The 68,621-nt window shown below is 50.0% G+C and overlaps 6 protein-coding genes across 13 annotated transcripts in view; 4 read left to right on the forward strand and 2 right to left on the reverse strand.

Annotated features, from left to right (window-relative positions):
• Positions 1–6,212: 6,212 nt before the first annotated feature.
• SLC13A5 (solute carrier family 13 member 5) lies at positions 6,213–29,976 on the forward strand. Of its 4 annotated transcripts, none has more exons than XM_061141027.1 (12): positions 6,213–6,314; positions 11,353–11,481; positions 11,746–11,882; positions 14,216–14,403; positions 15,402–15,567; positions 17,299–17,421; positions 21,143–21,352; positions 22,330–22,430; positions 23,456–23,574; positions 25,558–25,719; positions 28,520–28,657; positions 29,809–29,976. In XM_061141027.1, the coding sequence occupies exons 1-12, from the start codon at positions 6,213–6,215 to the stop codon at positions 29,932–29,934; spliced, it is 1,701 nt and encodes a 566-aa protein (XP_060997010.1). In that variant the 3' UTR covers positions 29,935–29,976. The 4 variants fall into 4 exon arrangements, with proteins under 4 accessions (XP_060997010.1, XP_060997011.1, XP_060997013.1 ...); XM_061141028.1 differs by having other exon boundaries at positions 14,267–14,403; XM_061141030.1 differs by lacking the exon at positions 28,520–28,657.
• A 14,950-nt stretch (positions 29,977–44,926) lies between these two features.
• C5H17orf100 (chromosome 5 C17orf100 homolog) lies at positions 44,927–53,438 on the reverse strand. Its single transcript, XM_061143180.1, has 3 exons — positions 52,372–53,438; positions 50,160–50,323; positions 44,927–46,980 (listed from the first exon to the last, which is right to left on the reverse strand). The coding sequence occupies exon 1, from the start codon at positions 53,068–53,070 to the stop codon at positions 52,693–52,695; it is 378 nt and encodes a 125-aa protein (XP_060999163.1). The 5' UTR covers positions 53,071–53,438; the 3' UTR covers positions 44,927–46,980; positions 50,160–50,323; positions 52,372–52,692.
• MED31 (mediator complex subunit 31) lies at positions 53,427–59,259 on the forward strand. Its single transcript, XM_061143179.1, has 4 exons — positions 53,427–53,550; positions 54,408–54,485; positions 54,953–55,049; positions 58,881–59,259. Exons 1-4 carry the CDS (start codon positions 53,523–53,525, stop codon positions 59,071–59,073), a joined length of 396 nt encoding a protein of 131 aa, XP_060999162.1. The 5' UTR covers positions 53,427–53,522; the 3' UTR covers positions 59,074–59,259.
• A 1,194-nt stretch (positions 59,260–60,453) lies between these two features.
• Positions 60,454–62,700, reverse strand: TXNDC17 (thioredoxin domain containing 17). Its single transcript, XM_061143181.1, has 4 exons — positions 62,414–62,700; positions 61,748–61,829; positions 61,250–61,325; positions 60,454–60,688 (listed from the first exon to the last, which is right to left on the reverse strand). The coding sequence occupies exons 1-4, from the start codon at positions 62,556–62,558 to the stop codon at positions 60,620–60,622; spliced, it is 372 nt and encodes a 123-aa protein (XP_060999164.1). The 5' UTR covers positions 62,559–62,700; the 3' UTR covers positions 60,454–60,619.
• Positions 62,701–62,888: 188 nt separating this feature from the next.
• The window catches only part of KIAA0753 (KIAA0753 ortholog), a 56,979-nt gene continuing 51,246 nt past the window's right edge, over positions 62,889–68,621 (forward strand). For 2 of the 5 annotated variants that reach the window (XM_061143178.1, XM_061143176.1), the window contains exons 1-2: positions 66,729–67,535; positions 68,432–68,594. In XM_061143178.1, coding sequence (XP_060999161.1) covers positions 68,502–68,594 — 93 coding nt within the window. In that variant the 5' untranslated portion in view covers positions 66,729–67,535; positions 68,432–68,501. Of the gene's footprint in view, positions 63,014–66,728; positions 67,560–68,431; positions 68,595–68,621 lie in introns of those variants that run through there. The other 3 variants (XM_061143174.1, XM_061143175.1, XM_061143173.1) reach the window with 3 other exon arrangements.
• On the forward strand, positions 63,133–66,677 carry LOC133055603 (collagen alpha-2(I) chain). The gene has a single exon (XM_061140746.1). The coding sequence runs from the start codon at positions 63,321–63,323 to the stop codon at positions 66,675–66,677; it is 3,357 nt and encodes a 1,118-aa protein (XP_060996729.1). The 5' UTR covers positions 63,133–63,320.

Consider the following 68,621-nt stretch of genomic DNA (forward strand, 5'->3'; position numbering starts at 1 on the left):
TGTAAATGGAATCATACCACCTGTAACCTTTCGCAACTGGCTTTTTACACTCAGCATAATGCCCTTAAGATCCATCCAAGTACGTTCTTTCTGTTTTTTTAACCACTGAGTTGTGTTTTACTGGGCTTCCCAGGAAAGTGGTGAAAGAATCTGCCTGCCGATGTGGAAGACCCAAGTTCGATCCCTGGGTTGGGAAGATCCCCTGGAGAAGGAAATGGAAACCCACTCCAGTATGCTTGCCTGGAAAATGCCATGGACAGAGGAGCCTGACCGACTACAGCCTATGGGGTCACAAAAGAGTCAGACATGACTTAGTGACTAAACAACAGAATTTTGCTGCTTGGGTAGTGCAGCACAGCCTCTTGACCTCGAATGAACTTGTTGGCCAACCCAAATCAATAGCCAATAGCTAATGATTATACCAATCACTATCACTTCATGAGTCTTGAATTCTGATAGGCAATTTCCCTCCTCTTCTCCAGAACTGTTTCAACTATTCTTGGCTTCGTGTGTCAGCCACAAATTGGCATTGGCCATGGGGTCTCGCCATCTAGCTCTGCAAGGATTGAATCACCTGCTGATGCAGTTGCTGATTTTTAACACACCCTGAAAGGAGTTCAGGGTGGAGGGCAGATAAGAGGCCCTCTGTGCTCAGGAAAAAACTGGCGAAACAGGTTTTCAGATAGTTAGATATTTTCAGAAGCTTATTTTATGAGCCCAATTCTTGTATCTCCTCATATCTAGAAAAGCACTAAAATCCTTCATGGTGTTGACTGTTTCTCATGACTTGCAGAAAGTTCACGAGACTAGCAGAGATTTTCTGGAAAAAATATGTGCTTGATTGTATGTACTTCCCCTTCACCAAAATCACATGTATATTGATCTTCCCCCCTGCCTCTTTGGAACAGTTTCTCAGAGCTATCTGTCTGAGGTTCTCTCTCCTGGTCTGCAGTTCTCATTTTGCCCCAAATAAAACTTAACTTGCAACTTTCATGCTGTGCAATTTTTTTTTAATTGACTCTTGCAAAAGTTAGAACTTTAGATGTAACTTGTCAAATAAAAATTCAATTGGGATTTTGATTGGGGTTGAAATGAATTTATAGATTAATTTGAGAGGCATGACTATCTTTACAATGTTTAGTCTTCCTATCCATGAACTTGGTATAATCTTTCCATTTATTAGCTTTGTTGTTGTTGTTGTTGTCGTTGTTGTAGTTGCACTTTGTTGCTGTTTAGTTGCTAAGTCATATCTGGCTCTTGGGGCTCCATGGACTGTAGCCTGCCAGGGTCTTCTGTCCATGGGATTTTCCAGCCAAGAATTCTGGAGTGGGTTGCCATTTTCTTTTCCAGGGGATCTTCCCTACCAAGAGATGGAACACAAGTCTCCAGCACTGAAGGCAGATTCTTTACCACTGAGCCCCATCTAGGAAGCCCCAACCACATATACCCTCTTTAAAGTAAAATCTAATCTCCCTAAAACCGAGTTCCCTTGCTGAGTTTATGATTAACCTCTCTATCGTTAACTTTATTCTCTTTCTTGTCCTGCCTCACCCCCCTTTGTTGTTTAGTCGCCAATAATGTCCTACTCTTTGTGACCCTATGGACTGCAGCATGCTAAGCTTCCCTGTGCTTAACCATCTCCCAGAGTTTGCTCAAACTCATGTCCACTGAGTCAGTGATGCCATACAACCATCTTATCCTCTGTCATCTCCTTTTCCTCCTGCCTTCAATTTTTCCCAGCATCAAGGTCTTTTCCAGTGAGTCAGCTGTTCTCCTCAGGTGGCCGAAATATTGGAGCTTCAGCTTCAGCATCAGTCCTTCCAATGACTATTCAGGGTTGATATCCTTTAGGATTGACTGGTTTGATCTCCGTGGTGTCCAAGGGGCTCTCAAGAGTCTTCTCCAGCACCAAGGTTCAAAAGCATCAATTCTTTGGTGCTCAGCCTACGTTATGGTCCAACTCTCACATCTTACATGACTACTGAAAAAATCACAGCTTTGAATATATGGACCTTTGTCAGCAAAGTGATGTCTCTGCTTTTTAATGTGCTGTCTAGGTTTGTCATAGCTTTTCTTCCAAAGAGCAAGTGTCTTTTAATTTCATTGCTGCAGTCAGTGTCCACAGTGATTTTGGAGCCCAAGGAAAAAAAAAAATCTGTCACTGTTTTCATTTTTTCCTCATCTATTTGCCATGAAGTGATGGGACTGGATGCCACGATCTCAGTATTTTGAATGCTGAGTTTTAACCCAACTTTTTCACTCTCTTCTTTTGCCTTCATCAAGAGGCTCTTTAGGTCATCTTTGCTTTCTGCCATTAGGGTGGTATCATCTGTGTCACCCTGTGGCATAGGGTGGCATATCTGTGGTTATTAATATTTCTCCCAGAAATCTTGATTCCAGCTTGTGAGTCATCCAGCCAGGCATTTAGCATGATATATGAGGAAAATCAAAGAAAAGGGGGATTGAAACCAAACAAGACCCAGTGGGACCCTCCTGGGTTTAAAAAAAAAAAAAAGCCCCTTTGTGTCCATTTCTTATTTGTAGAAAAAGGCTGTAGCCTCCTAGATCTTCCCTGAATTCCACAGAGCAGACTCAAGCAGATACTAATTAGGAAAGTGAGGGAACACAGGAACAAAAGAAAAGTAGTCAAGAAACAATAGCTCAGCAGCAAAACAGAGTACTATTACCTCTTCAAGGGATATACATACAGTCCGATCCAAATCTTTGAATTGTTCTGCAAGAAATAAGACCCCTCTTACCAGGTGAAGGATGGGCATACATGTTGATCACAAGCACATAGACCCCAGACTAGTTTGTGTCAACTAAAAATTGGCACTTGCCGTCTACCTATCTATCACTACAAGGATTAAGTTGTCTGCTGCTGGAGCTGCTGACCTTCAATACTCCTTGAAAGGAGTTGAGGGTGGAGACCAGAAATGAGGCACTCTGTGCTTGGGGGCAAAACTGGCAGGATAGATTTTCAGATAGTCAGATATTTTCAGGAACTGATTTTATGAGCCCAATTCTTGGATCTTCCCATATCTAGAAAAGCACTAAAATCCTTCATGGTGACAACTGTTCCTCATAACTAGCAAAGGTTTCAATCAACTAGTAGAAACTTTCTGGAAAAATATGTGCTTGACTGCATGTGTTTCCCCTTCACCAAAAATCACATATACACTCACCTTGCCCCCTTGGCTCTTTGGAGCAGTTTCTCAGAGCTATTTGAGGTGCTGTCTCCCCAGGCTGCAGTCCTCATTTTGCCCCAAATAAAACTTAACTTGCAACTCTCACATTGTGCATTTTTAAAAAATTGACAGTTGGAACCAGAAGGTTGATGATTAAGAGTCCCAAACACCACCCTGTTGCCTCACCATTACTGACCAATGAGAAGAAAGTCATGTACGCTGCAACTCTCACCCCAAATGTTGCCCTTAAAAGCTCTTCCCTGAAAGTCATTGGAGAGTTTGAATTTTTTTGAGCATGAGCTGCCTGATCTCCTTGCTTGGCACCTGCAGTAAACATCACAATTCCCCACAACCTAATATCAGTAGATTGGCTTTGGTGAAAGTGAAAAGTGAAGGTTGTTCAATCATGTCTGACTCTTTGCAACTCCATGGACTATACAGCCCATGGAATTCTCCAGACCAGATAGAGTTGGCCTAATGAACCCAAGTTCAGTTGGGTAACAAAAGCAGTTGTATCATTGTAAGGAAATGGTGTACTTGGATGAAATAATATTATTCTTAAGGCAGGAAAAAATTTAAACATAGAATTCTCTCTCTGCCCATTTGAACCACTACTGTCTTCCCTATAGTGTGCGTTGTACACCTGCATTATACGGTAACTGTCTTGATATTGTTGTTTAATCGCTAAGTCATGTCTGACTCTTTTACCATTCCATGGACTGTAACTCACGAGACTCTTCAGCCATAGGATTTCCCAGGCAAGAATACTGGAGTGAGTTGCCATTTCCTCCTTCAGAGGATCTTCCCAACCCAGGAATCGAATCTGCCTCTCCTACAGTGCAGGTGGATTCTTTACTACTGAGCCACTGGGGAAGCCTGTTACACGTTAACTAGATCCACTAGAAGACAGAGGAAGGCCTACTTTCAAAAAGAAGAGAAGGAGGGAGATTTTTCTCCTGGCGCCAGCAAGATAATTCCTTAGGAGATAACATTTCTCTTTGAATCCTGGAAGGGGTCACAGTAACCAATTTACTTCCTTGGACTAGATCATCAACATGTTACTTTGATGTAACACACTTTGTCTCAAAAACTGAAGTGACTTGACCTCTAACAGAGCAGTGCTCAGAGTTTTCTGAATGACTTTCCTGAATCATAATCCTTCAGCTGGCTGGAATAAAAATTTCCCTTGTTTTCTTAGGTTGACTATTGACTGTTTTTGTTGACAACTTGCATTCATTCACACATCCCAGAGAAAAAGTTTTGTGCATACACATTGGATCAGGTACTGTGAAAGGTGCTGGTTGGACATATGGGGATGAATAAAATAGACATCAAATAAAAAAATCACACCAGTGAATAAATAGGTACGAATAGTGCTAAGTGCCCTGGGGTGGGGCAGGGGGTAGGGGTGGGATGGGAGGAAAGCCAGGGTTAGATGAATGAGAGTTACAAAGCAGAAGGGTATATGAGAGGCAGACACAGGGAGGACTTGGGGGAATACCTGTCCTTAGGTGGAGGTCACAGCAGGAGATTTGAGAACCTGAATTAAGATGTGATGAGTTTAGGGTCCTGAGACACATCCAGACTGGAAGACGTTGGGAATATGGAGAGTCTGGAACTCTGGCATCAGAGCTAGGTGGAAGATCAAGGATTGTTGTTCTTCAGTGGACCAGTGTGTCCGAGTCTTTGCGACCCCATTGACTGCAGCACGCTAGACTTCCCTGTACTTCACGATCTCCCAGAGTTTGATCAAACTCAAGTCCATTGAGTTGGTGATACCATCCAACCATGTCATCCTCTGTCCTCCTCTTCAGACATCTTATCCTCTAAAGACAGAGGATAGTAATCTCTATGGAGAAGGTTACGGTTAAACCACAAACAGGGGTAAAACTCCTCCAAATAAGACTGCAGAATGAGAAGACAGGGAGGCAGAGAAGGAAGAAAAGTGCTAGTTGGGGGTGGTGGCAGCGTCTGCATCCCTGTGCCTCCAGCACACAAAACAGGGCTCAGAACTTAATAGCTGCTCACTACCCTGCAGGCGGCGGCTCAGGGAATGAACGACCTTCTCAGTGCAGCCTCGGTTAAGTCCCTTCCTCTCTGGACTCTCTTTTCCCTGTAGAATGACAGTAACTTCTCTGTCAGGCGGGCTCGGCTTTCGCGGACGCAGCGCCAGCGGGGCGTCGGACCTGCTGCGCGGGTATCCGCTGGAGGGCGAAAGCCGCCGGGACAGCCCAGGACAGTGGCCTCACCTCCTGCGCGATCGCCGGAGAGTGCCCGGGATGCGCTGGGTGGGAGAGGGCGTGGGCGCGGGGGACGGCTCCTGTGCCCAGAGCAGCGGGGTCCGGGCAAGGAAGCCGAGCGTGACCGGGATGGGGGTGGTGGGGTTGGTGGAAGGCGAGGAGAAGAGGCCCTCGGAGCAGACCGCGCTGGGTGCTCGGTGGGTCATTGCCTTTGTGGGAGACCCCTCCGGGATCGGCGTGTGAGGAGAAGTAACCAGGTGAAAAGGAGGGAGAGATTGGGAAGATGGATCTGAAAGACTCAGAAACCGCTGGGAACCTTCACCTGGGACCCAGACGGGGCCCAGGAAAGGCAGATGAAGATGCAGAGGGGGCTGGGGGGGGGGGGGGGCACCCGAATGTCTAAGCCCAGACTGAATGACAGATCCCTCCCGCTTGGACGCCCTCGGGCACTCCTCTCTAGGGCATCACAGGTGAAGAGGAGGGAGAGATTGGGGCTTGGAGAGTCAGCAGGTGCCGGGCACCCGACCCCTCCTGGAGCGCCGGCCCGAAGCGCTGGAGCCCGCAGGCGCCGCCTGCGGCGGCCCAGAGGCAGAGTTGGGGGCAGGCTTGTCCCACCGACCTTGCGGGATGGCCCCGCCCCCGGAGCCGCGGGGAGGCTCAGTCGTGGGAGGCGGAGTTGCCGCCGCCCCCTCCAACCCCCTCCCTGGGACTGCGGCCCCTTTTTAAGCCGGTGCAACGACTGGCTGCCCTTCTCTCGCTTCTCCCGCCAGGTTCCCTCTCCGCGATGGCCTCTGCACTGAGCTATGTCTCCAAGTTCAAGTCCTTCGTGATCTTGTTCCTCACCCCGATCCTGCTGCTGCCACTCATCATTCTGATGCCCGCCAAGGTCAGTTGTGTCTCTGGGCAGCCCGGTGGCTTCCGGAAGCCGGGTGCCCCTTTTGGGGCACCAAACCCGGGACCATTAGGTGGAGCGCACGGATTCCCGGGCGGGCACGACTTCCCCGGGGGCACGCACCTTCTGGAGCTGCGGATGCCGTGGGAGGTGCCCTGCCAGGAATTCTGAGGGGCATGGATCTTGGGATTCACAGATCCCAGGAAACAAGAACCGTCTTGGCAAAGCACACAAACCTAGAAAATAGCACAGATCTTGGCCACACAGCCCATCCATAGGCTCAGAATCTCCAGGTTCATAACCCAGTCCCCAGGGCCCCTAAAAGACACCTGTACCTACAGGGAGCTTGGGCACTTGTCTTTTCCTTCTCGCTCCTGTCTCTTCACTTAGGGACTGAGGACTTCCCAGCTGTAGGTGGCTTCTGAGGCCAGTCAGGGACAGACAGGAAAAAGTCATGACCTTGGTGGATTCTGTGCTATGCTTAGTCGCTCAGTTGTGTCTGCCTCTTTGCAACCCCATGGACTGTAGCCCACCAGGCTCTCCGGTCCACAGGGGTTCTCCAGGCAAGCATGCTGGAGTGGGTTGCTATGCCCTCCTCCAGGGGATCTCCCCAACCCAGGGATCAAACCCAGGTCTCCCGCATTGCAGGCAGATTCTTTACCGTCTGAGCCACCTGGGGTTCCTGAGTCCTGTCTTTGTCCCCCTCTGGCCCTTTTTTGAGCCTCAGTTTCCCAATCTATGGTGCACATTTCTTTCCAGCTCTGAAGCCTAGGGAGCCACAGCTGAATCAGAGTCCTGCTGCCGCTCCCAGCTGAAAAGGCAGGTCAGGTTGGCCTGCTTTTGCTCACTGCCCACTGTGGCTCCGGCAGGAGGCAGGACATGTTCCCAGAACTCACGCCTTGGGTGGCACAACCAGGGTTGCGGGGAAGCTGTGTCCTGAGCCCTGGCCTCCGAGGGCTCCCGGGAAGGAAGCAGAGAATGAATGGCCTTGGCCGCAGGGTGGGGGCGGTGCCGGGAGCGCTGGCCCAGGCCCCGCTGGGCAGTGAGAGGCCCGTTTGGCAGAGGCCCGAGCCGTTTGAAACCTTTTGTGGCTGCTGGCTGCTCCTTACTCATTCCCTCTTTCAGCCTTTCACTCTCAGCCCAGACAGGAAACCTCTGCTCCCCCTCCACAACCCAGGCTGGTTTGGGCAACAGAGGATCTCTTTAGGGGACGCTCTGAAGGCAGTTCTGGAGGAGTGGGATTGTACTGGGTATCAGGAAGCCAGGCTTCGAGAGAACTGGACTTCCACCTTTCACCCCATTCTTGTGATTTTAGCCACACCCCCGTGTTCCCTGAGACTTGATGTTCCCATCTGTACAATGGAGCAAGAAGGCTTGGTTTTGACATTTTATGGCTGTAGGTGCCAAAACAGGTCATGCTGGTTCCTAGGTGGGGGAGGAGCCGTTGGGTAGGCTGATCACAGACCCTGGATGGGCTGAGGACAGCAGGTCCAACAAGGGTGGCTCTTCAGTTGCCACATCAACTGTGATCCACAGTATTTCCTCTGTAGAAAGAGATTTGGGGCTGTTACCAGCTGTGGGAGGGAGTCAGGCAGGAGAGCTGTGATTTGAGTCCTGCTGGTGGAAGTAGTGTTCCCCGGACTAATTATAGTCACTTTGCTGACCCTCCTGCTCCAGGAGAGTGTGACCAAGGCCACCTGCCCCCCAGCCCACCAATATACAGTGGAGACCCTGAGCTAGGAGCCCCAGCTCAGGTTGTGTCTGCGTGTCATTAAGTTAGGCTGGGAGGGAGGATCAGGCGAGGGAAGGGGAGACATCAGTGACAGTCACTCCAAAGGCTGCCTTTCTGCCTTTTCCTGCCTGGTGCTGGGGCAGGGGCCTGGGAGCCTGCAAGGGGAGGGTAGCGACTCCTAGGGTGAGTCCCCCTCCACTGGTGCCCCAGCCTCTCTCTGCTGCAGGCTTCCTTCTTTTATTCTTCTCCTACACCTTGCTTCCTTCCAGTCATCATCTCTCCTCCACTTTTCTACCCATTTTCTGGGCTCTTTCTTTTTTTGTAAATTGCTTTTTATTAAATAAACAATGTATTCATTATTATTAAAAATTCTTAAAGTCTGGAAAGTATAAAGTAAAAATGAAAATACTTTTTTTTTTTTTTTTTGGCTGCACTAGGTCTTAATTGTAGCATGTGGGATCTTCAGTCTTCATTGCAGCATACAGAATTTTTTAGTTGCAGCATGTGGGATCTATTTCCCTGACCAGGGCTCAAGCCGGGGCCCCCTGCATTATGAGTGCAGAGTCTTAGCCACTGGACCACCAGGGAAGTCCCATTGAATGAAAATACTTTCAAATCCCATAATGTACACACAGTATGTTCTTTTAGCTACACTTTTCCCATTAAACAATATGTCGTGGATGCCCTTCTTAATAATTAGGTTAATGATAAGCCACAGTTTTCTTCAGTTGTGCATTTAATGTATTTATTGAGCTACCCATTGTGCTCAGTACTGTGCTGGGTGCTGACCTTTAAATCCCATTGTCCACAGTGAGCTCAGCTTGAAGTACTCCTCTGGTCATACTCTCTGCTGCAGAGAAGGCTCTGAGCTCACTGGGGTTCAGGCTTCCACCTGCAGCTGGAACCCATCTCATTCTGCACAGTTGCCAGCCTCTCTTCAGGCTTCTCAAAGGTCACCTGTCCTTTCCTTCTCTACCCACAACCCTCTGGAGCATTCTAGATGAGGGAGGGTCAACTTTGTGGGAGGGCATGGCAATCCACTCCAGTATTCTTGCCTGGAGAATTCCATGGACAGAGGAGCCTGGTGGGCTACAGTCCACGGGGTCACAAAGAGTTGGACAAGGCTGAAGTGACTTAGCACGTTATTCAGGGGCATCTCCTGAGCCTCCTGATAGAAGCAAGGAGGAGAGGGGGTAGTCAGTCTCGTGTGCTTTCTATTGGTTTCGTTCGGAGCCTCTAGGAACTGTCTGGGAAAATTGCTTACACGTGTCACCTGCTGTTTAGATAATAAAAACATCACTTTCTATGTGGCATATGTTTAGCATGGGTGCTCTTCAATCCTTGATTTATACGTGAGGACTTGAAACAAGCAGGGGGCAGCCAGGGTTGGGAATGGGAGGAGTATTTTATCAAAGACATTGTTGAGAATTGCTATTATATGATGATAAGGAGACTGAGTTTAGACAGTACTACTGTGCTTAAGAGGCTTCTCTGGTGGCTCAGTGGTGAAGGATCTGCCTGCCAATGCAGGCGATGAGGGTTCATTCCCTGGGTCTGGAAGATCCCTGGAGGAGGAAACGGCAACCCACTCCAGTATTCTTGTCTGGGAAATCCCATGGACAGAGGAGCCTGGTGGGTTTTGCAACCACGGGGTTGCAAAAGACTTAGTGACTAAACAACGGTGTCTGAAATCTCTGCAGCACGCTCCCTCACTGCCTACCCCTGCAGCAGATCATTCCTACCTCTCTTTCTCGACCTCAAAGACAAGGTAGGCCACACAGTGGCAGATAATGATCACTGATCAGGCCTGCCCGGTGTCAAAGGCTGGGCTCCTAACCACATTGTTGTCCTGCCTTCAGCCCAGTGCTGTCAGCAGCATTGACTCCCCTCTCCTTCTCAACTCGGGGACATCTGGCAAAGTTTGGAGACCTTTTGTTGTTGTTGTTACAGATGGAGAGTGCCACTGGCATCTAGTGGGATGAAGGCTGGGGGGCTCCCACACACCCTGCCATGCGCAGGACAGGCCCCTCCCCCTCAAAGCATCAATAGTGCTGAGGCTGAGAAACCCTGCATCAGAGTAAGGAGGTGTCCTGGTGTGCTCGTATTTTATCACTGATAACACAATCCGGACAAAGAATGTCTCTTTGTGCGATGTTCCATGCATATAACACATGTTATCTTGGTGATGATAAACTGTGATTGCGCAGGTGCGTTTGTCTTAGCCCATGCTGTGCCGGTCGTTCCTCCAATCAGCACTTGCTGAGTGTCCCTGGGGTGTCAGGCCTGTGTTGGATGCTGAGTGACATGGATTCTGCTCTCCATTGCTGACTCCACTCTTCGGGGTGGGGGGGCATGAAGTCAGGAGTGGTGCTGGTGAAACAAATAATGCCAACTCAAGTGTGCTGCTTGCTGGGGGTGGGGGTAGGGGCATAGAGGAAGGGCGCAGACCCAGGCTAGGGGCAGGAAGGGGGAGATGCCCAGGGAGCAGTGCTGAGCTGAGCCCTGAGCACTCTCTCCAGGCCAAGGGAGCGTCTTACAGCCGTGGGAGGCGGGGCATCGGCTTCAGTTCTCACCATGGCTCTGGGGTCATGGAGCTCAAACTGGGAGTGGGCAAGATGTGGCTGGAGGGGCCTGCTCCGTGGCAGAAAGGTCTCCAAAGAGTGCTAGGGCATTTGGCTTCTGTCCTGAAGGCAGAGAAAGGCTTTTAAACAAAGGAGTGATATGATCTGACTTGCAAAAAAAGAAAGGAAGCAGCATTGTGGAGTGATGCAAGTAAAAAGAGCGAATTAGAAGATAGCTGTGCTGTGCATCTGGGTGGTGCTAGTGGTAAAGAACCTGCCTGCCAGTGCAGGAGACATAAGAGACGCATGTTAGATCCTTCGATCAGGAAGATCCCTGGAGGTTGTCCAACTCTTTATAACCCCATGGACTGCAGCACTCCAGCCTTCCCTATCCTTCACCATTTCCCAGAGCTTGCTCAAACTCATGTCCAATGAGTTGATGATACCATCCAGCCATTTCATCCTCTGTCTTCCCCTTCTCTTCCTACTCTCAATCTTTCCCCGCCTCAGGGTCTTTTCCAATGAGCTGACTTTTCAAATCAGATGACATGGAAACCCATTCCAGTGTTCTTGCCTGGAGAATCCCATGGGCAGAGGAGCCTGGTGAGCTCCAGTCCACGGGTTGGACACGACTGAAGTGACCGAGCACACAGGCATGCATGCCCACTGCCATGCTGAGTGTTCTGGGCTGGGGGGCGGGATGGCAGCAGTCTGCAGGATCTCAGGGCTGTCTCTCCAGTTTGTCAGGTGTGCCTACATCATCATCATCATGGCCGTTTACTGGTGCACAGAAGTCATCCCCCTGGCTGTCACCGCCCTCCTGCCTGCCTTGCTTTTCCCACTCTTCAAGATTCTGGACTCCAAGCAGGTGAGCAGCCCCAGAACATCTCTCCCTATGACTCATCCTCTGAGCTCAGCTCTCAGCTTCGTAGGATCCGGGGGACCAGATCAGACCCTGTTTGTGGGCTCTCTCTGGCAGAGAGACGTACCCTTGACCCCCTGTCCCCACTCCAAGCTGCCCTGAAGTCAGCATCTGTTCTGCTCGCCTGTCTCTGGGGACTTGGGTGGCCCTGAGCCCAAGGAGTGTGTGGCCAGGGGGCGGGTCTGATGGGGCCTCTGTGCCCACCTGCAGGTGAGCATCCAGTACATGAAGGATACCAACATGCTGTTCCTTGGCGGTCTCATCGTGGCTGTGGCTGTGGAGCACTGGAACCTGCACAAGAGGATTGCTCTGCGCACGCTCCTCTGGGTGGGGACCAAGCCTGCACAGTAATTATGCCTCCTCTCTCTCGCAGTTAGGCCCCAGGGCTGGGGAGGGGAATATGGGGCGCGGACTCACAGGGAAGGGCTGACCATGGCCTTACCTGGGCAGGGCAGCCAGGCAGACCCCTGGGTGGGTCATGTTACAATCTTAGCTAGGGAGGCCATATGCAAGGATGGTGGGAGTCGGGGAGCAACTGGGAGGGGGGTGTATGGTAAGCAGCAGTGGGTAAAGTTTCTCTGAATCTAGAGAAGACTGCTCAGCAAGGGTCCCTGCATGTTCAGAAGACTTCCTGGGGGAAAGGCTGCAGGATCCAGGGGACAGGGTGGGTGCAGGCTGGATCAAGCTGTACCTGATACCCCTAGGAGTTTTGTGGGGAAAGCAAGAAAGAGATGGCTCAACTACCTAGCTCAGGGGGAAGTAGAAAAGTCATCCAAAGCTGGCACATCTATTCCTCTGCAAAGCTGCTGCCCACCTCACCTTCCCCCCACCACTCAGTGGTCTCACCCCTCTCCAAGCTCTCCCTACCAGTCACAGGCCATTCCCGCCAAGTCGTGGAGCTGATCTCGCAGACTCACCATGGTGCCTGCAGTGCCCAGGGCATGATACCAGGGGCTTACTCATCACCTCTTCTAACTCTTACCACACCTCTGAGAGTTGGGGTTTATTCTCATTACCCATGTTCTGTTCTGTAGATGAGGAATTTGGGGCAGAGAGGGGTTAAATGGTCTGCTGACATCACATGGGGATTGGACCTGGCCTGTCTGATGGCACCCTGCCCCCTCTAATCTGGAGCTCAGGATGCATCTTTCTAATGATGCCGTGACCCAGCCCAGCCTTGGGAAGGTGGGTGGGTTAGTTCACAGTTAGTCCGTCCTTCGATGTCCTTGTGTCAAGGACCATGCTGGGCCCTGAGGGCAGACACCTGCCTGCCCTCCAGGAGGCCAGTGTCTGAGCACCCTTGGCACCCCAGCTCTCTTGAGTGAGGGCTTGTGACTCTTTGACCTGTGACCCTTCTTGACATCGAGCCCCTCCAGTGATTGGTTTTCAGGGTCACATCAGAACTGGTTGCCTAGAAACATGAGGCCTTGCAGGCCCCCGAATTCTTGTTCCTAGAATCCTTTGAGTGGGAGGCTTTTCTCCATCAGCGGGTGGACCTTATTCTGGAGTATGCTGGAGCATTTTGCTCCCAAACCAAATCCAAGATATTCATTCATGCTTCTCTGCTCCCTCCTGTCACTGCCCCCTCCTGTAAGCCTGGCTTCCAGCCTTTGTACTTAGGGGACCATGAGGTCTACCTGCAGGGACATCTGTTAAACCACAGTGCAAGGCAGCCCCCAGACCCTTCTACAGGCAAATAATTGAGTGGCCCTGGGGAAGGGCCTGACTGCGGAAGGGCTTGAGGGCCAAGAAGTTGAGTTCCATTCAGTCAAACCCCTCCTGCCCCCAACCCTGGAACGCCTTCTGCTCCTGGCCTTGTGCCAAGTGTGCGGGACCCATGGTGAAGAATCAGACCTTCGTGCTCACGGAGCAGATGTGGACACAGTTCTGTCTCCAGCCAGGGAGGAGCGTCCTAGAGAAGACCGAGGAGGGTGTGGTCAGCCCTACCCCGTGTGCATTGGGAGGGAAGCGTCAGAGAAGAGGTGCTGCCTGAAGGCTCTGAAGGGCCATGAGGGGAGTTTTCCAGGCAGATGACTCAGCGGGGACAGAGGTAGAAAGTGGGGTGCCATACGGGAAGGGAACATGTGTTTTGAGTACTCTCTGGGGCTCTGATCCGCGGCAGAGTGGAGGGGGGCACAGTGTGTGAGTGGAGACGGGGGGTGGGGGTTAGCCACGAGGGAGGTCCCACTTCCCCAGGCCCCTCCTGGCTCTCCCCCTTCTGGAAGCCTGACTCCATGCAGGCCTTCTGAACTCAGGAGGAGCAGGATCTGGGGGGCTGGGAATCCTCCAGGTAGAAATGGGAAGCTGGGACTGCTCCTCCTGTGCGCCCCTAGGTTGTACTAGGGCCTACTCCACGCTCTGCCTGCACCAGCTGCGTGCCTGTGCTTCGCTTGCTAGAGCGTGAGCTCCGTAGAGCCACGACGGGAGCTGAGGCCTCGTGGTGACCCAGTAGCCAGCAGAGTAGATGTCAATAATGTTTGTGGAGATTGGCAGAGGGAGGGAGGTGGGGAGGCAGGTATTAACACTGCATCACTCCTAGACTATCCAGTCCCAAACCGGCCTCTGCACCCTGGTGCTGGCGCCTGGCGTCCCTGCACGGGGCAGGACCTAGTTCCCTAGGGGTTGGGGGTGGCCGGGGGTGGGGAATTCTCTGGCTTTCCTCTCTGCCCCTCCTCTGCAGGCTGATGCTGGGCTTTATGGGCGCCACGGCCTTTCTCTCCATGTGGATCAGCAACACGGCCACCACGGCCATGATGGTGCCCATCGTGGAGGCCGTGTTGCAGCAGATGGAGGCCACGAGTGCAGCCACCGAGGCCAGCCTGGGGACCCTGGAGCTGGCAGAAAAGGGCAAGGCCGGCGAGCTGCCAGGTGAGCCCCTGGCCAGGGCAGGCTTCTCCTCTGTTTCCAAAAACTTGAGCCACCTCCCTGCTTGCTTTCTGGAGCCCTCATTTTTTTATAAGCACATAGAGAAATACTTTGAAATGCTGTTTTCCTAACTTTTAGGAATGTGCTTAGTGCATAAAAGTTCCATCTTTTCGTGGAGCTTACAGCAAGTTCCTCCTGCATCTCTTCCTGCCATCACAGAAATCAATACATGTTGATGTGATTATTCATTTGGGTATCTTTTGAGCTCCTACTGGATGCCCTGGAATCCTTTCTACCCCTACTTATCCTTAGGGAGGCCTCGTCTGAACAGGCCAAGTCCCTCCGCCACTCTGTTCCCACAGGTTTTGGGGCTGGTGGTCATACCTTGGCTCCCCCGCTGGACACTGAGATTGAGGAAGTCAGAGAGTGCCCATGCCTTTCCTCTGCCTCGTTCATCCCCAGGGCCCCGCATGGCCTCTCGGGGCCTGTGCTGATGGCCAGACCCTGGACCAGGTCCTGGGCTGCAGAGATGAAGCAGACACCCTCGTACTGCAGATTCACAGAGCCTGGTGGGATGGGGCCAGGGGGCCCCTTGGACAGCTCATCTGACTCGGGAGAGGCCACAGAACACCATAAACCAGACACGGAGGAAGCATAGAAAAGGAAGAGGCCTTGCTAGGAAGAGGGGACATCTGAGATGGATCGGGACGACTCAAGGGAACATCTTGAGTGAGAGCAAGGAGGCAGGAAAGAAAGGAGTGTGTCTGAAGCTGCTGAGTTTTTGCACGAGTCATTGAGGAGCCGTGGGACATGACCGTGGGTGGCAGATGGGGTCAGACCACAGCCTGGGGCTTGAGGCTGAGGAAAGAAAACCTGGGGGAAGAGCTGGCAGAGCCGGCATGCCCAGATCCTCAAGTCAGCAGCTGGGTCAGGAGCTGGAGCTGGAGCTGGGCAGGTGGCCCCCAGGGCTGGCTCAATTCATGGCGGTGTGCCCACCACAGGGAACCAAGCAACTCTGGAAGGTCCCTCTGCGAGGCAGCAGGAGGTCAACAGGAAGAAAGTGTGCAAGGCCCTGACCCTGTGCATATGTTACTCGGCCAGCATTGGAGGCACTGCCACCCTGACGGGGACCGGACCCAACGTGGTGCTCCTGGGCCAGATGCAAGAGTGAGTCTCTGGCCATGACTTTGGGGACAATAACAGTGTGAGAGGGATGGGGCTGGAGGGGCCCACCCACCTCTGCCTTCTCTTCAGCTGGGTTCTGGGGCTGGAGGGACATGTCAGAACAGGGAGGATGTGCTGCCTTCAGCCTCTGTGGCCCAGACCCGCTGCACACGCTCAAGACCCCACAGCGGGGGAGCTGATGTCCACAGACAGGGTTGCTTTTCACCCTGGGGCAAGTCCCACCTTTCTTTCCTGGGCTCAGGATTCTTGCTCAGAAGGGGAATGTGGATTGAACCCAGACCCCGTCATGGGAAATGACAACGTAGTTAGAGAAGCAGGGTCCTTGGTTAAAACTTGTAGAAAACAGATGCCTCTAAAGACGCTCCCCTCAAAGCCAGTTCACAACCTTGCTCTTTAATGATGATGGTTCTATGATGTTGGGGAAGGTTAGCAGTTAGGTTAGCTGGTGCCTCACCGGCTCACCACTATGGCCCTTCTAATTGCCCTTGAGGGGATGTGTGCTCTTGTGTGGCCCCCAAACAGGGGGCTGTTTGGAAATTTTCAGCCCTGACCAGAAAGGGACCAGGATCTGATGGCGTAGTTCTGTGCCTGGTCTTGTGAGGCTGGGGTCACAGAAGTGAGAGGGTCCTGGGGCCTGCCAGTGGGATACTCAAGGGCGACGGAGGGTAGCAGATGCCTGGAGAGTTCTGATGGGTGATGTAAATGTGTTAGTGAAGATAAGTACAAATCGCAGTAGGTACAGAGAGAAGGAACAGAAGTATGGTGGTGGCCGTCCTGTGTAGACAAGCACCCTGGACAGGGGTGGGGAGGGTGGCTTGGAGGTGGGAAGGGCAGGCCTGCAGCCTGGCAGGGCGGGCACTTGAGATGGAACAAGCAGACCGCTTTGCTTCTGCAAGTGTTTTCTGTAATGACAGCCTTATGGTTCTCCCTGGAGCTCCTCTGGGCAAAGCTGCCTGTCTGGGCTGAATGAGAAAAATTGTGGCTATGTTGTTGTTTAGTTGCTCAGTCGTGTCCGATTCTTTGCAACCCCATGCACTGTGGCCTGCCAGGCTCTTTAGGCCATGGGATTTCCCAGGCAAGAATACTGGAGTGGGTTGCCATCTCCTCCTACAGGGGATCGAACCCATGCCTCCTGCATTGGCAGGTGGATTCTTTACTGCTGAGCCAGCAGGGAAGCGCTATGCCACTTCACTCTTGGGCTAAAGGGAGCAGCGCCTGGGCCTGGGGGCAGAAGTGACTCTCTTCCAGCCCCCAGGAAACACTGTCTGATCCCACCCTGGGAAGATTTTGAGATTTGATCTTTTAAGGGGGCCCTTCTCTTGTGGAAGCCCACACCCACAGGGTGATTCTGAGGAATCCGTGGACCCCCTGGACCTGTTGGCCAGTTATGTGTGTACAAAGGTGTATTCTTCTAGACTGAAGGGCCTCGCTTTTCATGAGCTTCTCAGCCAGGTGTGGACCCCTAGGAGGGTCGGCTGGTCACACTGCAGGCTTGTCTTGTGCGTGGCTCTGTTCTGGGGCCCCTGCTTGATTGAGAGAGTGCCGAGTGGTGCGTGTGGGTGGCTGGACCTCAGGGGGATGAGCTCCCCCTGCTTCAGACTAGCTCTCGGGGCCCAGCTGTAGTTCAGCCTCTGCCCAGAGGGTCCAGCCTACCCACTCTCCACAGCCCAGCATCTGGTAGAGATGTGGGTGGACTGGTGTGTCTCCCATCAGGTTGTTTCCAGACAGCAAAGACATCGTGAACTTCGCCTCCTGGTTCGGATTCGCCTTCCCCAACATGCTGATCATGCTCCTGCTCTCCTGGTTTTGGCTCCGCTTCATGTACATGAGATTCGAGTAAGTCTGAGATGGTGACACAGTAGTGGGTCTGCCCGTGCCGGGCCCTGCAGCAAACCCCTCTGGCTCAGCAGCTAAGTCTAGAGAGTGCTTCCTGTCTGGTTCTGACCGTTTCTCAGCAGCCCCATCTCTTGCTGGCTTGCCCTCCATTTCCTGCCACCCCTGCGGCTCCGCATGCCTTTGCACTTGCTAGTCCCTCTCCCTGGAATGCCATTCCCTGCCTTCCTCCCTTCCAACCTCCTCAGTCTTCAAGGCCAGTTCAAATGCCGCTTCCTCGGCAACTCCTTTCCCAGCTCCCACCCTCACCCACCCACCCCCCAGCCATTCCGATTCTGACGATTGCCAGCTTGCTCACTGCTCTGGGCCTCCCTGGACACTCCACGTTCTGAGCACACCGCCCCCCACCCCCCCGGCACTTGAAGTCATGCACCAGTGCCGCCCCCCCCACCCCGAGCTCCTCTGGGGCCTGCGGTAAGTCCTCTCTGACCCCCGCATCCGCCCAGCACCCAGCCCAGGGAGAAGGAGCACGTGTGCCATTGAACGTGAGTCAAAGCAATTAACGAGACGCTTGTTCTTGGTGTAGAACCAGTCGCTTGGCTGCAAGCGACTTTTAGACCAGGTCACGGCAGACGGCCTGAGAGTGTCCCAATCAATCCAAGCCCAGATTTACTGAACGCTCACAATGTTCCCAGAAGCACGCCACTTCTGCAAAGTTTACCTTCTGGTTCCCAGCACACAGGCATGGTTCACCAAGGTCAACCTTGACAGTAGCCAGGCTTTGCACAGAAACCATGATGTGTGGCTGACAAACACCTCAAAATGTTGTTGTCATTTAAAATTTTTTTTTTAATTTGTTTTTATTTATTTGACTGCCCCCAGTCTTAGTTACGGCACTTGGGATTCTTCGATCTTTGCTGTGGCAGATGGGATCTTCACAAGGGCATGCACGATCTAGTTCCCTGACCAGGGGTCGAACCAGGGCCCCCTGCATTGGGAGCGCAGAGTCTCAGCCCCTGGACCACACAGGGAAGTCCCTGTTGCTGTCATTTTTAAAGGCATGGACTTATCTACGTGAGCCGCATGCTCTGTGCCTTAATTCACAGGGAGCTAGAGCTCCAGTGAAAAACAGGCCTATGTGGCAGGAGAGAGGAGACTTCAGAGCTGAAAGGCAAAGATGCCCATGAAAACCTGTGAGTTAATGGGGAAAAAGGGGCATTTTGGTTAAGTTTTCTTCTGAAGGAGGAATTGTTTTGAAAACTACAGTAAAAAAAAAAAAAAAATCTCTATCCATAATCAGAGCAGCTGTATTAAAAACGTAAAGGTAGACTTAGGCCTCAGTCACATCCCCACCCTGCCCCGTGTCCGGGCCCCCTCGTGAAAGGGAAGCTGCTCCCTTAGGCGCCTGGCTGCCCAGCTTGAATCCCTTACTTAGTTGGTTATGGAGAGCAATGTCACGGTCTTTCCTTCCAGCCTGATTCATAAAAAATGGATCTTCCAGAGTTTATGGGCAGTTTCCTAGGCCGTGTCCAGCCAAGGAGGCTGCAGCTCACCCCAGGACCCCTCAGGACTCGTGGGACATTGCTGCTGGCTTACACCCAGCCCTCCTCATCAGGTTGAGCCCTGAGTCAGGGAGGAGAGTTTCCTGGACCCCTTCCAGGGGGCTCAGGGTCCCTTGGCCTCTCCAGCAGCATGTCTACCCAGTTCATCAGCCTCTTGAGGAAGGCCATTCTACTGCAGAAGGACACTGTGCACCCATCCAGCCCCCCGGGGCTCCCACAGGAAGGCTGGATCCATCTGCCTTTCTCTCATGCCAGCCCAGAGGTCACCAGATGGATTAACCCAAAGATAAGCGTGGAACACTTAGCCTCAGAGGGACCTGAAGGCCTGGCGGCACCACTGTGGCAGGGCCGGCACTGGACAACTGAATATATGATGCTGCCCCCAGAGTCTGCAGCCGCTGTGTTGTCAGGATGTATCACCAGCATCAGAAAAGGGCTGGGTGGCTACCAGAGTCCCCTCTTATCCTGTTCTGGAAGCCTGAAGCTTCCGGCCCAGCCCCAGAGTCTCAGGAACTACAGAAGGCAGTAGATTGGTGGCAGGTAGGACACAGACTCTCTTGCCACGGGGGCGAGGATAGAGAGGCCAGCTCCCACTCCAGCGGAGCCATCTCCCTGCTTGATGATCTAGAAGGTGTCCCTGGTGGGTGGCCCTGGGGACAAATGGCCTGGCCTCTTGTCCAAAGTGGAGATCCTGACAGGCTGTGTAGACCTGAGTTCCCAGCCCTCACCCCTGTAGCATCCTTTCCTAACCCCTGAGCACCATGGGAGGCTGTGTCCAAACATCCCTGAGTCCCTGCTCCAGGCCAAGCTGCATCCCCGGGCTGGCTCTTACCCTCTTAAAGGCGGTTCGCATCCAGCCCTGGCTCCAGGATTCAGCACCCGGGTACCTATTCTGCAACTCCTGTGCTCCTTGGAAGTCTGACTTAGGGTCCCAGGAAGGACTCCCAGAAGGGAAGGCTCTCTAGGGACAATCAAGTTGGCCTTGCCACCACCTTCAGGCTGATAGATTCCTCGGGGTTGGTATTCTGTGTGTCAGTGACCCCAGCCAGTCCCTCCCCAAGACTTCTGTTGTTGAGTCGCTCAGTTGTGTCCGACTCTTTGCTACCCCATGGACTGCAGCACGCCAGGCTTCCCTGTCCTTCACCATCTCCCAGAGTTTGCTCAGACTTAAGTCCATTGAGTCAGTGATGCCATCCAACCATCTCATCCTCTATTGCCCCCTTCTCCTGTCCTCAGTCTTTCCCAGCATCAGGGTCTTTTCCTATGATTTGGCTCTCCCCAGGGCTAGGTATCCTCCCCGGGGAGATGTGCTGCAGGGTGCCCTGGGCAGGCGTGTTGGCCAATGGGCCCTGGTCCCTTGGGAGCCCATCTAAGAGCAGGATCTGGCTGGCTTCTCCCCCTGCCTTAGCCACACTCACTTCCAGCCCCCCCACCTCCCACCCCCCCGCCCAAGTCTGCTGGGTCCCTAATCCTACCTCAGCTCCTTGGAATGTAAGCACCCACCTTGCTCCTGCCTGACCCAGTCTGCTGGGACCTGTCCTTGTTCCTTGTGTCCTCCTGAGTCACCTGATGATGAGGACTAGCATGCCGGTACCATTGAAAGCAGCTCCAGGCCGCAGTGGGAGAAGGAAGACAGGGAGCTTGAGGGAGCCTTGGCTCTACCGTGAGCTGGTTCCATATTTCTCAGTGTCCCCTAGATGATGGCAGCAACTGGCCTCTAGGCGACTGATACCGGCCAGGACGCCCTTGCCAGCGGTGGCTTCGATTCTGCTTGTTTCTGCCCCCTCTACTCCTGTCCATCCCTGCTCCATTTTGCTCAGTCTCCCACCCTCCTGGCCATCCTCTCTTCCTGAGTCTTGGCCTAGACTGGCCATCTGAGCTGTGCCATCTCAGGCTTCCTTTGGGGGCACCCTCCAGTTCTGGGGGCACCCTGGGGCATATGCTGGGCACACAAAACAGACTTTGCCACTACGTCCTGAGAAGTTGGGTGGGCAGATGACAGAGATGTGGAGTGGGGAGGGACTTGCTCAACGCCCCCTGGTGACGGGCAGCCCGCTGTGGCTTTCTAACACATTCTGCTGCCCGGTGTTCACAATTCCATTCAGCCAGCCCTGGGGCCAACCAACACACTCCCCCCGCCCTGTCATCTTTGCCTCCTCTAGTCTGTCCTGGGGCTGCAGCCTGGAAAAGAAGAGCGAGGAGAAGTCTGCGCACGAGGTGCTGTGGGCGGAGTACAGGAAGCTGGGGCCCCTCTCCTTCGCTGAGATCAACGTCCTGCTCTGCTTCTTTCTGCTGGTCGGCCTGTGGTTCACCCGGGACCCCGGCTTCATGCCCGGCTGGGTGTCGATCGCCTGGGCAGAGGGAAAGACAAAGTAAGTGGCTCCTCCTGCAGCACCTTTCATGGCTCTCCTCCTTTTCTGCTGTCCAGTTCTGAATGCTCTGTTGGTTTCTGGACTTGCTTTTGTCTCACCAGTCTTTCCGACAAGCTCACAGATGTGTTCTTGTGGTCCCTCAGGGCAGCCAGGCTGTGACAGAAGTTTGTTGGGCGACGACTGGGGCTCCCAGTGCTCTGGTTCCCCAATCTCTGTTCTGCTATCTATCCTTTCTTATCTTTCTCCAGATTCGGATGAGGCCCTCTGAAGACGCACATCCAGGGTCCAGAAGCTTCTTTAGAAAGAGACTTGGCCAAAGGGAGATACGGAGTTTCTCTTCTGGCTAAGTTATGTGATCAGAGAGGAAGAAAAGTTGAGACCATGCATATCGTAGAAAAGGCAGAAGATGTGGTCTGAGAGGTAGCCACCTATCAGTGCCTTATTTCATTCTGAAGGTCTGCTTGGGGTCACCCCAGAGTCCTTGCAGTCATCCTGGTGACCCCAAAATCCAGAGAATCTGGTTGAGAAGAGTGCATGAAGCTCATCTACAGAGCAACACAGGCTGAGAGAGGGAAATGAGCTGCTCAGGGTCACTCAAAGATGGTGGCAGAGCCAGGCCAAGAATATAGGTGTCTTGGTTTCCAGCCTGGATTCAGTCTGCATCAGCACCCCTGATCTTGGCCTTTGGGGTATCAATTTTCTTTCTTTTTTCTTTCTTTTCATTTTAATTATTTATTTACTTGGCTTTAGTTGCAGCACGTGGGATCTAGTTCCCCAACCAGGGATCGAACCCAGGCCCCCTGCATTGGGAGCACAGAGTCTTAGCCACTGGACCACCAGGGAAGTCCTGGAGTATCAGTTTTCTTTCTCAGAAGAGCCAGCTTCCTCACGTAGGAGAATTCAGACACAGAACAGGTTCGTTGCGTGACTGTCACTGCAGCCAAGCCGGGCTAATCCTATGTGCTTTCCCTGCCCAGGTACGCCTCCGATGCCACCGTGGCCATCTTTGTGGCCATCTTGCTGTTCATCATGCCTTCGCAGAAGCCCAAGTTCAACTTCTGCAGCCAGACCGAGGAAGGTAAGGCTCCTGTCCTGGCCTCCCACTCATCAGGGTTGGGGCCCTGGCAGCCAAGGGTCTCCATGAGGTTCCCTGGGCCCAGGAGGGAGAAAACCTCACCCTGTTCCAAAGGCCTGGCTCAATCACAGAGTCTGGACACTGGGTGTTTTCCAAGACTGCCCTGGGTATTGTTTGGTGCAAGACCTCTTCTTTTGCTTTTTAAGCATTTGAAATCTTATTTATTTTATAAGAGGAACAGAAAGGGATTTCCCATGATGCCATCAGTATTTTGGGGGTTTCTCTCTCCCTCCCAGTCTTTGTTAGTATGCATACAGATGTTATATAGCTATAATCAAAACATATTTCAATCTGTTTTCTGTTGGATTTTGTTTTCATGTTTTTGTTTGTAGTTATTCTACAAACATTTCCTGTTACTGTTGCAGCCTTCAAATTTATTTTCTTAATTATGGCATTATATTATATCAGGGGGCTATAACCATTCCCCTGTTATGGAGCATTCTGGCTATTTTGAATGTTTCATTATTATAAATGAATGTTTTTGTATATATAGCTTTTTCTTTGAGAGTGTTTCTTCTTTAGGATAAATTTCTAGCAGTGATGGTGCTGGGGTAAAAGAGTATATATATCTTAAAGGCTTTTAAAATGTATTGGCAAATTGTTTTTAAACAGGCTGTACCAATTTATAACGCTACGAGAGCATATAATAGCTTTAATATATCATGTCTTTACCAGCAGTCAATGTAGTGATTACTGTAAATTTTAGCCTATTTACAGCTATGAGATGGCACTCATTGTCCTTGCAGGCTTTTTGCCCCCTTGATGAGATCACTTTTATCTCTTTTGTTTGCTAATGCTGCTTTGGGTTGTGTGTGATTTTTTTGGCTGTGCCATGCGGCTTGTGGAATCTTAGCTTCCCGACCAGGGATTGAACCCATGGCCCTCAGCAGTGAAAGTGCAGGGTCCTGACCACTGGGCCACCACTGGAATTCCCAATGTATGTGTGTGCTTTTATCGTCTCTTCTCAGAAAGGAAAACTCCATTCTATCCACCCCCACTGCTGAATTGGAAGGTGGCCCAGGAGAAAGTGCCCTGGGGGATCGTGCTTCTCCTGGGGGGCGGCTTCGCTGTGGCTAAAGGATGCGAGGTAACTTCTCCACTGCCGGGGCGGGGGCAGGGTGAGGGGCTGCCTAGGGCCTCTTCCTTCACCGGGAGGGCAGCTGAGAGCCTCTGCACCCCTCCTTCCCAGCACCCCGGGGCTCTGCCTCTGTGTTTCCGTGTCTGTCTCCTCCACGTAACTGCACATTTCAGGAGGACAGTGCCTCTGTCTTGTCATCTGCAAACACTGCACCATGAGTAGTACCTGAAACAGAGCAAGTGCTCTCTGATTGATTTCAGAGACGAGTGAACGATCATGGTTAGCCAAGAGAGGCGGGGGACGCTGGGAAGTCTCCTGGGAGGCTGTGGGAATAATGATCTCTGCTTTGATTTACTCAAGGCAAATCTTTCTTTCAAATCTTTGTGAATAGTTTCACCATTTCCTTTGGTTCATCTACCTGCTGACCTCTTTTGTTGATACTGTTGCCATTTAGAAATTTTTTCTCTAGCTAGGTATGTAGTGACACAGGAAGAGAACAGCATTTGGAAGAAAATACCCTCCAAAATGCAACTTTCTTCCTTCCCTCCTTTCCTAATAGGGAAGCAATGAGCTAGAGGGGGAGGGGATGAGCTGCCTTGGTGCTGCTGTCCTTCATCCATCTGTTCATTCATCTGTGCATCTGTCCATCCATCCGGGAATAGAATGTTATAGATAACTTGGTCTATCTTACTATTGCTGTTTGCTCAGCATCTAGCTGGCAAGTAGTGGGTTCATAAATGTTTTTTTGATGAACATATCCATCCATTTAGTCACTTCTCCTTCCAATCATCCATCCATCTATTCATCTCTCATTCATTCATCATCAAACCTTCCAACTATATCTATGTTAGGTCAGGCATAGGAATTACAGAGGAGACTGAGATACAGTCTCTGTTCTTGAGGATTTCCCTTCCAGAGATGGTGGGATATCTGGAAGAGCAGTTGAGAAAGAAGTGACACACGAGTAAAGAAATAAGTGTGAAATAACCTAGCTGAAGAACAGCAGAAGAAAATAAGGCTGGTGTTACCTCCCAGAAACTGCTTCATTGAGGGTCAAGATAAGGAGTGTGGACTTTATTCTGAAAGTGGTGGCAGCTACTGAAGGGTTGAAACCAGAGAGTGACTTGGTCAGATGTACACTTAGGGAAAATCTCTCGGATGTCTGGAGTGGAGGTCTAAGAAGGGCGGGGCTTGGGGGAGACCCAGTAGATGCTCTATAGCCTTCATCTAACACAGTTTCAGGACACTGGACTCCATGGACCACTCTCTCCTCCTTGAGACTCTTTCCTCTTTTGGTCCCCCAAACATCATTCTCTCCTACTTGTAACTCTGGCTGTTCCTGCTCTGCCTCCTATGCTGACTTTTTCTCTATTCTCCTATAAATATGAGTGTTCCCAAAGATTCTATCCTTAGCCTCTTCTCTGCTCACTTTTCATTCTCTCCCTGGACAATCTATTCTCAGCCTAAAGCCCTAAATATAAATTCCCAGTTTCTGGCTCAAATCACTCTCTTGAGCTTCAGAACTGTGGGCGACTGAGAGGAGATGATGGACTTGAGATGTTTTGGGTGACATGGTCACTGGGCATAAAGAATAAGGGGGAGAGAGACCCTAGGATGACTCCTTAGCCTTCTAGGTTGGACAGTAGGTGAGTCTAGTCACCTAGTTGGGGAGCCCAGGGGGAGCAGATTCTGGGCTAGAGAGGGTGAATTCAGGTTGGGTCGTGTTTAGTCTGACATGCTCCCAGGACATCTGGGTGGAAATCCAGACAGTAGACCAGCTAGGCTGGAGACACAGATTTCAGAGACAGCAGAGTGAGGTTGGAGATCGAAACTGTGGGCATGGATGACAGCACCTATGGTATGTATTCAGAGAAAGAGAGCTGGAAGTGAAGGCTGGCCTGAGCTTCTCAGAGAAAGATGAAGGTCCCTCCAGGCTCTGGAGGAGCTGTGAGCCAGTGGCCCTGTGGTGACTGCCCTCCTTGCGCTTCCCAGGCTTCGGGGCTATCAGAATGGATGGGGAAGCAGATGGAGCCCTTGCACACCGTGTCCCCGACAGCCATCACCTTGATCATGTCCTCACTCATTGCTGTGCTCACGGAGTGCACAAGCAACGTGGCCACCACCACCCTGTTCCTGCCCATCTTTGCCTCCATGGTAAGTAACTCGGCTGGGGGAGAGTCGTCATTTCAGAGGAAGCTGACTGGGTCCCTAGAGAGGCAGTGACATCAGGGGCCCAAGCCTAGCTAGGCTTTGGAGACCCAGGTCCCTGAGTCCCTGATGGCCCTGGGCCTGCCCTCAGTGCTTTGCTGGTTCTTCTCGGTATCCTCTATGCTGACCCGAAGTGCTCAGCAAGAACTGGGTGCTCTAAATTTGTTTATAAATGTAATTGTTTATTTCTCAAGCTCAGGTGGCAGTGCTGGCACCAAGGAGGCCATGGGGGAATGATAGAGGGGCTCTCAGAATGTAGCACAGGTGAGCGGGAGGCCTGCAGGACAGGGGTCACCACTGGCTGGAACCCGCCAGGAAGAGATCTTGGGGGAACTGGAGCCTGGGGATGGTGGGAGGGGAGAGGACGTTTTGCGGAGATGGAGTAGTGGTACCTTAGGGAGGCCTAGGTAGTGGCAAAGGGTAGTGGACCCAGCAGGACAAAGGCAGAGAGGATCCAGCTGGACAAAGGTAGAGAGGACCCAGCTGGACAAAGGTAGAGAGGACCCAGCTGGACAAAGCCCATGTAAAGGAAATGGTTGCGGGACTGAAAACTCCCAGAAGCCCTGCTTGGCAAGCTCAGGGATCATGGAGCAGTGTGCCCTGAGCCTAGAGAGCTTGTGAATGAGGGTGCTGAGGGTCAGGCTAAAGAACTGTGTTCTCTGGGCAAGCGTAGTTTTGAGCTGGGCCTGAGAAGAAAGCAGAGCATTATAGGAAGCTCGACTGCCATCTTTTCTTGCATCTCCTTCTGTCACTCATCACATGGCAGTACCAACTCAAGGTGGCACAGAAAAAGGCCTAGGTTTAGAGTCAGAAGACCTGAGTTCAAGTTCAGGATCTTCCAAACACATCACTCAAGTTCTTTCTCCTATGCATGCACTGAGGGTCGAGTAGGATGAGGGCTATGAAAACCCTCTGTAGATGGGAAATGAGCCTGGGAGAAACTGGGGCTCACTACCCTTTGATGTTCTGGAGTTCGGAGGACAGACTTACAAAGGCCTCAGCGCAGGACTGAAGTTGGTAAATTTTCATTCAGTTGCCAGGGTGTCCATGTGTATACAAAGCAAACTAAAGTGACTTTCTCCTTTCTTTCCAAGTGAAGATGGAAGAGTTAGGAAGAGCAAAGTGGCCCATCTCCCCCACCCCTCAGCAGGTGGCCCAGAACAAAAAGATGCCAAGGAGCCTCTTTTGATGCTGGTCATGCAGCAGTGAGGACTTCCTACACACACAGAGGCCTGGCTTTCACTCCCAGACCAGTCAAATAAATGGGGGTCTTCATCAGAGCAAGTGGTCAGGCCTTTTGGAAACAAGCTTTTCTAGAATCAGAAGCCCTGAATTAGATTCCCCACAGGCCTCACAATCCTGGCTCAGCACCACATGTGGGCAAGGGGAAGGTGGTGACTTCCCAGCTTTGTCCAGAGACACGTGGGGTGCATACATCGTGGGGAAACCAGGAAGGAAATTGGCTTTTCCGAGACCTGTTTACTCACAGGAACTGTAACCTGAAACCCGCTCATACCCCTTGACTCTGGGAATTTTATGTTCTGGAGTCTATCTTAGGCAAATCATTAGAGATGCTTACAAGTTTATACTATAAAGATGTACATCACGGAACTGTGATAAAAAGTACTTCCATAATAGTAGGGGATTGGTGAAATAAGTTATCATATATTCATACAACGGAATACTATCAAGTCATTAAAAAAATCATAGTCTTGAAGGATACTTCATAAAATGGGGACATGTAATTTGTCAAAGCTGAAAATGTGTACATACACATGGCTGGAAAACGTCTAATAATACAAAAAGCATACAGACCCTTACCCTTTAGCCTTCTCCCTAGAGATAACTCCTATTATTAATTTCTTAGATATCTTTCTGGATGTGTTAGACACACACATACATGCAAGCATGCACACACTCTCTTTTTAAAAAAATGGCATTATTTCATAGTCCTGTTCTGCACCTTAATATATTACATCTTATCACATATGTCAGAGATCATTCCATTGTTAAAAGGTAAAACCTACTCAATTCTTTACAGCTGCAAACGATTCCATTGTTTGTGTGTATATATATTATTTGACCATCCTGCTATTGATGGCTGTTGAGACCATTTCCTGTGTGTTGTGCTGTTACAGTGTCGCACTGAACCGCTCTGCATGTGTGTCTGCCCTCAAGTGCATGTAGATCCACATGATGGATTATTCACTTTGGTAGATATTGACAGACATTACAAACTATATCACTGATTTATTCAACAAATATTTATGAGCATCTGTCTGCTCTGTAGGTGTGGCTGAATTTTAAGCTTTAGAGTAAAAAAGATGGATACCAAATTCCGTATACAAAATGAACCCAAATGTGTACAGAAACACATACATACTGAGGCACATGCACAGGTGAGAGACGTGGTCCCTACCCTCCAGGCTCTCTCTGTCTGCATCAGGACAGACAGATGTGCACACGTGGGTGGCAGGAGCATCCAGCACAGTCTCTGGCATATAGTAGGTGTCCAAGAAATACATGTTGAATGAATCAAGGGGGTTCAAAAAGGCGTGTTGGGGAGTTTAGCCTTCAGGGTCCGGCAGAGTTACCAACCAGGTGTGGCAAAGGGTAGTGGACCCAGCAGGACGAAGGCACAGAGGTGGGAATGCGCTTAATATGTTAGGGAAATGCTCTCAGACTGACGGTCCCAGAAGCTTTGTTTTCTGCATCTGTGACATTGTGGTGCTGTGCTTTCCCCCAGTCACGTTCCATTGGCCTCAACCCGCTGTACATCATGATCCCCTGCACGCTGAGTTCATCCTTTGCCTTCATGTTGCCCGTGGCTACCCCGCCTAACGCCATCGTGTTTTCCTATGGACACCTCAAGGTTTCCGACATGGTAACGCCGCCGCTTTTGTTCACTCCCATCAGCTATGATCCTTTGGTCCTGAGGGATACCCTGTGATGCTAAACAGTTTGGAACCAAACGTCCAGACCTAATTCCTTCTTTGCATTTATAAGCAACTTTTTCATCTTTCTGACACCATCTCTTATTTCATAGACTGTTCTGTCTCTCAAAGCTGAGAGGTAGGTTACAGAATCTCCCACCATGAGGTGCCCAAGCAGCTATTACGGGAACCTTCACTGAGCACTTGGAGGGGGTGAGGGTGGGGGTCCCATGTGGCCAACGTAGACTTCACAGATTAGCAAGAACACAAGAGTCAGGAGGGGCGAGGCTGAGGATAGGGGAAACACGAATGGCAGCCAAAGAGACTGATAGAGGCTATAGATGGAGGCGGTGGCGGCAGGTGGGTGCGGGGCAGGCTCGGGGCTCGGGGATGGGACACCGCTGCCTGGGAGGAGCAGATGCTGCCCTAGAAACAAATGCAGCCAAAGGAGGGACTCTTCTGGCAGGAGGAGAGCAGGTCTGCAGCTGCAGAATGGGGAGAGGCCAGTGTGCAAACAGGGGTGGCCAGTGAAGAGGGAACGTCCCCCGGCCCTTCAGGCGTCAGTTATCTCAGCACTGCCGCGGGGTATCTTCGGGACTCCGGGGGGCATTCTCACACAGAGGGCAGTCCCAGAATCCAGGGACTGCAGGCTCAATTCTGATCCCCAGTGAAAAATCTGCTACACAGTTTGAGGGCAGTGGTTAGTGACCACGCAAAGAAGGCAGCTCAGGCTCTGGAAAGGCCGGTGTGCGTCTGTGGGAGGGCGAAGGCGCTGGGGTGAGCCCTGGACCTGGAGTCAGACCAGGCTCTTCAGTAACTCGCTTGCCTCCCTGAGGCCCAGTTTTCCAGGCGTCCCAGTGGGCCTGAAGAGTCTGCCAGTTTCCCAGGCTGCCTTGAGCAGTGATGACTCGTACTGGATGCACTGGACTTGAAGTTACTCTGCCTGGGGGTGGGATGAGGACAGAGTCTGGCCTGGGGATGGGAGGCCCAACCAACAGCTTTGGTTCCCTTCTCCAGAGCATGGATCCCCGTGTCCCACTCACCTTTGTTCTGACAGCCTGGCAGACCCAAGGGTGCTAACTTTGACCCTGTTCTTTTCCAGATGAAAACAGGACTAATAATGAACGTCATTGGAATCACCTGTTCATTTTTGGCCATCAACACCTGGGGACGGGTCATATTTGACTTGGACCAATTCCCTGCCTGGGCTAATGTGACAGCACATTGAGACTTTGGAAGAGTTGCAAGACCATGCCCACGGCCCCCACCCTCCCAAGGACTCTTGAACCTTCCAGTATGACTTGCCACAGAGCTTTGGGGTTCATGTCCCAAAGTGACCCCATGATGCCCACACCCTATGGAGACCCAGCCGACAGGCCAACTCTTCCTCCAGGCCTGGGGTCTCAGCTGGGGATGGGCTTTGAGAGGGCAGGCTCCGAAGTGAAGGGGGCCTGCCGTGAGTCTGCTGGCGTCCATCTTTGCTGGGGGCCTGCCATCACCTCTGGGACGGTCAAGGTCCCATCCCCACTCAGCCTCGAGCTGGCCCCCCCCGGGGCTGGGCTCTGGGATTCATTTGTCATCCACATGGGAATCAGATCCCAGCTTGGGAGGTGAGAAAACAACCTTCCAGGCCCCGTGCCTCTCCCAGCTGCCCTTAGGCTGCCTCGGATCCCTCCTGACACTAAGAGGGGTCAGTCCACAGCCCAGGGACAGAGTGTCAGGTCCTGGGCAGCTCCCCACTGCTAGAGTGAGAGTGGGAACGAGAGCCTCCTGGGACCACTGGGAGTATGGTGCCACCACCATACTCAAGGATGAGGAACTTGAGTTGCTAACTTCTGGATGACACCACCCGCTGCACCCCACTTGTAATCTGCTCAATTGTAACTGATGATTTAGACCCCCTCCCCAGCTCTGCAGGACACCTCCTCAGACCCCTTTGTGGTCTGGCTGACATTTATCGGGATCCTCCCCAGCAGGTTAGTTTGACTCTCCCAGAAGATGCTTTCCTGCTCCATGACAGCTGGGGTCACACTACATATGGGCAGTGGTCACACTACACATGGGCTCCTCTGGGCCCATAGCTGGAGACCGAGTCTGCCCTCACCTGCAGGTGCAGGGGGATGGATAGCTGTTAACTGCCAAGAACAGGCTTCCTTCAGAGTCTGTCTGTCAGGCCAGAGTTTGGGCTTCTCTGGGGAAAGCTCCCTTTGCTGATTGGCCTTGACAGCCAAGCCTAGTACTGGCAGGGCATCACTGAGAACCAGCAGTGCCCAGTGGTCCCCGAGCAGATAGCCCCTGCCCATGCGTGCATCTACCTGAAGTTGCGGGACCAAGACTCCAGAGTGGCCTGGGAACCCTCAGAACCTTGGGGAGAGAAGCGTGGGAGAGCCCTGTCCTCCTGCCCACCAACCCAATTTTCTTTCCTTCCTGTGCTGCGCCATTGATGTTATTTCTCAGAGCAGGAGAAAGTCTGGGAAACTAAGGACCCCCATTCTCTCTCCTCGAGGACCAAGCTTATACCACCTGGTTCCTTGGGGTGGGGGTTCCTGACCATCCTGTCTCCCATGGAAGGTGCACCAGGCTGTCTCTGGCTTTCTGCCGTGTGCAGGACAGTGGGGTGGGGAGAGGCAGGTGGATGAATGAACACTTACACATGGCCCACTTCCCGTGTGCCAGGCCTCCCCGTGCCCTGCTAATGATCTCATTTAATCTTTGCTGCAGCCTGTGAGATAGGCAGATGTTATTAACCTCCTCTGTCTTCATTAGTACTGGGGCTCAGAGAGGCCACATCGTGTCCAGTAGTCACACATCCAGTTAGTGGCAGCTGAGGTTCTGATTCAGACCTGCCACCACCATGTCCACTGCTGCTTCCTCTAGCCATTAAGGGCCTTGGCCTTGTAGGGCCTGTAGGGAAAGGTGGGTGACCAAGAGCAGGTCTACCCAAGGCCCTGCCTGCTCAGGGATCATCCACAAGAGCCCCTTGCTGCTGCCTCCTCTGAGATGGGCTCAGAGCTGTCCTGGAACAGACGGGGTGGTCTTTGCCCAAAGAAGCAAAGCTTTTGGTTGGAGAGAGCAGCATGGAAATGGGCCACCTGCTCTCCCACCAGGGTGAAGCCGCACCACCCCTTTATCACTACTCCCCACATTGCTGCTGCTGACATGTCTGCCCGCCCCCCCTGCCCCTCCAGTGAGGGCTCTGAGGACTTGCACAGCCTGCTGAGTCCAGTGCCGGCGCTACAGCAGGCCACCACAAGTGTGATTAGTAAATAAATGATCAGTATGGTCAATTAGATGCACGCCTGGTGGTAAGTGAGCAAGGTCAGTGAAGGTCATCCAAGGTGGGCAGTGAAGGATGAGTAAGACTGGCCAAGCTGATGGGGGAGGATATGGTGGCGTGGGGGAAAGGGTGGGGAGATGCCATCTGATTGAGGAGTGATAAAGCTGGGTGGTGCTTCAGGAGAGCAGATTCCAAGGTTGAGGAGGCTGACCAAAGGCTGTTTCTAAACAGCTTCTCTTGAACTTGGCTGGAGTTGCACTAACACTTATGGCCAGTGCCGATCTGGATTGCTTTCAGCTGCAAGAGGAAACCTAGCTAGCAGTGACTTAAATTCTAAGGGCGGCATTTGTCGCTCATTCGTGGCCAACTCTTTGTGACCCTGTGGACTGCAGTGTGCCAGGCTTGCCTATCCTTCACCATCTCCTGGAGTTTGTTCAGACTCATGTCCCTTGAGTTGATGATGCCATCCTATTAAGGGCATTTCATGTCTACTTAACAAGAAGTCTGGAGCTAGACAGTTACTGGCACAGGACCAGCAGCTCCCTTGGGCCACCAAAGACTCAGGCTTGACCATCCATTCTGCCATCCTAAGGATACTGTGGCTTTACTGTCATGCTTGACTCTCACACTATATACACCTGCATTGAAGGCAAGGTACGGGATGGGGGCTGATAGTGCATACTGCATTTTCCCCTTTTAGTAGGAAAGCAACAGTTTTCTCAGAAAGCCCCTACAGTCCTCCTTTTATGTCTTGTGGGCCAGAACTAAATCATCTGCCCACATTGAGGCCAATCACTGACAAAGGGGAACTGGAATACTATGAGACCAATTAGGATACATCTTTTAGGCTTGGGAAATTGGCCTATGTTTCCTGAAATCAAGCGATATCCACCTAATATGAAATATGAGTCCGGCAGGAGAAAAAAAAAAAGGCTGGGAGCCCTTGGGTAGGTGATAAACCAGGGTCTGGTATTATGACTCTTTCAGAGGGCTGCCCTCACTCCAGGCTACTTGAGTGGCTCCCTTTCCATGGAATTCAGTAGAAACACGTTCTGTAAGTGTTTGGTCAAGAATTTCACCTCTGCCTCCACTTCCAGGGGAACCACTGGTTCAGGAGGCTAGAGTCTGAGTCATGGACCAAGCTCAGTCCTGATGTCAGATACTGAATAAGTAAGCCCACTCTCTGGGCCTCAGTTTCCATCAGGGAGGGACTGGACGAGAGCATCTGTCAGGAGGGCCTTTCCCCAGAGTCATGTCAACACTTAGCCCACTGACCCTTCACTTGCTTGGGCCAGGTGCAGCCCCATGGTGTCTCAGCTTAAAGCCTGTTACATGGCCTGTTCCCTGCCCACATCTGGGTCTCAGCCATTTGCTGAAAACTCTGAAAGATTTTCCCCATTGATATTTTGCCTCTTCCATTTTGTCAAGAGGTTCAACCCAAGACCATTGATTTCTCTCAGCACACATCAGACATATGGGCCCAAGGTGAGCTGAACACATATCTTGACCCTATGTGTTGCTCTCTGAACTGTTTTGCCAAGCACTTAGGACTCCACAAGGATCCTATGCATTCCAGGGTTCCTTGTTGGTCCTGGAATTGGGATCCTTCCCTGGCCCTCTGAGCTGAGAACTTCCTTAGGGCCTCCTCTGGCAAAGCCAGTGAGCAGGGCGTCTCCCTGGCAGGTGAAGTCTCCTCCTTATCATCGCTAATGCACAAAAATTATGGATAACGAAGCTGTTGCCCTGTAGGGAGTCAGCACAGTAGCACAGAGTCCAGTTCTCAAAAAGAATACAGACATTCTCAGGTAGGACCCTTGATGGCATATTCTTGTTTGTGGAAATAAAGACCAAACACTGGATTGTCTGGTTAAAAACTACACCTGGCAGTCCTATTCTTAGCTCAAAACTCCTTCTAGGGTACTCTCTCCCTTGGTCCAATATCATCTTAAAAGCCTTGTTTTCTTTCCACCAATGAAGCATTTTTTCACATTCAAAAAAAATTTCATCAAGATAAATCTTCCATGTCATGGGATGGGTTTTTATATTCTTCAACAGACAGCTTATCATTTATGGCTGAAATCCTTGTGCCCAGATAGATAGATACTTGGTTTATTTCCTATGGTGTCCGGACCCAGGATTCAGGTTCTCACTTCCCTGCCCTGGGCATGCCTTCCAGAAGCTTCTCTGATAGGCTTGTGCACATGCCGACTTCCACTTTCAGAGACACAGGCCTCCCACTTCTGGGTAGTATTAGAGCAGCAGTTTTGTCTCTGCTTCCAGCTACCAGAGAAAGCTTCCCTGGTGGCTCAGAGGTAAAGAATCAGCCTGCAATGCAGGAGACCTGGGTTCAATCCCTGGATCAAGAAGATCCCATGGAGGAGGGCATGGCAACACACTACAGCATTTTTGCCTGGAGAAGTCCATGGACAGAGGAGCCTGGCAGGCTGCAGTCCTAGACTTGCAAAGACCTGCACACGACTGAGCGACTAACACACAGACACTTTTTCTGCTACCAAGGGTAGATAAATACGACATCCCAACCTCCGGAAAGCCTGTTATCCAATCAGGAAATTTTAGCTAGTTTTTATATCTAAAAAGTTAATATGAACACAGTGAAAAAGAAATTCCAACAGGTCAAAAAAGCACTGAGATATGCCCCTCCCCTTCAGACCTTGGGGCCTCCAGGCCCTTCCAGAAAGGCAACACTTGTCCAGCAGTTTCTTACATGTCCTTCCAGATTTGTTACATATACAGTTAGCTCTCAAGGGTTGGCTCCAGGATCCCAGGGGTACCAAATCTGCAGATGCTCCAGTCCCTTATATTAAATGGCCTAGCTCGGTCAGCCCTCCATGTCTGTGGTCCTGCATGGTGGTTCTTCCTTCTGGGAGTGTATTATACACATCTTCTGTCCTTATTGATATTCCTCCCCATTAATTGATTTGGAGATCTTTCCATTCAGCATGTATGAAGTTAGACACCCTCTCCCTCATTCAATAGTTAATTTTGCTTTTATTCTTTAAAATTATTATCATTTGACTGCTCCCTGAAGCTTGTGGAATCTTAGTTCCCTGACCAGGGATTGAATCCAGAACCCTGGCAGAGAAAGCACCAAGTCGTAACCACTAGACCACCAGGGAATTCCCAGTTTTGATTTTAAAGTGAGGTAAAATGAGATGTGACTCGCACAGATCTGAAGTGTACAATTCAGGGATTGTATACATTGTATACAACATGTAAGCAGTACCTTATTTCCATTTCCGAACGCCCTGAAATTTCTCTTGCCCCTTCTAGGAATCCGCACCTTCCTGAGGCAATCATTGTTATGATTTCTATCACCATGGGTTGGTTTTACCTGTTGAAATTCAAATCAATGGAATCATATAGTACACACTCTGGTGTCTGATTTATTTTGTGCAACACATCGCTTTAGAAATTCATTCCTGTTGTGTGTATGCATTCCTTCCTTTCTTTGTTGTGCTAAGTAGTTTCTCATTGTATGACTATGCCACAATTTGTTTATTTTTCTCTGATGGACATTAGTTTAGCTCCAGGTGAAGACTACCTGAATAAAGCTGTTATAAAATTCTCTGCACAAATCTTTTTGTGGACATGTGTTTTCACTTCTCTTGGCTGTGTGCCTAGGAGTAAGCCTCATTCTTTTTAAAAGGTGCATAGTATTCCATCTTGAGTGTGTATGCTTGCTTAGTTGCTAAGTCGTGTTTGACTCTTTGCAACCCCATGAACTGTAGCCCACCAGGCTCCCCTGTCCATGGGATTTTCCAAGCAAGAATACTGGAGTGGATTGCCATTTCCTACTCCAGGGGATCTTCCCAAGCCAGGGATTGAACATTGGCAGGTGGATTCTTTACCACTGAGCCACCTGTATATTGTATAATAACAAGACCCCACTTGATGGACATTTGGGTCATTTCCAATCTTTTGCTAAGACTATAGTAAGTATGTCTGTAGTTAAACCTTTGTAAACCTATGTAAGTAGAATACTTTTCGAGAATGGCATGCTGGATGAAAAGGTCTATGTCTTTAAATCGGGAACACAGGGGAATTCCTGGTGGTCCAGTGATTAGGACTCCGTGCTTTCAACGCCAAAGGCTGGGGTTCCATCCCTGGTTGGGGAAGTAAGATCCCACAAGCCTCAAAGGAAAAAAAAAAATCTGGAACATATATTGCCAACTTGCTTTCCAAAAAGGGTCTGTCAATGTATATTTTCAAGAACAAGTCATAGTCTCACATATCCTAAGTAAACAAATTTCTCAATCATTGCTATTCTGATAGTTGCAAAATGCTCTCATGATTTTCACTCTCATTTATTTAAATTGCAAGTAACATTTATCATTTTTTCACATATTTATTATCCATTTGTGTATCTTTTTCTTTTTTTTGTAAACTCCCTTTTTCTTATTTTCTAAGAGATTTTTTTTTAAGGCCTTTTTAATTGACTTATAGGAACTCTTTCTATACTAAGCAAGTTAGTCATGTGTTATAAAAATATTGATGTGCTGTGCTTAGTTGCATCTGACTCTTTGCGTCCCCATGGACTGAAGCCTGCCAGGCTCCTCTGTCCATGGGGATTCTCCAGGCAAGGATACTGAAGAGGGTAGCCTATCCCTTCTCCAGTGGATCTTCCCGACCCAGGAATCAAACTGGGGTCTCCTGCATTGCAAGTGGATTCTTTACAAGCTGAGCTACCAGGGAAGCCCCAAAATATTTATAGTGTATGTTAAAATCCGGTAAAAAAAAAAAATTCTTCTTTTTAATCCTTCCCACCTCCTGCCCCTTCCAGCTATTCTCACATATTTTTCCATAAGAATTTCTGAATCAGCTTTTCTAGCTCAAACCCGGTTGGCAGTTACCTCTCTGGCTATCTCTTCTCCAACTTTGCCTTACTCTCCAGGGTTTCTTGACCTCGGCATGACTGGCATTCCGACACAAATCTTTGTTGTAGGAAGCTGTCTGTGCCCTGCAGGGTATTTAACAGCACCCTGGCCCCTATTAACCAGATACCAGAAGGAACCCCGCACCTCCCACCCCCAGTTGTGTCCATGAAAAATGCTTCCAGGCATCCCCAATATCTGAGAACCACTGACTCGCTCTCATCTAGCTACACAGGCCTCCTTGCTGCTCCTAGAGCACGCCAAGTACACGCCTGCCTCATCACTTCCTTTAAATGTCTGCTCAAAGGACTTCCCTGGTGGTCCAGCGGTTAACAATCTGCCTTGCAATGCAGGGGACGTGGGTTTGATCCCTGGTAGGGGAACTAAGATGCCACATGCCAGGAAGCAACTAAACCAGAGAGCCACACTTGAGTCTGTACACCGCAACAAAAAATGCAGCCAGGATCTGATGCAATGCCCCCCACCCAGATCTTTCTTCAATTGTTGCTACTACTCAGCCTATTTTAAATTATGACTCCCCACCCACCCCATGCTCTCTATACTGTCCTTGATTTTTCTCTCTTGCATTTCTTGCCTAATATACTATATAATATACCTCTCCAGCTCTTTATTTTGTCTCTCTCTCTCCCATCTTTAAAAATGTAAGCTGCACAAAGGCAAGAATTTTTGTTTTGTTCATTTCTATGTTCCCCTATGCCTAGAACACACCTAGTACATAGTAATGACTCCATATGTGTTAGAGGAATAAATGAATCACAGCAGGTTTATATACTATGTTAGATGAGAAATGCCATCTTTACAGTGTTGATCCATCTTACATAACAAAATGGCATTTTCCCACACTTTACAACTTTTTGTCCTCCTATAAAGTTTTAAAATTTGTTACAAACAGGGGACTTCCCTGGCGGTCCAGTGATTAAGACTCCGAGCTCCCACTGCAGGGTATACGGGGTTCGATCCCTGATCCGAGAATTAAGATCCCACATGCCTCAAGGTGTGACCAAAAATAAGAAATAAGAAATACTTACAAATAAGAAATACTAAATGTTTTCTGCACTAAACATTTGCTCAGGCTGTTTCCCCCTATTTGTGTACTTAGGAAACTAAACTCCTTGGCTCACAGGCAGGGAGGACAGGCTGTCAGCTAGGAATCAGGCCTGGTGATTCCCTTTCTCGGTGACCCTTGGGCCTGTGGTCATGTCTAGAGGCCCCTTGCTGTCCATTTTCCCCATCAACCAGACCAGAGAGCTTTTTCACAGGCTCCTGGTGGGGCCTCCGCCTTGGCTGGGGAACTTCCTAGGTGTCCATCTTTGTCTTCCTTCCTGAAGGGGTGCCAGCTAAGGGACATTGAAAAGATAGTGGCTCAGGACAATCCTGCTGCGTGCGGCCTCCCCGGAGACCCAAGGGCTGGTTCTGAGCTCTCGTGTGGGGCAGGTGACAGACACGCTGAGGGTGACCTTACCTTTCCTGGTCAGCCTGACAGGAGGGGTCTGTGCTAGTGGACAGACTGTCCAGGAAGCAGGGGTGTTGGGGTGTTGGCCTGTCCTTGGCAGGCTCTGTCTGCGAGGAGAGAAAGAGGGGCCTTCCTTCCCTTTCTCTGTTTCCCGAGACCCTTCCAGATGGGCCCCTGCTCTCCACCTCGCACTGCACTCCCGGCCAGGCCTGAAGTGTGGGAGCAGTGGGGAGACCCAAGGCACAGCGGAGCTCTGGACCTCCTCCCTGGGTGTGGTCTCTTGCCTGTGGAACAATGGTCTGAGAGCTCTGGGCTGGGCACATGGGGGAGCGGGCACTTGGTGAAGGGGGTCCTCTTACATCGTCAGCCATCGCTGCTGCTCTTGGAGTGTCCCTTCTGGCAGGGGCTATGAGGATGCCCGTCAGGACCACGGGAGCCTCAGGTCCAGCCCAAGGTCAAGGTGGCCTCCAGATGGATCTGAAGCTGTGACTGGGTACCACCCTGCTGGAGTAAGACCTTTAGAAGCAGTAAGCGCCAACAGATTATGGTCCCCTCTCCTCTTGTGTGGGGCTTCCCTGGTGGATCACCAGTAAAGAATCGGCCTGCAATGCAGGAGACAAGGGTTTGATCCCTGGGTTGGGAAGATCCCCTGGAGGGGGGCATGGCAACCCACCCCAGCATTCTTGCCTAGAGCATCCCATGGACTGAGGAGCCTGGTGAGCTATGGTCCATTGGGTCACAGAGTTGGATGCGACTGAACACACTCATGCACACACACACACACACACACACACACACACACACACACTCTCTCTCTCTCTCTAAGTCAACATGAAATAAGATGATGTTTGGGGGGCGAGACCAGAGGCCCTGATAGTACAAAGATCTGTGTGGTGTCCTGCCTGCCCTGCCCCCAGCCAGGCCTGGGACCTCCCGAGGTGGGGATGCGGTGGCAACTCTGCTCGGAGTCTGGAGCCGAGCCAGTGGGCAGGCCTGGTCTGTCTCAGAGGCTTGGCTCGGGGGGGCCCTGGAGCTAGCAGGGAGGCGGGGGAGGCAGGGAGAAGGGGAGAGGCCGGCTCCTGGCCGCTATGGGGCTGCGGCAGTGTCCTGCGGCTCACCACTTCACATTTATAGCTCCAGTGCTTCTCAGCTTACTGTCCCTGCGGTGGGAGGCCCGGCTCTCTGGAAACCGCAGCTGTGGGGTTGTTGGGTGCCTGCCTGGGTGCTGGGCTGTGAGGGAGGCTCAGAAGTTTCCCAGGACCGTGAGCCTCAGCCCCAGCCCTCTGCCTCATGCTTGCCCTGGTCTCTCCTAGAATCTGGCTGGAAGCAGGAGGGACCTGCCAGGATATTGAGGGCCCCCTGATACCCCTCACCCAGTTGGCCCTCCATAAGGAGCAGGAACCTTGCTGGAGAGCGGGGTGCTCCCTAAGGGCCCAGTGGGACTCTGGGACGAGGGAGCTGATGGAGGAGGCGAGGCTGAGACTACAGGAGGAGGCTCACAGAACCAGGGCTGGGGTGCCCTGGGCTTGATTCTCTCTTCTTTTTTAAAGATATAACTTTTAAAAAGATTATGATGAGTTATTTTTCACTCTTTTTTTAGGCCATACCATGCGGCATGATGGATCTTAGTTCCCTGACCAGGGGTTGAACCCATGCCCCCTGCATTGGGAGCGCAGACGCTGAACCACTGGACCACCAGGGAAGTGCCCAGAGCCTGATTCTTGATGAGCACCCGGACAGCATGGAGCGGCTGCTGTCCAGTTGGAATTTCTCACCCTGCCAGGTTTCACACACGGCTCCGGCGCTCGAATGGCCAGCCCCATGCTTTCTGGGCCTTGTGGCACGGCCCTCAGCAGACTGGTGTGGCAGATGCGGCTCCGGTTGGCCAGGGAGGGGTCTGAGGCTGGGAGAGAGTGGGAGGTAGGTGAGCTGGCTAGATGCTGGCAGCCCAGGAGGAGCCAGAGGACCCCAAGCCTGACCCCAAAGCCCCATTCCCGTGACTGTGCCATGCAGACCTTGCATTTGGTCTGAACTAGGGAGTAGGGTCCTGTGGCTTGACAGAGACTTGGGAGGAGCAGGGCCTGGCTTCTGGAGCCAGGAGCCCTGGATCTGCCCTGCTCTGGCTCAGTTAAGGGGCCGACTCCATGCCCTGCCCTTCTGCCACCCCACGGGCCCTAGGCCCTGACGAGGGCAGGTCCAGGGAGGGAGAGAGGGAGTCTGGGGCCAGGCAGGGGACAGGCCCCTGGGGCGTCTGGAAGCTCTCACTCTGCAATCGAGGGAAACCCCAGAAAGCAAACAGGAGGGGATGGGGCAGGTAGGGCCATGATTACCGGGTGGGTGGGGTGTAGAGGCGCCCTGTGGGAAGCCAGGGCACACCTTGGGGAGGTGAGGCGGGAGGGCAGTTACTAAAATCACAGCCCGATTTTCATATAAATAGAATACCTATGGGGCGTGTTTCTTTTTTAAAGTCAGGTTTTATTTCTGTGTGCCCTTCCTCAGCAAACATCCCTGGCGCGCCAGCTCTCCGTGGTTTCAGCCTGGTGACTTGGGCGGCTGACTGGTTCGGGTCATGGTGCCCTTGATCTGGGTCTCTGAAGCAAAGAGCAACTCAGTCCTATGTTCACTGACCCCTGCAAGATGCCTGCTCTGCGCTGAGAGATGGGGTCACAGGGAAGACTGGGGCTCTGTTCTGGCCCCCAAAGGTATACCCAGGTAAACAGTCCTCCTCCTGATTGTCCTGGAGCAGACGGGTTCAGCCAGAATCAGGGAAGGCTTCCCAGGATTTATTCTAGGCATAGCTTTTTTTTTTTTAAATTATCTGACTATTTTTCTTGGAGGATAGTTGCTTTACAATATTGTGTTGCTTTCATTGTATAGCAAAGTGGATTAGCTATACCTATAAACATATCCCTTCTTTTCTCCCATTTTCTCTTCTCCCATTTAAGTCACCACAGAGCATGGAGTAGAGTTCCCGAGTACAGTACAGTAGGTACAGTACAGTAATGTACAGTAGGTGTTCATTAGTCATCATTTGTATACAGAGTGGTGTAAATATGTCAATCCCAATCTCCCAATTCATCCCACCCACCACTCCCTTCCCTCCTTGGTAGCTGTTCATTTGTTCTCTGTGTCTCTATTTCTGCTTTTCAAGTATGTCCCTCTATACCACTTTGTCTAGATTCCACACACATGTGTTAGGAGATGGTATTTGTTCTTCACCTTTTGACTTCATTGTGTATGACAGTCTCTAGGTCCATCCATGTCTCTGCAAATGGCACAGTTCCATTCCTCTTTCGGGCTGAGTAATATTCCATTGTGTATATGCACCACTTCTTCTTTATCCATTCCTCTGTTGACGGACATGCAGGCTGCTTCCATGTACTGGCTATTGTAAATAGTGTTGCAATGAACACTGGGAAGCATGTATCTTTTTGAATTACAGTTTTCTTGGGGTATATGCCCAGGAGTGGCATAATATGGCAGTTCTATTTTTAGTCTTTTAGGGAACCTCCATACTGTTCTCCATAGTGACAGCACCATATTTACATTCCTGCCACAGAGTAGGAGGATTCCCTTTTCTGCACACCCTCTCCAGCATTTGTTATTTGTAGATTTTTTTGACGGTGGTCATTCTGACTGGTGTGAGGTGATAACTCACTACAGTTTTGATTTGCATTTCTCTTAATAATTAGTGATGTTGAGCATCTCTTCATGTGTTTGTTGGCCATCTGTACGTCTTCTTGGGAGAAATGTCTATTTAGGTCTTCTGCCCATTTTTTGAAGACCATCTTTTGACTGGGTTCTTTGTTTACTTGGTATTGAGCTACACGAGCTGTTTGTATATTTTGGCGATGAATCCCTTTTCAGCTGCTTCTTTTGCAAATATCTTCTCCCATTCTGAGGATTGTCTTTTCTTTTCGTTTATAGTTTCCTTTGCTATGCAAAAGCTTTTAAGTTAATTTAGGTCCCATCGAGCCATAGTTTTGAAGGATGAATAGTTTTTCAGACTCTCCTTTTTTCTTACAACAAATAGTAGGCAGCCACTATGTCCCAGGTGTCAAACTAGTAACTGAGAGGCAGGACACAGGCCCTTCCCTTTGAGAAGTCTGGTAGGAGAGTCATGTGAATAGTGACAATAATGTCCTAGATGTAAAAACATAAGTGCAGAAGTGTGTGCAAGATGCATCAAAGGCCAGAGGAAGGAACTGTCTGTTCTATAGCGGGTCGCGAGAGCAAGGGTCGGAGCAGGGAGCTGGCTGAGGCAAGGAGCCCTGTGTAGCAGGAGAGTTGTGCTCAGGTACTGGGACTGGACTTTCTTGGGCCCAAGTGCTTACCGAGCTGCCGGGGGGTGTGAGACCACCACCCAGCAGCTGGGTGCAAGGCTGGTGGTTTCAGGTCAGCTGCCTGTGGACGAGCCATGAGGTCTGGGGAGAAGGTTGACTACCAGACTCTGGTTCCCACTCCTTCACACATGAACTAGTGGCCTGAAGCCCCACGCTTGACCTCTCAGCTCCACGTCCTCAAGTCTAAACTGGAGATTGCGATAACACTAGTCACACCTACTTGGCAGGGGTGACATGAGTAAATGGGATGATACAAGTGGAGCGCCTCCGACAGAGCCCAGACCTGCAGTTTATGTAAAGTGGGAGCTAGTCGATCTCCCTGCCAGGGTCACCTGGAGGCAGGCCTGTGTGTGGGGGCGGGGGGCACGGGGAGGAAGGGTAGTGGCGTTCCAGGTCTGTGGGCAGGGACAAGCCCACTCCTGCTCTATCAGGGGCTGAGAGGTGGTCGTTGGTGGATCCCAGGCCGGGTTAGTCACAGGGGCTGCCTGTGTGAGCCTGGCTGGCTTGTGCTCTTTGTGTTTTTTCCTCCTCTTTTCTAAACCAGGCCCCTTTGGGCAATGCCAGCCTATATGTGACAACTGTGCCCGATGGCCAGGGCTTGGCCTATCTGACCCTGGGACCCTGGTCAAGGTCTGAGGCAGGAATCTTTCAGAGTGCAGAAGCTCCGAGATGGGCCTGACCATGGGAGGTTGGCCTGCTCTAAGGATGGTGCCTCCATAGCTCTCCAGGCCCTGGCTCTGGCCCAAGGCTCAGGCTGGGCAGAGCATCACAGCATCAGGGGTCTTCTCAAGGGCCCAGTGCTGACCTGGCCTTCATGCAGGCTGCTCTGGGAGGGGCTCCACTGAAACGGGTCTCGTGAAAGGCCAGTTACCTGCCAGTGCTTGGCGTCCAAAATAGAATCTGAAGGAGCAGCAAAGCCTTTAATTCAATGTGTCTCAACAGCGGGTCGGTGTGGGGATAACTATGATCTGACCGGTCATGGGCTGTAATTACGGAGTCAGAATAAAAAATTACAGGCATTGTGTGGACTTGTTTTAAATATAACGTAATCCACACCATCCTCTCTCTTATTTGCTAGATTTGAGGTGCAGTCTTGGGCAGTTGGCACAGGTTTTGCCTGACGTGTAGCAGATAAAAATGGCTCTTGCCCAGTGAAAAGGGCATGGCAGGAGGCCTCCCCAGACTCCTAATGTTCCCGACTGCCCAGGGCCCGTAACCCACAAGCACACGTGCACATGGGTATGCGCAGGCCTCTGTCATCCACGTTATCTGTGCCCCACATCTCTCCCACCAGCCTCCCTGTCTCCAGCCTCCCCCAGCCAGTCCACCAGAAATATCTTTGTAAAACACAGTCTTGAGGCTTAAGACCCATTAATGGCGCCCCTCTGTCTATAGGGTAAATCCATCCAAACTCCTAGTTCTTTCAGGTCTTGGCCCCAAACCACCTTTCAGCATCATGTCTGGGAACAACAAGCACCATAGAACCGAGGTGAAGGGCCCAGGGTTCCCGACTATGTGGGATTAAACTCACAGGCTCCATGCCTCATGAGCTGAGTGAGAGTCTGAGCAGGTTATCCTATCCATGTGCTTCAGCTCCCTGATACTGTAGGTTGTTGAGAGGATGGCATGAGATAACACATTCCTGGGATGACTGCAGGCATGTCTCTTTTCCTCACCGAGTCTCAAATTACCTATTAAAAGGAAGCAATAGACTCATCGACTTTCGGATCAGTAAATGTTTTTAAGGTGACATTTCTTCATGTAGTTGTATGTGGTGAGACAAATATGTGTTATTAGCTCAACCTTTCTGGAAAGCAAAGTCGAAAGACTAAAAACATGTTTATACTCTGAGTATAATCTAAGGGAAAATCTATGAATAATCTAAGGGAAAGTCCAAATTGTGGACAGAGATTTATATTTAAAACATTTTTACCTCAGTGTTTCCCCACCATTCCAGTGTGTTTTTACATCCTTGAAAAACGAAAAACATAGATGACAAACATTGGGATAACAGTAAGTATTGGGTTAGTCAAAAAGTTCATCCAGGGTTTTCCACAGTAAACCCTGAACAAATTAACTTTTTGGCTAACTCAGTATTTATTTATTTGTGTGTCTCACTCAAAACTTGTATGTAAGAATTAAAAGTGTTTATGAAGAATATTTCACTATATTGAAAATGCTTATAATGTATAATTTATAGTGAATAAAGTACATACAAAATTGTATAATATATACTGTATGATCTTAGTGATAATAAATATATTATTTCTATTTATAATTAACATTATCTTTGGTGAATCTATGGTATTGCATTCCCTTCTTTGTTGTTTTCTGTATTTTCCAAATATTTAGGAATGGGCATGCAGTTTTACGGGCTTCCTTGGTGGCTCAGTCAGTAAAGAATCTGCCTGGAATTATGGAGACATGGGTTTGATCCCCGGGTTAGGACAATTCCCTGGAGAAGGGAATGGCTATCTACTCCAGTATTCTTGCCTGGAGAATTCCATGGACAGAGAATCCTGGAGGGTTACAGTCCATGGGGTCACAAAGAGTCAGACGCAAGTGAGCAACTAACACGTTCACTTTTTTCCATGCATTTGTTATATAATAATAGTTTTAGAAAGAGCTGAGTTATGTTGAAAACATTAAATGAAAGGGCAGAACACTTGATGTTAGAGTTCCTGTCTGGCTTTTAACAATCTCTCTGATTCTAATGTTCTAGGACCATCCACGGAGTCTGAGAGGTGACTGCAGAGGCCCAGACCCCCCAAGGCCCGTCGACCTTCAGTGACAAGTGGCGGCAGGCAGGCCTGGTGCCTGGAGTCAGCAACTCGCCAAGCATGGGGCTTCACCGGGTACATGTGCATAGCTTCCCTCGAGGTCAGCTGCTTTTCTGAAGTCTTTCTGGAATCTTCCCAAGTGCCCAAGAACCTTTGAGACCATTGGAAGTGGAGCAGTGTGCCAGGCCCCCATTCCCGCCACACTATGGAGTGCTGGGTGCTCTCCATCTACATGGGGCCAAGGGGGTTTTCTGCCTGATAAGCGAGCTCCTTCTACCACTTTGGGCAAAGGGCTCGCGGGAGCCATTGGCCTCTATGGGCCCCTCTGCCGTCACCCAACCAGACTCCGGGACCCTGCTCACTGGCTCTGTCAGACCCCACATTCCCAAATGCCAGGACATGCAGGTCTGTTTGGCGCGTTGTCCTGAGGATGGAGAGCCTGGCACACATCATGAGAGGGGCTCGCTGAGGAGGGCCAGCCTGGTCATTCCCAGCCATTTCTTGGGCGGTCAGCCCAGATGAGCCCCCGCTGGAAGGAAGAACCTCGTCTGAGTTCACTGGGGAGGCCCCAGTGTCTGGGTCCAGCTGGCAGCTTGTCAGGGCTCGTCCAGGACCGTCACGAATCAGCCATGTGTCTGCCCAGTTAGAAACCAGAGAAAAACAGGATTCAGAGGTGGAAAGATGGAGACAGGTTTAGAAAGAGAGAGATCAACACACAGTCAGTGAGAGGTGGAGAGAGACAGACACATGGGGCCTACAATGCAGCAGGAAGCCATCAAAAGAAGGGACCAGTGCCTACAACATGCTCATCCTCGATGTAGTCAGGGAAACGCACGTTAGAGTAGCTGAATGTGCTGCTCCACACCTACTAAATTAGCACTCATTAGGGAAATGATAACATCTCATGCTCTGAGGCTGTGGTAAAGCCAGCTTAAACACACTGTCAGGGGCCCTGCAAATTAGCACAGTCTTCTAGGGAAGGAATTAGGCAATACGGCTCTCGAGCTATTAAAATGTTCATCCCCTTGCCTGTGGTAATTAAACTCCTGGGAGTGGGTTGCGAGGAAATAATTCAACAGAAAAATAACAGGCCTGTACATAAAAGGATGACGAGTGCAGTGTTCTCCATTCTGTCCAACAGGCTATAGGAAGGCTGCTATAAATATTTACACAAATAGCGAATATGAAGACCGTGGTATATGCAAATAAACAGAAAATAAAAACTATCAGTTCATAAAAAATAATACATACATGATTCCACCATCTGGATGTTTGGGTGGCCCCACCCTTGCTGGGGAACGGTGGTCCTTGGCTCCTCACACACTTCTGTCTTCCCAAGGGTCCTGCCCTGCCGCTCCTTGTCTGGAGCTCTCCAACCATGAAGCCTGATCCACAGACCTCAGACTGGTGGGGAGACAGTCTCAGCTGAGGCTTCCCACCTGGCCAGCTCACTTGGGTGGCCCCAGGGAGCCTGGGTGAGGCCCGCTGCGTCACTCCAAGGTCACACCCTAAGAAGTAAAGCCCGAACTGACACAGTGGAGTTGCATCCTTATTTAAGAAAAGGGATAAAGTTTGATTTTGCAGGCTGAAGTGTCTTGCTATTTGCAAGCACAGCAATCTGTTTAAGCCAGCTGCAGTCTGGACTCCCAGCTGAAGCATCATGAGGTGAAGGCAATTTATAACAGATGGAAGGCAAAGGGAAGGAGGGCTCATGGGGTCACCTTTCCTAGCCTACCCCAACAGTAGGCACAGATCTGCTTCTGGACTTGAATCATCCCGTTTCCATCTTCCCCTAGCTCCTGGCGACCATCTCAGAAGCTGGCACTGAGCAGGAATTCAATAAATCGTGGGTGAATAAAAAGAAGGGAAAAAGACCATGTAGTATGAGTGAGCATGTGTCATTGAACAATTCTGTCTTTATTCAAAGACCGTCTGGCTTTGCAAATGTGTCCTTAATTGTGCTCTGGAGAAGCTATACCCCCCTGTGTTTCCCTGCTTACTGCCAGGGGATGCCCGTGCCTTACAGCAGGGCTGAGAACATTCAGTGACCATGCCTGTGTCCAGACAAACCAAACCTTGTTCATTCGGTCCGGGCATAGTCACTGGGCACAAAGAGGCTTTGTGATAGTCCCTGCCCTTGATGTGCTTTCAGTCTCATGGGAGGGACAGGAATAAACAAGCAGGAGTAATTTAAAGAGCGATCACATGGGTGCTGTACACAGAGGGGCGGCAGTGGGGAGTGAGAAGATTCGGGAAGCGGGCTCAGGGTTGGGTGGAAGACCAGGCTCCTTGGTGAGGGTGGAAATGGGGCAGGGCTTTGAGGACAGGCAGGATTTTCTCCTCCATGGAAACCAATGCAGGAGAAAATTTCGAGGAGGGGATGGTCCTCGGGGTCAAATGCTACAGGAGGATCAGGGAGGATGTGGACTGAAGAGGCTGCTGGACGTGACACTGGGATTAGCAGAAAGAGACTTGGGGGAAAAAAAGAAATTGAAAATAAAAAAAGAGACTTGGGAAGGCTCTCCGGCTCTCCAGCCTCTCGAGTCAGCAGAAGCTAGTGGTTACGGGCACAAGCTCTGCAGTCAGCTTGGGTCTCAGCCCCTCTTCTTCCTGGCTGGTCACTCGGGGTAGGTGCCTTAACCTCTCTGTGCTCCCGTGTTCTGATCCACCTCATGTTGGTGTGAAGGAGGCAGGGGTGTTCTGAACAGTGCCTGAACAGTGAGTGCTCACTGTGTGCTGGCTGGTCTCCACTCTCAAGGCTCCTTTTGGAATGGAACGTGTAACACAAATGTCCGCCCTTAAATCAGTGTGGACGTGTCACACGAAGATGCTTTGATTTTCAAGACGAACGTGGCTGGGCCTAATCCTGAATCACAGGGCCTTAGACTGAGAAGCACCAGACACGGAAGCATCCCCAGGGTGTTGGGAAAAGTTCAGAGATGAGAAGGCGGCCTGCGGGTGGAGGCTGGGAAGTGGCTGCGGCAGTGCTGCCTGGAGTGCTCCCCGGGAGCTCCTGGTGCTCTGGTCCCTCTCAGAAGTGGTCACTGCCGCAGGCAAACAAGCTGGATTGTCTGTTAACAACTGTGATTTTCTGTCACCTCAGGCCTGGCCTCAGGCCTCTGTGTTGCCTGGCGTGCCCCTGAGATTTCTGTTCAGCTAAGGATCAGCCTTTGCTGCCGTGCGGTGTGGGGATGGTCTGACCTCTGCTGTCCACGGTCTGTCATGGCACAAACTCAGACACGCATGGACTCAGAGGATGCATTTTCTTTTTTCAGCTTTCTGGACAGTGACTCCCAGTATTAACATATTTTACACTGTGACAGGGCTTCCCAGGCAGTGCTAGTGGTAAAGAACGCTCCTGCCAATGCAGGAGATGTTAAGAGATCCAGGTTCGATCCCTGGGTTGGGAAGATCCCCTGGAGGAGGACGTGGCAACCCACTCCAGTATTCTTGCCTAGAGAATCCCAAGGACAGAGTCCATAGGGTTGCAAAGAGTCGGACACGACTGAGGAAACTGTGACAATACAGAAAAATTTCACAAAGCAAGTCTTACCTTTACTATGTGTGAACACTCTGATATGTTCTATATTTTCTATTTTTTATTTCATGAGTAAGAAAGATGCTGATTACAATACAATAAATAGACCTCACAGTCCCAGGCTTTCTCATGCATCTAAAAATCCATTCACTTAGGGAACTAAATTAGTGCCTCATTTCCCAAACACTAATCAGTGTGTTCCATATCACTTTCAAATTTCTGGCCACACTGAAGGCTGACTGTTTATGGAATCTATTTTTTCTTTAAATCAGTTAATTTAAACATTTAAAAATGCCCACTATAGCTTAAGTAAAATATTGGTGAAATAACAAGTATGAATGTTAGTTATATACATATATATAATTACATATATATGTATATAATCCATTTATATTTATATTATATATAATTCACTGTTGAAATTCAACATTCAAAAAATGAAGATCATGGCATCTGATCTTATCACTTCATGGCAAATGGATGGGGAAAACAGTAGAAACAGTGACAGATTTTATTTTGTTGGGCTCCAAAATCACTGTGGACGGCGACTGCAGCCACAAAATTAAAAGACGCTTGCTCTTTGGAAGAAAAGACAAACCTATGACAAAACTAGACAGAGCATTAAAAAGCAGAAACATCACTTTGCCCACAAAGGTCTGGGTGGCTTTTCCAGTAGTTGTGTATGGATGTGAGAGTTGGACCATAAAGAAGGCTGAGTGCCAAAGAATTGATGCTTTTGAACTATGGTGTTGGAGAAGACTCTTGAGAGTCCCTTGGACAGCAAGGAGATCAAACCAGTCAATCCTAAAGGAAATCAATCCTAAATAGTTATTGGAAGGACTGATGCTGAAACTGAAGTTCCAATACTTTGACCACCTGATGCAAAGAGCCAACTCATTGGAAAAGACCCTGATGCTGGGAAAGACTGAGGGCAGGAGGAGAGGGAGCAACAGAGGATGAGACAGTTAGATGGCATCACCAAGTCAATGGACATGAGTTTGAGCAAGCTCTGGGAGATGGTGAAGGACAAGGAAGCCTGGTGTGCTGCAGTCCATGGGGTTGCAAAGACTTAGACACGAGTTAGTGACTGAACAAAAGAAAAACACTGAAATAAATATTTAATTATCAAAATAAAAAATGTTCTCATACCTCCTAAAATCATCTTGCACATCAGCAGTGTCTGCATTCCTCACTTTGGGAATCACATATTCAAAGATTGGTCCAAACATCTCATTTTCAGTGGGGGCAGTGAGGCCCAGAGGGATGAATTCACTTATCGGAGGTCTAGTTTCTCAGTCACTGGGAAGGTCAGTCTGCTTAGGGGAGAGAAAAGAGAAAATAAAGGAATCAAAGTCTTACCAGTCTTAACACTTTTGGAGAGAGGCCTTACCCTGTCATCTTGTTGGAGCCCAGGTATCAGTGTGGAGTTGCCTTGGCAGAGCCATTTTAAGGCTGGATCTTAGATATTATCTTTGGAGGTCCTGATCCATATCATATTACATATATTACAAGGTGTGCCCACTGACCCTTATTAATTTCAATTTTGCTATTTTCTTTTACTTGTATTTTGAAGCCAATGGATTTTTGCAGGTCCTAGGATTACAGCCTGCCGTGCCTAATGGATAAAGTGGCCCTGGGACTGGTAAAGAATCTCATCAAAGACACACTAAAGAACCATTTAATTACTCTAGCCTTTTCTCTTGGTATCTTTAATGGGTATTGTGGACAAGCCACTGACAACTAAATGAATGAGTTTGCAGTGGTAAAATCCTTGCTGTTCTGACAGTCCGGGGGGGCAGTGCTACTGCAGGCAGGCTAAGTGCCATGTGACTGGCAAGGTGCTCTCTCTCTGTGCCTCAGTCTCCTTATCAAGTAAAACAAACGGATTAGATTCCAAGAGAGTCAATCATCTAGAAATCAAGTTCTTGGCTTCTTCACAGTAACCTTTCAACTAGTTTTCTAGGTACGACTAATAAGGAGATCAGGAGCATTTATTGCAGAAAGGTCTGGAAGGATATACACCGAGTTACTGACACGAATTATTTCCAGAGGATGAAAATGGAAAGCAATGATGACAGATTCTTTACATATCTTGAATTATTTCATTTGTTACATTAAGCACATTATCACTTTTGTAATGAAAACATTAATAAAGAACAGTTAAAGAAAAGCAAGCACTTTGCTCATTTAAAAACACTGATGAAGAGTGTGTATCTAATGCACATGGTCTGTCACATTTAAAAGAGAGAGTAAGCTCACCAAAGACTAAAATTCCAAAGTCTAAGTATTAGTCTATAGCAGAAGTTTGATGAAGCAGAAGCATCAGGGGTGCCTCTGGGGTTTTATGACATTCCCCTGGCCTGAGCCCTATTCCGGTGCACTCCCCTGTAATTAAATGAATTAATGTGAGTAATGACTGGGCACAGTGCCTGCCAACAGCAAGTACTCTATCTCCCAATGAGGTCCCACAGAATCCAGGTCTTTACATCCTGCTAAATGGGATAAATAGCACATATTGTTGAAAGCAGGGATGTTCCTTCATTCCCAGCCAAGGCCACCTTGAATGATTCCACCTACTAATCTGTTAAGATTTACTGATCTAGGGGGTAGCCCTGACCTGCCTTCAGTTGTTGCTAACCAGGTTAACTTAGAAAAACAGGTACCGGTCAGCATATTCTCTATCACATCACCTGTTTGTTTCCTTCATAGTGCTCATCACAATAGAAAACTCTTGGTTTGTCATCTGTTGTCTGCCTTTTCACTAGAATGTAAGCTCCCTGAGGGCTAGGACCCTGTTTGCCTTGTTCACTGCGATAGCCCAAATGCACGCCCACCACAGAGTAGGTACTCAATAAATATGCCTCACCTGCACCTCCTCAAATCACAGGTCACGTTTCCTTTCTAAGATTATTCTTGATTGTTGACCTTCACTTTTCACTTTGAACTACATGTGACCTCTATTTTGTGTGTGTGTGTGTGTGACCTCTATTAAAACCTGTGTGCATGGCTACCAGGCACAAGGACTCGGCATGAAGAGAAATATATTGAAACATAAACACAGGCCAACTAATTAATTAAGGAAAGTCTGTTGCTTGCACCTCAGGTTTGCAGCAGGCATTTAATTCTACCGGTTATGATTTGTTTGCTCCTTGTCCCTAAGTTTGAAGCAGCCAAGGTCATCCAGTGAGTGAGTGATAGTTGCTGGGTCGTGTCCAGCTCTCTGTGACCCCATGGATTATAGCCTGCCAGGTTCCTCTGTCCATGGAATTTTCCAGGCAAGAATACTGGAGTGGGTTGCCATTTCCTTCTCCAGGTTTGAGGCAGCTAAGGTCATTCAAGGGGCCCCAAATTCAAAACTCACCTGCCCTGGAGGCTCAAACAGTCTCTTTTCCATCAGCTTAATACATGCAGTATCTAGAGCCTGAAAACTTTTTGTGCTGGCTTCAAATTAAAATAGTTCACTGGGTCAAAGACTTGCCTTTGGTTCAAGGTGCAGGAGGGTCAATGAATGTTGGCTAAGTCCCGGAACTGCAGCTTGGCTCTTTCTTAAATTGATTTGTGGACTGTTTCCAGGAAACCAAAGATGATCGGTCCACCTGGCAGCAGGCAGGCTGCGAACTGGAGGCGATTCTGCCCTGGCCAAGGGCCATGGCCCTCTCGTGGCTCCGAGGAAGGCAGCATTTCATCGGGCCTTTTGGACGTTCTGGCGGGCGGCCGGCTTCTCCCGCCGTGGCGGGCTCTCCACGCGGTGCACAGACGTCTCCACCCGCAGGGACGAGGCCCTGACATGGCGGGAAGCCGTCTCTGTGAGCTGCGAGCGGGTTTCCACGTGCTGGGAGGACACCTCGAGGACTCGAGGGAGTCGCTTCCCAGAGGGGGAGACGGAGGGCTCCTCGCTGCGGCGCTGGGTGGTCTCCACCTCCCGGGAAGATGTCCGCACGTGACGGTAGGATGTCTCCACGCGGTGGGACGAGGTCTCCACACTGACTGTCGCCGTCTCCTCGGAGCGGATGGATTCCGCCCGGGCCGGAGAGGGCTTTCCCCGAAGGGGTGAGGCCATCTTATGGGGGTAACGGGGCTAGGCTGACCTTTGGAGGCCCCACCGCCCCACGATCCCCGAAGGATTATTTTATACGGTGAGGAGCGACGTCACATGCCATTGTGACGCAGGCAGAGCAGTGGTCGAGGGCCCCGCGACCCACGTGGAGGCACCGTGATCTTGGGGCAGGGAGGCCTAAGATTCCTTGGGAATCCTGGGTTCGGCCCCTTGAGAGCACCGTCTGACCCCGCACCGCCCCCCAAGCCTGTCAAGAGCCTGTCCGGGTGGAGGCGGGGTCGGGGCGGGGCGGGCCCTGGATGGGAGGAGCCACCCGCCCCCTTGCGAAGCTGTGCCCGCCCCCGCATCCCACACGGCCCCGCGGCAGGAAGGGGACGCCGCGACTTCCGGACCTCCCCAGTTTCTCCGATCCTGGCTGTGTGGGGCTGCTGGGGGCTTAAGAGTGACTGCTGGTGATGGCCGCGGCCGTCGCTATGGAGACAGGTGAGTAGCGCTCCGAGCCTCGTGTTTTGTCAAATAGAAACTGTCCCAGGCCCAGACACCTGCTTCCCGGAATTTTTTGAGAATCCAGGCCCAACTCCCCGCAGAGTGAGTGATCGGAGCGGGAGGGACCAGGGCTCTTCTAGCGTCTGGAAGGGCGAAGGTAATTTGGCTTTTTCAGAGTTTGTTTTGTTGGCCGATCCTTTCTCCCCGTTGGTTATTCAAACACTGGCCCCACCGGCTTCCAGCAAGACTAAAGGAGAGATTTTGGATCATAAATCGCTTCCTCGAGTTGTTTTTTTGCATCTCAGATGAGCTTGCCTAAGTTTAAAATATCGTCAGCGAACTCTTGTATTACCGTGCCACTTACGGGTCTCACCGAAGCACGCGATTCTTGATCTTGCATACTCACCAGGGTCTCTTTCATCTTGCATTCTGAACATCTCTTGATGGATTTAGCATTTGCTTTGCTTTTGCTAAGCTTGATTACTTAACAGCTTGTAACGTACTATCAAAATAAGGCAAGGCACATTGCTGCAGCTTATCCTACTGATCACTGTGAAGTCCCAACATAGTGGCTCACGAGTGATTAATGTTCTGCTCCATGTATGATCTTGTTTTCTTTGATAATTTAACTTTAAATAAACCTTTTTTTTTTTTTTTTTAAATCAGGGCGTTGCTTTCCTTAGACTTCTAAGGAAGGTTTTCCTTCTCCCACACCCAGTTTAGGAAAACATTTGCATGCTCTTCTTTATGTAACTCAGCATTAGTCAGGTGTCTATACTGCTGTTTTCTGTCTTCAAATCAGTATTATATACAGTGACATTTATTTTAGATGATTTTGCTATCTTCTCTCCTAGATGATGCTGGAAATCGACTGCGGTTTCAGTTGGAGCTGGAATTTGTACAGTGTTTAGCCAACCCAAATTACCTTAACTGTAAGTTGTTGAGCACCTCATTGAATTGAGTAGCTAGTTATGATTTCTGATAGAGGAGTCAAAATTCATAGTACTATTGGCCCTTTGTATCCTTGAATGCAACCTCAGTTGGTGGAATCTGCCCATCCTGAGGGTGACAGTACTGTCATGGCACTCTGTTGTTTTATACAAGGGATTGGAGCATCTGTGGATTCTGGAGTCTGCTGGGTCTCTTAGAACCAACTCCCTGTGGGTTCTGAGGGATGACTTTAGTATCTAATTTTATACATTCTCAATAGAATGGAATGACTGTTGCACTTATACTGGTATATATAATTGAGCAAACTGGGACTTCTGTTTTGAATTCAGTGTGTGTTGGTGGTGGGAATGTTATGTAAGTAAATTCTTTACGATTATGTTAGTCACAAATGAGTAGTCCAAGGACTGGTGTGCTCTACAGATGTATTTTTTTTTTTTATGCCTTTCAGTTCTTGCCCAAAGAGGTTACTTCAAAGATAAAGCTTTTGTTAATTATCTTAAGTACTTGCTTTACTGGAAAGAACCAGAATATGCCAAGTATCTAAAGTAAGTTTTAATTTTTATAGTCCTAAACGTGTGTGTACTTTTTTATACTCCAAAGCACTGATGTTTAATAGACTTCTTAGTTTCGCGTTGGAAAAAATACCTGTTGAATCTCTGCTCTCCTTTCAGTTGCCTCCATTTTAATACGAGACACACTCATCTCTAACTTAATTGGGATTACTGCAGTATCTACTCCCTGGTGTTCCTCCTTTCTCCCTGCACTGCCAAACAAAGAACCACCATTTTCTACACAGAAACCAATTTGGTCTCTTAAAAATAGAAATAACATTCCGTTAGAACCCTTTGGTCGCTTCCCATTGCATGCAGAAGAAAATCTAGTCTCTTAGCCCTGAGTGATCTGTCCCTGTCTTCTCTGACCTTATCTTGTACCACTCCCTGTATCTCACTGAGTTTCTGACCTCAAGGAACCCACAGTCTATATATGCAATGACAACCATAGCCTGAAAATGAAAGAACATAGAAAGGGGTACTTTTATAAGCAAGGGTTTCTGGAGGAGGTAACCTTACCCGAGTCTTAATAGCTGCTTTCTTATTTTATATATCTTACATAATAAATACATGAATTTATCATTCAAGTTGTGCAATAGATACTCTCGTTTTAAGGCTTAGTGAAATGCAAGGAGCATATTACAATCACAAATATTTCTTTTTAATGGTAAAAAATAAGCCTTGAACTCCCACCTCTGCTTTGTCTTAAATAGGTAGTCAAAAAGAAGTGATGAAACATCTAACCTTTCTTTTCCCCTAAACAAACACAAATTTGAGAGGAGAATGTTTCAAACTTGTACTTTGGCCAAGCCACTTTTCTCTGTCTAATAACAGCTGATTTATGAAGTCCACATCCTCCTGTTGCCTCTGGGACCCTTTCCACCCTTACTGGCCCCTTTTTTTTTTTTTTTTTCCTTACTGGGCCTTTATAAAAGAACCACTTATTCATTTAATAATCCAGAGAAAAGATTTTTTCTTTTTTACTGGATTGCAACATGTCATATGTATGTATTATAGACTTAGAGACTCAGTGTTGGACACTGAGCCCTAGACACTGTCAGGTTCAATTTTATCCACAACATTGCTGAGATGGTCGTCTGTTTACTGGCTGGAGGTTTCCAGTGAACACATACTCCATTCAGGGGCAGCTAATTCCATTGTTAGCTAGATTCCAGAAAGTTCCTCCTTGTATTATAACATGATATACCTCTATGTAACTTTAACTTAGTTAAAACTAAGTGTTCTTAGTTTTGTCCCTTAATTAATCCAGAACCAATCTATGCCTTCTTGAAGAATAGCCATTCAGATATTTAAATTTAAGAGAGGCTGCAAATTAACCCCCATTTCATTTCTGCACAAGGTTTTTGTTTACTAGTTGCCAGCATTTAAAGATTGGAGAGTTTCGTATTTTGATCCAGATTTCCAGCTTCTCTTTGAAATTCTGGAAGATCTGGTAATCCCAGGTCTTTGCTCTCCCAGGTCAGTCACTGTCTAGAGCAGAGGAGCAGCTACCTCTTCTAGACAATTTCCTCCACCATTTCACTAATAGCCACGACCTGCAGCTGCAGTTTCTCTCTTCCAGTCAAGGATTCACATTGTTGATTTGCTGGGATCTTTATGTCAGATAAAATCCTTCAGTTCTCATTTTCATCAGTGCTGTTAGTTGAGTTCTCCGTTTATTTCTCATTTGTTTTTAAAAAAATATAAATGCAAACTTTGCTTTTGTATCTCCTCTATTTCATCTTGTTGGTTGATGCTATAATTGTAGCCTATTAAAATACTTATAGTCCCTTATTTTGAGCATGGTCTTCTCCAAGTCTTATAAATGATCATGTATGTCTAAGTTCCAGTTATTGAGAAGTAGCATTTGTTACTTGAAGACAGTCCTCTTGGTTATCACATTAATTTATTTTATGGAGGAAGAAACTAAACCTTAAGAAAGATTAATTAAGTACCCTCTTCAAGGACACCCAGCTGGAGAATGGGCAGAGTTGGTTTCAGACCTAGGTCTTTGTTGATAGAACATCCTCATGCGAAGGAAGTAGCTACAGTAGGTGTGAGTAGGGCTTTCCAGCCTTAGCTGCGGACAATTACAAGCAACTATGTATCTCTGGCAGAGAAGGCAATGGCACCCCACTCCAGTACTCTTGCCTGGAAAATCCCATGGATGGAGCAGCCTGGTAGGCTGCAGTCCATGGGGTCGCTAAGAGTCAGACACGATTGAGTGACTTCACGTTCACTTTTCACCTTCATGCATTAGAGAAGGAAATGGCAACCCACTCCAGTGTTCTTGCCTGGAGAATCCCAGGGACGGGGGAGCCTGGTGGGCTGCCGTCTGTGGAGTTGCAAAGAGTCGGACATGACTGAAGCGACTTAGCAGCAGCAGCAGCACGTATATCTGGAGTATAGGAAGCAAATATTCAATAAGGAAACATGGTGTTGGGCCCTGCTGTGGTCCTCAGACCAGCAGCATCGGTATCACTTGGTAGCTTGTTAGAAATGCAGAGCTCAGGCTCCACCCCAGACTTTTGATGACCTGGTTCAGCTGGTGGCTGCTAGTTTTCTCTGTATCAAGTTACTTGTTTTTCGCTTTGTATTTAATACCTATCTTGTGAGGGAATGCTTTGAGACTATGTAAATATCTTGTTTCATATTTCAGTCTTTCACCTAACTTTGGCAATCTATGGAAAATACTTGCTTGAAAGCTTTTTCTGTGGTGATTTTCTAATTCCATAATTCTTTACTCATTCGTTAGTTGAAATTCAGTTGTAAGGACAGACTGTTTCCTTGTTCCTGATTTATTTATTCATTTTATAAAGTTACATCAGTATGGACTCCTGGATTCTTTATCTTATGGGTATCTTCTTGAAGTAGTGATCCCGGATATAGCCAGTGAGAGCCCCTTCGAATTGGCTCTTGTGTACTTTCAACATGTCCCTATATTTTTCGAGCATTTTTCTTTCTGCCACTCTGTAATACTCCAGGCTCATCTTGTACTTTCCCTATGTTAGCCGTAGCATCAGCTGCGTCTCCAACCAGCCCTGGATAATACTATTTAAAACCCATGATCTGGGTACTCGGTGCTCACTGGTCCTGAGTGTCATTGATTCTAGGCTCTCTCAACACATAAAGCTAGAAATGTGTCTCTGTGTATCTGTTTCTATATCTGTGTGTGTGTATAAAGCCATGAGTTCATCCTGATGTTTTCTATTCCAACTTAATAACAGGATTCATTCTAGCCTTCCTCCTTCCTTAATCTGAAACTACTTTTCTGAGAGCCAGCAGTTTGGCTTTCTGTTTACAGTGTATTTGCTCAATCTCGGAGTATATGTACATGATTTCAGAATTTTTATATCCCTGTGGAAAACAGGAATACAATATCTGTGCATAGTTTTTCCTGAAGTTGACCCACTTTTAAAAGCTGTCTTCTTATCATAGTTTATGGAAAACCAATAGGTATTAAACACATAATTCTGAAAATAAAGTGTTCCTGTTCCTTACCGTGGAAATCACCAGAAGAGAATAGTGTGATTTGCCCCCAGATGTTGACCAGTTATTGTGTTACCAGTTGACAGTTACGCTGTTTACCAGTTACTGTGTGGTCTTAGGTAAATTATTTAATCTTTCTAAGCTTATGTTTTCTCACATTTGAAAATTTTGCTGACTTTTGATGATTAGCTTTTCTGTATAAGCAAAAAAAAAATGTATTACCAAAGTATACCAAGTTAATGTTACAGAAATGATAGACTGCAAAAGCATGTTTAAGTGAGTTAACTAGAGCGTGGTATTATTATGTCAATCATTAACTTATAAACTTAACCCCAGGTACCCTCAGTGTTTACACATGTTAGAACTGCTCCAGTACGAACACTTCCGCAAGGAGCTGGTGAATGCTCAGTGTGCGAAATTTATTGATGAGCAGCAAATTCTGCATTGGCAGCACTATTCCCGGAAGCGGATGCGCCTTCAGCAAGCCCTGGCGGAGCAGCAACAGCAGAATAACACATCAGGAAAATAAAAAGCTGGATCCCGACCAGGCTCTTAAGACATGTATATATTGCTTTTGTACAGTGAAGAAGAAAAAAAAAAGACTGTTCCTGCGTACCTTTATTATGGTAGCAGCCAGAACCGTTAGTGTGCTTATTTAATTGAACTTTTATTGTTACTAGATTATTTCTGTTAAACCTGAATTGTTTTACTTTGATTTCCCTGTGGATTTGTAAGCTTTTATTAGTATTTAACACAGAAATGTTTGAAGAACAGAAATGTTAGGTGCTGTAGACCTATTTAAGGCAGTGGGGCATGTGACAGGTCTGTCTCCTGGAGCCTTGCTGTCCCTCACATCAGCTACCCCACCCGTCCTCTGCAGAGTGATAGTCAGTGACCTCTTGACATCAGACACCAGGAACTGCATTAAGGTTTTTAAATTCTACAGGCCGGAGACATACCTGTGTCACGAGCTGCTTTGCAAGAGAGCTTTAAGGAAGAATCATTGGTATGTCACTGACCTAGTAATGGCAGGGAGAAGACTGGTGGTTAACTACTAATTGGACTCTTGACCTTGGACTAGAACAAAGGTGAGGAGCCTCAGATACTTGTACTCATTTGAGAAAGCTGACATTTATTTGGCAGATACCACAAAGCCAGGTCCTGAGAATGCAGGCTTAGCTGCATTCTCATTTTATCCTCAGAATGATCCATGTTCATGAAGGAGGAAACTGAGGTTTAGACAAGTTAAATAACTTGCCTAGGGTTACAGTTAGTCATAACCATTGAGACTGACTCATAGACTGGAGTCCTTCCCACCACTAGGTTATATAGTCTCTGATCTCTTGGCCACCCACCTCATCCCAATGAAGCACATCCAGAGAGCTGTAACAACACTGCCAGCATTAGGCAGAGGCTGGAGTAGATGGCGCTGGATTTTCCTTCAGTGGTTAGGTTAAGTTCTACACTGTGAAGCCAAAGGTGTTTTAGGAATAATGATTCTTTGTAAATTCATGGAATTTAAGGTAAAAGATCCTAACTCCTTTAAGATTTGGAAGCTGTCTACTGGACTGTTAGGGTCTTTGAGGTATTTGTCATCTCCACTAATACCTTTGTGCTACTACTGCCACTCCTAAAGACTTATTTTACCTATGGTAGCTTAAAAGTACCCTTGTTATTGTTTAGTTACTAAGTCGTGTCTGGCTCTTTGTGACCCCATGGACTGTAGCCTCCCAGGCTCCTCTGTCCATGGAAGTTTCCAGGCAGGAATACTGGAGTGGGTTGCCATTTCCTCCTCTAAGGGATCTTCCCATCCCAGGGATTGAACCCATAACATCCCCTGCACTGCAGGCAGATTCTTTACCACTAAGCCAATGGAGAAGCCCCAAAATACCTTTATATTAAAGCAAACTTGAGGGTTCAGGAGCATTTTAATAGTGCTCTATTGTTTAGATATATATCAATTTCTTTTACATCATCCTTGATTAATTATTGTTAACATGAATTCAAAGCAGACATACAGTTTCTTTTATAGTAGAGCAAATTTGGAAATAGACACAATTTGCCATCAGCAAATTTTAATCTTCAGAAAACAACATCTCCACAAGGTTGGCCTGAAGACACTCAGATTCTACCAGTTTTTGAGGCTGTAAGAGAAGAACAGTCATATCTTAACCCACGGTTACAAAAATGTTATTAGGAAGGGAATGAGTTGTTATGCTTTGAATGACACAAGTCTTGAAACAGAGAAATTATCCCATACAGAAACTATCAACTAGTTGTAACAAGTTTTATGAAATAGTTAAAGATATTTACCTTAAGGTGAATCATTAAAATACTTGGTTCCGTGGACTAAAACAGGAGACAGCAAGTCCAATTTCTCCCCTTCCCCTTAACTCTAATTGAGAATCCCAGGGCCATGACTAGAGGAGGTGCGAATCAGCTTTCTTCAGCAGTGCTTACAGAATTTTAAAATAAGAGTGGCTTTTAAAAGTCACAAAAAAACCCCCCAGTATTTGCATTATTAATACGTCATTGGGATTGGCCATAGGGATGAACGGCCAAGTTGTCTGTTTTGAATGCATTGTGGAGAGCAGAGTGATGTTTGGGATGAAATGTCAAGATCTTTTCAAATTTCAATCCAGAACAAGTGAAGAGTTTTGATAGGGTGAATTGTATCTCCAAAACAGTTAAAGAAGGATACTCACTGTTCCATACTTAAGTAGTGTAGGCACTGCAGTTAATTTCAGGTTTTTCCTGAAGTCATTATTTGGATCTTTCCAACTATTTCAAAAAGAGAAAGTGATCATGAAAAACATTTACTTGGTTTCTTAAAGTCTGCTTGATATTTGATACATTCCCACTTTAGCCTTTAGCAATCATTTTTGTTGTAAACATTTAAAAAACCTTGACGTCTATGACCTATTCTCCTGTGCAAAATTTCATTTAAGTGAATATATACTAAGATATAAAATAAATGTAGAGACAATTAAGTTCTGAACTAACATCAAGCCAAATTATTGAATTGCCCTTACCTAATACAAATGGCTGAACATTCAAAATTTTAATTTGTATTTAATATCTTTTACTTGCTTGACTTATCCACGACTGAACCTTAGAACTCAGAAGCTGAATCACAAAGGCCCTTCTCGCCTGTTTGCAAGTCTAGTGTGTGTCTGATAAATAGAGAACCCATTGCCACTTACTAAGGTTTTTCTCCTACTTGGCAGTAGATGAACACACATCCTTCACCAACATGCTTCAGCCCCTCTCGTACGACTGGTTCAGCTTTTTAAAAAGTTGATAAAAATGAAAGTAATTACAAACCAACTCTACAATCAGGCGCTGACAAACAGCGTCCCTCTCCTTCCCCTCAGTCTTGGTAAGTACTTAGACTACCGTGCAGTTCACTGAGGTTAACACAAGTTAGGTGTTTTTTGTTTTTTGTTTTCTGATTGGAGAAATCAGATATCTTTTAAGGGTAAGGTCCGCCTCTCAGTTCTGATTTGTCCCCAGGCCACAGCGCCCAGCACAATCAAAGACATAAATCTTTGCTGAATTACGGAAAGGAGACCATCTCACGTGTCCTGCAAGACACTAGTCATACTGGGGAAGTGAAAAGTTCTAAAGGACTAGATTCCAAGATTACCCGGATCGAATGATTAGAAGAGCACTTTTGGTGGGGCGTGAAGGTCTTAACATATTGAGGAGAGTCGGAACAGGGTAGGAAAAGGCAAGAGGAAAGCTCAAATCGCCCTGCGGGACTCCGGGAGCAAGACTTCCTCCGCTTCCCCTCCACCCGGCTATCTGGCTATAACCTCGGCCTTCCAGGCACTTCCTCTGGGCAGCTGCCTCCCGAATCCTGGCCTCACCCTGCACGCAGTCGGGGCACCAGCTTTTCCCTTCGGCGTCCTTAGAACCAGAAAAGTAGGCGAAAATGGTCTTGCCACTGTGCTGCTCCACCACCTGCATGAACTCCTCGTAGCCGGACACGCTCACCTCTTCGTAGCTGGCCATCGGGAAAGCGTGCCTCGGAACACTAGTGGAGTCTCGGGTTCCGCCACTGAGGGGTGGGGCTCTGTGCGGGGTGGGGCGAAGCAGCTTCTGAATGGGCGGGAGGTAGGGCCGGGCCCGGGGGAGCCCGCCCGGCTCCGCGGTGCTATGGGGGCCTCTGAGGGCCAAAACTCCTCCGCACAGTTTGTCTGCTCTGCCTTGTCAGGTCTTTCTGCGCCGGCGGCACCCCGAAACCCCGGCTTCTGCCCCAGTCTGGTCCCGGTTCCAGCCCCATATGCAGTGGCTGCAAAACCTGCCGCGGCGCAGTCCCTGAGCCCCTTGGTGGCTCCGGAGCTTTAACGGCTCCCAAGTTGCCCTGCGCCTGTTGCCATGGCGACTGGGCCAGCGGCCGGAAGCGGGGCCTAGTCGCGACCCACCCCCTGCCGGCTTCCTGGTAGCCGCGCCGCTCCCCAGGCCAGGTGGGCTCCGGCTGGAGCTGGGGGGGATTCCGGGAAGCTGCGTTAGGAGTCCGGGATCTGAGGGAGAGGAGACTTTGACCCGGGGCGGATCCTGCCGCCTGTCGGCACTAGTTACCTTTTCTTCTGCCGAGGCTTTAGTTGGGGGCGGGCGTCCGGGACTGGGCGGGGGTAGGGGGCTGGGAGGGAAGAAGGCTTGGAGGGCTGGAGCTGAGTGTGTGAGAGCGTGTGTGGAGCCGCCCTCGGAGCTGGTGCTGAGACAGAAAGTGCCCCGGGGCTGCGAAGGGAAGGCGGGAGTCATCCTGGAGCGATGAGTGGGGCCGCTGGCCAAGGGGCCTTGCCCGGGCCGAGTGTGCGCGAGCTCGCGGCGGAGAGACCGGGCCTATGCGTGGGACCCAGCCGGTCCGGACGCGGAGTCCGGCGGCCGTGGGGAAAGAGATGGGGTGCAGGGATGTTCCGAGGCCGTGGAACTAGGCGCCGGGCGAGGTCCTTCGTGCGGGAGACGCGCTGCGTGAGTGCGGACAGGCTGCCGAGTCGTCGGCGGCCATGGGGGAGAAGACAAGCAGCGGGAAGAGCCCAGGCCTCGGGGGAGAACGAGGCTGCGGGAACACCTGGCCCTGCAGGCTCGGTGGAGGCTGCACGAGACCGTGGGACCGTGTGGGTAAACGGGGCTGTGGGGGAACCGCAGGTGGTGGGGCCTGTCGGCTCTGTGTGGGTGACTGGCACTGGGGAGGAGGAGACTCTTTACAGGAGTCCCCGGGGCTGTGAGAGGAAAGGTCGTCCGGGATCCATGGGGCATGGGAGCATTCTGGAACTGTGGTTGAAAGTGCAGGCTTTGAGGGCAGCTTCAGGAGGTGGGCAACGAAGCAGAGTCGAGCTCCATCCTGTGCCCGCAGGAGAGGGGCCGGTTGAAAGGGGGGTTCCTGGCCGGGCTTCGTGGGTGGAGACCAGCCGTGAAGGTCTCACCGGACCGTGGGTGAAAGGACAGGCGGGGGCAGCCCCCCGGGGCCGGGGACTATCCATCCCTCCGGGCCCAGGGGCAGGCTGTGAGAGGGCCATGGGCTGCTGTGGGCAGGGCCAGGCTGTGAGGATGCCACCTGTGGCTGTGCCTGAGACTCTGGAGGCAAGTTCCGGGATTGCCCCACACCTGCCCGGGAGGGGACAAGCTGTGGGGGTGCCTGGGCCCTTGGAGGGGATTGGCTATGGGGTTGCCCCCAGCTCTTCAGTAAAAGGACTGACTCTGCGGGTGCCCGGGGCCGCGGGGTGGCCTGAGGCTGTGGAGGTACCCAGAGCTGTGGCCGGAGAGCTGTGCTGTGGGGGGGTTCCGGATCCTTGGGGGAGACAGCGGGCAGCACAGGTGCCTGGGGCTCTGGCACAGGAGGTGATCTGTGGGCACACCCCAGGCTTGTGGGGGAGAGGGCAGGCCACAGCTGTGCACAGAGCGGCCCAAGGGGACACCCTCTCTGTGGGTGCCCCAGTTGTGCGGCGGAGGAGGCGCGCTGTGGGGGAGACAGGCCCAGGGACTCTTCCTGGCCTGTGGGGCACCAGACAGCCTGTGGAGGTGCCTCCTGCGATTGAAGAGGGAGTGCGATGTGGGAGTGACCCGTGCTTCAGGGAGAGGGGACAGGCCGGGTGGGCAGAGACAGGCTCTGGAGGCAACTCAGGGTCCTGGGAAGCTGCCCAGACTGCGGGCTGGGCAGTGTGTGGTCCTGAGGAGCAGGAGGCAGGCCCTGGCAATGTTCCAGGCCACTGGGGTATAGGACAGGCTACAGGGGTACCTTGGGCTCCCAGAACGGAGACAGGCTGTGGGTGTGACCTGGGTTTGTGGGGAACACAGCAGCCATTGGGGGTGTCCCAGGCGGTGGGATTATCGGGGACCAGAGGAGTGCAGACCAGCTGCTGCTGCGTTCCAGGCCTGTGGGCTAGGCAGCAGGCTCTGGGGGTGCCTCTGGCTGAGGCAGTGCCAGCCGTGGTCAGAGAGCCCTATGGTGGGAACGTCTTGAGTCTCCTGGAAAGGAGGCAGGCTCTGGGGGAGCAGGAGGCTGTAGTGCCCGCCGCTGTAGGGAGTCGTGGGTCTGTGTGTCAGGAGACTGGCTGTGGGGACGCTTCCTGTCTCTGCCTGAGGAGACAGGCTGTAGGGCTGTCTGAGCGCGTGAGGGTGCCAGAGCCAGCTGGGGTATCCAGCTATAGATGTGCCCTAGCTCCGTGTGCGCTAAGTCCCGGGGGTGAAGCTGCCCGGGTGCCCGCCGCTGTATGGGTGTCTGACTCTGTGGGTCAGGAAGGCAGCTCCAGGGAGGACTGGAACCTGTGGGCAGGGGTTCATGCTGCCGGGAGACCCACGGCCTCAGGGGTACCCATGGCTCCCCAGGAGCTGTGGTTGGCAGGGGAGGATGTTGGCTCGTGGGGAAGGAGACAGAGTGCCAGGGTGCCCATGCCTGCTGAGGTGCCCTGGGCCCCTGGGGTGTGTGGTCCTCTGGGGGTGGAGACTGGCTCTGGAGGTTTTTTGCACTTGCCAGGGGGGAGACAGACAGCAGGAGTTTCTCTGACTGCAGGGGTGTCTGCAGATGCTGGGGTGCCCGTGGCTCTCAGGGCGCCTCGGCCTGTGCAGGAGGTGGCTTGTTCTGGAGGTGTCTCAGGCTTATGCGGGGAGAGAGAGACAGTGTGGGGACCTACGGATGCCATGGATCCCACCAGAATGGGGATGCCCGCCACTGCCAGAGTGCCTGGGCCCATGAGTGAAGAGATGGGGCCTGGGGGCATCTCAGGCTTGGCGGGAGGGAGACAGTCTGGGGGAGCATGTGTGACCATGGGGCTGCACACAGCCATGGGGATGCCAGGGTCTGTGGGGGAGGAGATGCTCTCTGGGCATTTTTCGGGCTTATCTGGAAGCAGACAGACTGCTGAGGTGCCGGTGGCAGCTGCCAGCATTTCCGTGACAGTGGGGGTGCCCTCAGCTACTGGGGCCCCTGGGCCGCTGGTGGGCGATGTTACTTCTGGGGATGGCTCAGGTGTATGGGGAAGGAGACCCGTGACTGAGGTGCCCATGGCTGCCAGGGCTTCAGGACTTGTGGACGGGGAGACTGGCTCTGAAGGCGTTGCAGATCCGTGGAGGAGACCTGACAGAGCCGTCCCTGAGGCTGCGAGGGTGCCTTTGTCTTTGGGGGTGCTTGCAACTGTAGGGGTTCCCATGGCACGGCCTGGGCCTGCAGTGGTGTGGGTGACTGGGCCTGCAGGAGAAGAACCCAGGGCAGCTGTCTCTGACCTCACGGGGGTGAGGAGACAGTTCGCAGAGGGCCCTCAGGCTCCCCCCACAGGGGAGATCGGAGGTAGGAATGTCCTGGGGCCGGTGGGGAGGAGCCAGCCAGTGGGGGTGTCTTACACCTGTGGGCACGGGACCAGGTTATGGAGGTGCCTGAGGTCAGCGGGGGAAGAACTGGACTATGAGAACATGCCAGGAGTGTCCAGAACAGGTGGGACTGTGGGGGAGAATGAAGCTGAGGAGGTGCCCCAAGAGTCACAGGAGCAGACAGGCATCGGCCTCATCAGAGATCACGCACGGCAGGGTGGGAGGAGACAGGCTGGAGGAGAGTCTGCCATCAGGGTGGGGGGAAACAATTTGGGAGACAGTTTTGAGGGGGAGGACAGATGGAGGGGAGCATTCCACTAGTAGGGATGGCGTTGGGGGATCCTGGGGCTCTTGGGGAGGGAACAGGTTGGGGAGAAATTTGTCCTGTGGTGTAGGGATGTCTTGGGATGGAGAAGAGAGGCTTTGTGGAGACACCTCACCGCATATGGGATGGCATATCGGGAGATTTCCTGGTGCAGTGGGAAAGGGACAGGTTGCAAGGAGAGCGATGTCCTCTCCTTTGTATGGGAACTTTGTGTGGGGGAAAGGTTTGGGGCCGGTGTCCCTGGACTTTGTGTGTATGTGTTGGTGTGTGTGTGTAGCATCACTTGAGGTATTCTGGAACTGTGGGATCATCTAGTTTTTTCCTGTTGGAGAATGGACCCATAGGCCTTCGGCATCCAGCCAGGGAGTACTGACCTTGTAAAAGTCCCAGCTGCTGAGAGCTCGACTCTGCAGGCTCCTTCCTCCTGCGGCTCCAGCCCCGGAACCATGATGACATCAGGCCAGTTGGGATGGCCTCACTCATGTTCCTCCTCCTACCTTCGCTTTTGAGCGTATCTCTACAGCCTTAGAAACAAGGAATCTTTATATTCCTACCCGTGTATCAGTCTTTAAGCAAATCCAGTCTGCAATCCTTGGCTTTATTCAAAAGTTTAGGGAAATCCTGAGTTTCCCAGTTGAGTTCCTATTGAATTATTTAAGAGGACAAGCTCTCCCCATACATTTAACGCTGGTCAACTTATGGAAAATCTGCTTAATTCGACAAATGTTGAGTTGAATTGTCTACCGTGCTCAAAACACTGTGTTGGGGGAAATCTCAAAGAAGCACATGACAAGGCCCTTCCCCTCAAGGAACCTTGTCTAGCTGGGAAGATGAGACAAATACCTGTGAAATAGGTAAATAACAACACAAGCAAATGGGTGAGTACAGGGGGCGTGGTGTCTATAAGGAGGCATTCAGAACAGGGAGAGGCCCTCCCCTGTGGTTTACAAAACACTTGCCTATCTTTAGACAGCTGTAGGGTGGGGGGTAGTTAGGGTGAATCTGAAGATGTACAGAGGTCATTCTGCTAGTTCCTGGCTGTTTCTGGCATCCGTCTAGGTATTCTGATGCCGCCAGTTTATTTAGAGTCATTGAGAGTTAGAATCTTTTGAGCTACCTAGAAGAGTGAAGTGTACTGCTTTTTGATTGGTAGTTAGAATTTATTACGTAGACTGTATATCCATAAAACTTCCTGATGGAAAGTGCTTGTTTACCATAGAAGAGCTCTGTTTTTGGAATAACATCTTAATGGCGACCCTTGAGATGTGAAATTTGGAATGAAAAGGACTCAAGAAGTAGTCATTAGGCTAATTGTCGTCGTTTACTCAGTCATGCCTGGGACTCTGCGACCCTATGGATTGTAGGCTGCCAGGTCCCTCTGTTCGTGGGATTTCCCAGGCAAGAATACCAGAGTAGGTTGCCATTTCCTTCTCCATCGGATCTTCTCAACCCAGGAATTGAACCTGCGTCTTCTGCATTGGAAGGCAGATTCTCTACCACTGAGCCATGAGGAAAGCCCATGTCATTAGGCTAGTGTGTCCCCTATTCTCGTGGAAGGTAGACTTTTCAACAGTGTAGTTGCTTTAGTATATGAAAGAAACCATCGTATACCTGTCTTTAAGCTTTCTCTCTGCAGTGTGAGGTTGCTATGGACTACTAAAATATTCTTACATGAGTTTTACATAAGTAAAACACAGTGCTTTCACTTTGTTTGAAAAGGTTGGTCTAAAAGTACTTTCTTTTATGTCAGGCAATGATTTTAGGGGAAAACTGTTGGCCAATGACTGAGCTTTCGCTATCCGTCTACACTGTCTGACACCATGGGACCAGGCAGACCAGCCTCAGCCTGTGTTCATCTAGCATCTGATGTGCAACTCGATGGGAGGAGTGACCCCAGGAAACTTCAGACCCAGGTAGTTTCGTTTTATTTTTCTCTTCCG

Source organism: Dama dama, chromosome 5, assembly GCF_033118175.1.
Source record: "Dama dama isolate Ldn47 chromosome 5, ASM3311817v1, whole genome shotgun sequence".
NCBI lineage: Eukaryota > Metazoa > Chordata > Mammalia > Artiodactyla > Cervidae > Dama > Dama dama.

Bases quoted from the DNA above. Each gene is read 5' to 3' on its own strand.
- TXNDC17 (XM_061143181.1), bottom strand. From the start codon at position 62,558: ATGGCCAGCTACGAAGAGGTGAGCGTGTCCGGCTACGAGGAGTTCATG. The intron at 61,326-61,747 runs GTAAGTGGCAAT...TTTTTGAAATAG, and splicing joins CAAGTAGGAGAAAAACCTTA to TTGGAAAGATCCAAATAATG. The intron at 60,689-61,249 runs GTGAGTATCCTT...CTTCTCTTACAG, and splicing joins CACTACTTAAGTATGGAACA to CCTCAAAAACTGGTAGAATC.
- MED31 (XM_061143179.1), top strand. From the start codon at position 53,523: ATGGCCGCGGCCGTCGCTATGGAGACAG. The intron at 54,486-54,952 runs GTAAGTTGTTGA...TATGCCTTTCAG, and splicing joins CAACCCAAATTACCTTAACT to TTCTTGCCCAAAGAGGTTAC. The intron at 55,050-58,880 runs GTAAGTTTTAAT...ACTTAACCCCAG, and splicing joins GAATATGCCAAGTATCTAAA to GTACCCTCAGTGTTTACACA.
- C5H17orf100 (XM_061143180.1), bottom strand. From the start codon at position 53,070: ATGGCCTCACCCCTTCGGGGAAAGCCCTCTCCGGCCCGGGCGGAATCC.
- SLC13A5 (XM_061141027.1), top strand. From the start codon at position 6,213: ATGGCCTCTGCACTGAGCTATGTCTCCAAGTTCAAGTCCTTCGTGATC. The intron at 17,422-21,142 runs GTAAGTCTGAGA...TGCCTCCTCTAG, and splicing joins TTCATGTACATGAGATTCGA to TCTGTCCTGGGGCTGCAGCC. The intron at 22,431-23,455 runs GTAAGGCTCCTG...GTCTCTTCTCAG, and splicing joins CTGCAGCCAGACCGAGGAAG to AAAGGAAAACTCCATTCTAT.
- LOC133055603 (XM_061140746.1), top strand. From the start codon at position 63,321: ATGAGTGGGGCCGCTGGCCAAGGGGCCTTGCCCGGGCCGAGTGTGCGC.